The 72,089-nt window shown below is 49.3% G+C and overlaps 2 protein-coding genes across 2 annotated transcripts in view; one reads left to right on the top strand and one right to left on the bottom strand.

Annotated features, from left to right (window-relative positions):
- RIC3 (RIC3 acetylcholine receptor chaperone) overlaps window positions 1-17,009 on the bottom strand; it is an 18,962-nt gene extending 1,953 nt beyond the window's left edge. Inside the window, exons 1-6 of the mRNA XM_066583673.1 lie at window positions 16,836-17,009; window positions 7,090-7,298; window positions 6,786-6,864; window positions 6,318-6,411; window positions 2,566-2,711; window positions 1-1,727 (exon numbers count right to left, since the gene is read on the bottom strand). The exon at window positions 1-1,727 is cut by the window's left edge and continues 1,953 nt beyond it. Coding sequence (XP_066439770.1) covers window positions 1,282-1,727; window positions 2,566-2,711; window positions 6,318-6,411; window positions 6,786-6,864; window positions 7,090-7,298; window positions 16,836-16,953 — 1,092 coding nt within the window. The 5' untranslated portion in view covers window positions 16,954-17,009 and the 3' untranslated portion in view covers window positions 1-1,281. The remainder of the gene's footprint in view (window positions 1,728-2,565; window positions 2,712-6,317; window positions 6,412-6,785; window positions 6,865-7,089; window positions 7,299-16,835) is intronic.
- Window positions 17,010-33,777: 16,768 nt separating this feature from the next.
- Window positions 33,778-46,061, top strand: LOC136581810 (fap1 adhesin-like). The gene is made up of 5 exons (XM_066582435.1): window positions 33,778-33,819; window positions 36,401-36,414; window positions 37,107-37,322; window positions 37,890-38,265; window positions 44,436-46,061. The coding sequence occupies exons 1-5, from the start codon at window positions 33,778-33,780 to the stop codon at window positions 46,059-46,061; spliced, it is 2,274 nt and encodes a 757-aa protein (XP_066438532.1).
- The last annotated feature ends 26,028 nt before the right edge of the window (window positions 46,062-72,089 follow it).

Here is a 72,089-nt window from a genome sequence, read left to right as displayed (position 1 = left end):
GAGCTCCCCCTAGTGGTGGCTGTATAAATCTGTATACAGTGAGCTCCCGCTAGTGGTGGCTGTATAAATCTGTATACAGTGAGCTCCCGCTAGTGGTGGCTGTATATATCTGTATGTAGTGACCTCCCCCTAGTGGTGGCTGTATATATCTGTACACAGTGAGCTCCCCCTAGTGGTGGCTGTATATATCTGTATGTAGTGAGTTCCCCCTAGTGGTGGCTGTATATATCTGTACACAGTGAGCTCCCCCTAGTGGTGGCTCTATATAGTGAGATCCCCCTAGTGGTGGCTGTATATATCTGTATACAGTGAGCTCCCCCTAGTGGCGGCTGTATAAATCTGTATACAGTGAGCTCCCGCTAGTGGTGGCTGTATATATCTGTATACAGTGAGCTCCCGCTAGTGTTGGCTGTATATATCTGCATGTAGTGAGCTCCCCCTAGTGGTGGCTGTATATATCTGTATGTAGTGAGTTCCCCCTAGTGGTGGCTGTATATATTTGTACACAGTGAGTTCCCCCTAGTGGTGGCTGTATATATCTGTACACAGTGAGCTCCCTCTAGTGGTGGCTGTACATATCTGTATGTAGTGAGCTCCCTCTAGTGGTGGCTGTATATATCTGTATGTAGTGAGCTCCTCCTAGTGGTGGCTGTATATATCTGTATGTAGTGAGCTTTCCCTAGTGGTGGCTGTATATATCTGTATGTAGTGAGCTCCCCCTAGTGGTGGCTGTATATATCTGTATGTAGTGAGCCCCCCCTAGTGGTGGCTGTATATATCTGTATGTAGTGAGCTCCTCCTAGTGGTGGCTGTATATATCTGTATACAGGGAGCTCCCCCTAGTGGTGGCTGTATATATCTGTATACAGGGAGCTCCCCCTAGTGGTGGCTGTATATATCTGTACACTGTGAGCTCCCCCTAGTGTAGGCTTTATATATCTGTACACAGTAAGCTCCCTCTAGTGGTGGCTGCAGGCAGCAGTATATTGGCATATCCCTTTCTGCCTATACAGGGGGTTTGGAGGTTTGTGTCCATTATAGAGGTATAATAAACTTGTGTATTCTGCATTTGGTGGAGGGGCCCATCCAGAGTTCTATGGGGCCCCGTGGTGAAGCAGGTTGCAGAGTTCTTCATGCAGCGGCGTGACATTGCTGTACGGATATGAATACGTCTGACGCCACATGTAGGGGCCGTGTCCATACCGCGGCTCTTGTATCCACGGCTCCAGGACGGGCAGCCCCCTGACCGGTCCCTGCAGGGCTCCGCCGTATGCGGGGTGATCAGCAGTCTGGGGTCTTTTTGCTCCTTTTGCGCAGAGACAACGACTCGTCCCGGATGGAATTACTGACGGTTTCCACTACGTCTCCATTCACGGCCGGCGCCTCCGCCTCTCCCTCACTGGCCGTGTCTGAGCTGAAGCCGGCATTCTCCGCTAGTACGGCAGGGTCGTCATCGTCACTTGGCTCCTCGGAGCAGATCTCGTCATCCGGGGAGAGGGCGGGGCTGTGCCGGACATCACCGCAGAGGTCGTAGGTCGTCACCTCGTCCCCCCCACCCCCCGCCGAGGTCTCTGTGTAATAATGACTGTAGTCCTCCATGAACTCCATCTGCTCCGCCAGCTCCTCCGCCGACGGCTGCGTCAGCAGCGACCGCTCCACCAGGATGGTACTGGGCCTCCGCTTGCACTCCGTCGGGTCGTAGATCGGATACGTCTCTTCTGGGTAACCTGCGACAAGAAGGACATTGTGACGACGTCTGCAGCTCCGGGGGATCGCTGCGCATTACTGTTACATCATGCTTTATACTGCGGTCACAGCCGAAGCTGCAGTAACAATGGAGGCAGCTGGACTCCCTGATGTCCCCTACAGGAGAGAGGCTACTACGCCGTACAGTCTGTGATGGGCCATGTATGATGCAGCTCTGGCTGTGACTGGAGTACAGGACGTAATGTGACATAATAAATGGTGAAACCGTGGATGTGAATACGACTGCCAGCTTTGTCACCAAATACTGGTCAAGGTTAAAAGGGGGGTGTGGTTAGGGGCGTGGCCTATCACTGTTTTAACATTTGTTTTTTTAGTGGTGGTAACTAGAAATTGCGCCCAGTAGTAATAAAGCCGCCACCCTAAAAGTACTAATGCCCCCCGCAGTAGCAGCAATAAGACTAATGCCCCAGTTGTGGCCCAGTAGTAATAATGACTCAGCAGTAATAGGCCCCCCCGCAGCCTCCACTCCCTCTCTTTCCTCCCGGCGTCTGTGTTCCTGCAGGTTCTGTATGCACCGCAGACGCTGGGGGGGGGGGGGGGGGAGGTCAGAGGTCAGAGCTCCGATCATAGCGGCCGGACGGGAGCTAAAGAGGAAGCGGCGGCTCTCCGCTGACAAGTACTGTAGGCCGTTGGAGTTCATTAGTGGCCGGGCGTAAGTGGCGTATAAGACATGATTCCGCTAAGATGATGGGCGCAGTAGTCACCGGCATGGGAAACTCATAAGAAATAGCAGAGGTGCAGCAAGTGACAAATATGAAATAAGTAAGTGAACCCCCTAGATGTGGGCGTTCCCCGCACCTTCCCACTCCTCCATGTACGGCGCCTCCTCGGCTTCCTGCTCCGGAGAGATGCCATCCGCCACCTTCCCCTCCTTCATCACGCGGGTGATCTCCTTCAGCCTCCGCAGCAGCTGCTGCTCCTCATCGTCGCTGACGTTCTTTTGTCTGCAAGAACCGCAAAGATTACGACTTGTGAGAAGCAGATCGCATCCGTTATCAGCGGCAGAGCGCAGAAATGGGGTCAGAGGGAGGGGCTTCAGGTGAGCAAGAGCAGCGAACGGCAGGAACAGGCGCAGCGCCGCAGGCTACATGACTGTGAGAAAAAACAAGGAGCGCGGCGCCACCCGGTGTCTGGTTGTTACCGGCACAAAGGACTATCCGCGGTGATATAGGCGCTCCTTCACGCGCCACGGATAATTCATTATGGGTCTATAACCCAATGCCCTGTGCGGAGCCACACCCATGTTTCTTCTCAGACTTTCTCATCAGGACCAGTGACATCATCAGTGTGACATCATCAGCCGCCCCGACTCTCCCATCATAGCCTTGTCCCACCACCATTGGCCGATCGAAAGACAAAGGATGTTACGCCCCGGGGCGGCGAATACAGGAGGCGGCCATGAGGGCAACCGCACATTTACCCTTCGACTGTCCTGAACTGTGTCTGCAGTAAGACGTCATGGTGGTCGGCGACCGATGTGGTAAATTACTGCGCTCCGTGTTATCCAACTGACTTGTGATAGCCCACGTATAGCGCAGTGATGCAGCGTGTGGGCGGGGCAAAGTCACGCTCTATAAGGCCTTTCACACGGGCCGAGCAGCGCTGAGTGGATGGAGGCGCAGCGGCCGGGTCGTTCATCCACCCGCCTCCACAGCACGCAGGCGGTCGCACATACATGATGCTGACTGTTTACACGGACGACCGCCGCTTTATACCTGCTGAAAGATGTTACGAAGAGACGCGACTAAATGTGCAGACTGGGAGTCGAGGGGTTAATGCTCACATCATCATCATCATCATCATCATCATCATCCCGGCTGTCAATCATTATTTCCACAAACTGATTGCTGCGGTTTTATCAAGGATTTCATCTATTTTGCACTAATTATTGAATGTGGGAGGGGCTTCCCAATGGCGGCTATAGGACAGTATATCGGGGAGCCGTATTGCAGCTGTGATACAGAACCTGAGTGCCGCCGTTTATTCAGGTCGCTGTATATGTGACGCGGCCGGGCGGATGCGCGCCAATGATGTAATTCTAGCCGGAGATTTCAGAACCGCTCGGTCACTCCTGGCTCATATCCAACACCACGCGCCATTCCAGGATGCATCCAGCAGGAGGCGCTCTCCGGCCTCTGAAGGGACGCCCCTGGCTTGTGGCGGATTATTACTCCCTACATATAGCTGGATCCGCCGCCATAATGCGTCGCTTACAGACACGCTTGTTATGCTGGGATCATTAACCCCGTACTGGCAGTGATGCGATAACTCCTGGGTTATATAGCTGCCATTAGCATATGGAGCATATAGTATCCATCATAATGCCACATCAGCGGGTGGGAGGGTCCTTGCATCTACACTAGACCATGGGACTGGCGGTATTCTGGATACTGACGGGTTTCAGTAAATATCACATGTATTGGGTTTTCTATGCTTCCCCATTACTATATGGAGCATATAATGTCCTGGAGCGCGGGGAACGGCACACATTGGCTCCAGGGTGATGATTGGACGACTGGGCGGTATCATTTATGTACATATATTCAGTTTGTCTGTTATTACAGCATGGGAGCGGTGGCGGTCGGGATAGGATGTGGCATCGCGATACTGATGCATGTGTTCATTGTAGCATCATATCTACATGTTGGCTGCATCTGCTGTAATGTGGCTTCTGCAGTCCAGCCGGTATACGGCTCTAATGACTGGAATCACTAGCGTACCGTCCGTGGTCTCAGGGGTCACAATCGCGACCTGGCCCCTGCAATCTGGGGGCCCTGAGGCTGCCCTCCTCCATATACAAATGCACACACAGTGCATTACCGGCTGGTCGCACTGTCATGCGCGTGATTGCCATGCTGCAGCAGACAGAGCGAGCCGGAGAGCAGCAGAGAAGAAGAGGAGGAAGGAAAGAGTCAGGCAGACACATAGCACGGAACAGAGGAGGCTGCTGAGGATGTCATCTCCCTGCACTCCTGCACAGTGTACAGCGTCTCTGTGCCTGCTGGTCTCCTCACACAGAGAAGTGGTGCGGGGTATCTATCTATCTATCTATCTATCTATCTATCTATCTATCTATCTATCTATCTATCTACGGCTGGTATACGTTACACATCTCCCTGTATTTACTGTATATAATTACACACTTTACAGACAATTTAAAAACGCATCAAAAACACAGGCGTTTTTTTTTAATACTGTTTGCAGTTTCTTAAAACCATATGTTGTCTTTGAATACTGCATGCAGTTTTTTTTATGTGTTTTTCTTCATTTTGGTTCAAAAGTACAACAAAAAACAAGAACAAATCCTAAGGCCGCTCACACGTGTTCTGAAAACGCAGCTCTTAATTGTGGCATTTTTACTGCAATTTCGAGCTGCGTTTTCAAACACATGGTACAGCGTTTGACAGCACTTTTAATGCACCGCATCATTGTGAGGGGTGATGAGGGGGGTTACAGAACATGAAAACACAAAAATAGAACAGACAGTCTTAGAAAAATCACGGTGCTAGGAACACCACGCTCGAGCGCAGGTCCGAGTAACCCCATTAAAATCAATGGGAGCGTTGTACTGCGGTTAGTACGGTGCAGGATTTAGGCATAAGCACGGGGGGGGGGGGGGGTAGCTGAACATATTGGCAGGGTGGGCACACTAAATATGCATGAGTACATTATGGGAATACATCTTGGTTCTCCCCACTGTCTGTTGGTACCTGAAGTGGGAGACGTCCGAGGTAGTTGGGAGCTTCTCAATCTGAGATTCCATCCATTACGATTTGGTATCATTGTTTATAGCTGATAATGTCCGGCTGTATATTATAACTGATATCCGGCACCAGTGATTGAGGGGAGATCCTGTTTAGCCCTTGAACTTAGGGGTGAAATGTGTAGGAATAAAAGACTAATCTGTATGGCGTGATGTCATGAGGGTTCAGTGTTTAGACATTCTTTGTATTTCTTCATTTCGGGGGTATTTTTTGGTTTTATTAGTATTTTTTTTAGATCCGCTCTCTTGCTCTGACCCGGCATCCCGGCATCTAATGCTTCCCCCTTATCTTATCCCCTCCCTCTTTATATATTTCCCCAATTAGAGAAAGATAGGAAGATGCAGGTCCAGTTCTGTGTGGGCTCGCCCTTCTCGAGGCGGTTACTCCGCTGGCTCGTCCAGATATTACAGTTTGGGACATTATAAGGCGCAGACACTTTTCTGTGAATCTCAGTCCATTTGAAGTAAGGGCACCGAGTTGCAGTACCAGGCACTGCCACTATACAATGTACAGCACTAATGTCTGGAGAACAATGAGGGGACCTTTAGCCAGCTGATTGGTGGGGTGCAGGGATCGGACCTTAAAGCTCTCATACTGATGGCCTTTCCTGAGGACGTTCCTACCGCCCTGGAAAACCCCTTTAAGTCACCCTGAAGATGAAGAATTCACCCTTCATCCCCAGTGATTGTCAAAAGGTATGTGAGCTGCCCCTCCCCCGACACTCCTCATAGAATAAGAACAGAGTATTACATGCGTCTATGGTTACAACAATGATGGCCCCCGTACCTCTCGTTGTTGGGCCCCAGACGTGAGATTATCTTCTCCATTGCTGCTTCGGTCTCCTTCAGTTTGTCCTGCAGCTGGGTCAGCTCGTAGTCCGCTGAAAACAGAGACACATTCTAAAATGGTGCAGATGAGCAATTATATCAGCGGGAGATAATATAGTAATGAAGAGGAGGAAAAAAACTTCTATAAGAGAAAAACAGGAAGTGGCCCGAGTCACCCATTATAACTCACAGCGCAGTGGTGGTGGACACCCCCTATATCCTATTTGGGGGCCCAGGGCAGGATCATAGCTGTAATAGCAATAATTAGTTCTTGTGTCGTAGTTATAACAGCAGGGGAGGGGCTCTGACCGGAAGACTAAGGATGGCCCCGCCCCTGCAGAACCTGAACATGGTAGTGAGATGATCACATATATGGGGGGGCACTATGTACTCCTTTGCCATGTCAGTTATTGCACGCTGCACTCACTGATCTTCCTCTTCAGGTTCCCGTTGGCGATGGGGACACTTTTGGGTTCAAGCTGCACATTTTTGCCTTTGGATGAAAGCTGAAAATAGTAAAATGCAAAGAAAATGAATTGTAGAAGGCTGATAACAGAGAGCATGAGAGGAATCTATAGAAATATATACAGTATCCACATGGGGTATGCAGAATATTAGTCCCCTCCCCCTCCTGGCAGATACATAGCAATATATCCCGCAGATTATTACACCTCTAGAGATCTGCAGGAAATCACACTGTCCAACCTGAAGTGCAGCGATGTTTGCCTCACCTTGAACAGTATATAGAGTATATATAGGAGGATGCCGAAACCATAGATGGGTATGATCTGCCCCACCAAACTCTGCCTGCTGTTACTGCCTCCTCCACCAGCCTTCGCCTTCGCCACGGCTTCAGATAAGTGTGATCGAGGGAAGCCCCCCGCACGGCCATCCACAGCCTTCCCATGAGGAACCGCAGAAGGGAAACGTCCGGAATTTCCTGCATAATCAATCACAGGAGAAGACAAAATGACCTTATATACACACATTGTATATACAGGAGATATATAACTTATACCAGCTGTACGTATATAAATTATATACAGGAGATACCCAGGTTATGCCAGCATGCTCAATATCACTATATACAGGATGTATAACTTATACCAGCTGTACATATATAATTATATACAGGAGATACCCAGGTTATACCAGCATGCTCCATATCACTATATACAGGAGATGTATAACTTATACCAGCTGTACATATATAATTATATACAGGAGATACCCAGGTTATACCAGCATGCTCCATATCACTATATACAGGATGTATAACTTATACCAGCTATACATGTATAATTATATACAGGAGATCCCCAGGTTATACCAGCATGCTCCATATCACTATATACGGGATGTATAACTTATACCAGCTGTACATATATAATTATATACAGGAGATCCCCAGGTTATACCAGCATGCTCCATATCACTATATACAGGAGATGTATAACTTATACCAGCTGTACATGTATAATCATATACAGGAGATACCCAGGTTATACCAACATGCTCCATATCACTATATACAGGAGATACCCAGGCTATACCAGCATGCTCCATATCACTATATACAGGAGATGTATAACTTATACCAGCTGTACATATATAATTATATACAGGAGATACCCAGGTTATACCAGCATGCTCCATATCACTATATACAGGAGATGTATAACTTATACCAGCTGTACATGTATAATTATATACAGGAGATACCCAGGTTATACCAGCATGCTCCATATCACTATATACAGGGGATGTATAACTTATACTAGCTGTACATATATTATTATATACAGGGAATACCCAGGTTATACCATCATGCTCCATATCACTATATACAGGAGATATATAACTTATACCAGCTGTACGTATATAAATTATATAAAGGAGATACCCAGGTTATACCAGCATGCTCAATATCACTATATACAGGATGTGTATACCAGCTGTACATATATAATTATATACAGGGGATCCCCAGGTTATACCAGCATGCTCCATATCACTATATACAGGAGATGTATAACTTATACCAGCTGTACATATATCATTATATACAGGAGATACCCAGGCTATACCAGCATGCTCCATATCACTATATGCAGGAGATGTATAACTTATACCAGCTGTACATATATAATTATATGCAGGAGATACCCAGGTTATACCAACATGCTTCTTATCACTATATACAGGATGTATAACTTATACCAGCTGTACATATATAATTATATACAGGAGATACCCAGGCTATACCAGCATGCTCCATATCACTATATGCAGGAGATACCCAGGTTATACCAGCATGCTCCATATCACTATATACAAGAGATACCCAGGTTATACCAGCATGCTCCATATCACTATATACAAGAAATACCCAGGTTATACCAACATGCTCCATATCAATATATACAGGAGATGTATAACTTATACCAGCTGTACATATATAATTATATACAGGAGATACCCAAGTTATACCAGCATGCTCCATATCACTATATACAGGATGTACAACTTATACCAGCTGTACATATAAAATTATATACAGCAGAAACCCGGGTTATACGAACATGCTCCATATCACTATATACAGGAGGTGTATAACATACCAGCTGTACATATATAACTATATACAGGAGATACCCAGGTTATACCAGCATGCTCCATATCGCTATATACAGGAGATACCCAGGTTATACCAGCATGCTCCATATCACTATATACAGGAGATGTATAACTTATACCAGCTGTACATATATAATTATATACAGGAGATACCCAGGTTATACCAGCATGCTCTATATAACTATATACAGGAGATGTATAACTTATACCAGCTTCATATATAATTATATACAGAAGATACCCAGGTTATACCAGCATGCTCCATATCACTGTATACAGGATGTATAACTTATACCAGCTTCATATATAATTATATACAGGAGATACCCAGGTTATACCAGGATGCTCATTATCACTATATACAGGAGATGTATAACTTATACCAGCTGTACATATATAATTATATACAGGAGATACCCAGGTTATACCAGCATGCTCCATATCACTATATACAGGAGATGTATAACTTATACCAGCTGTACATATATAATTATATACAGGAGATCCCCAAGTTATACCAGCATGCTCCATATCACTATATACAGGATGTATAACTTATACCAGCTGTACATATATAATTATATACAGGAGATACCCAGGTTATACCAGCATGCTCCATATCACTATAGACAGGAGATGTATAACTTATTCCAGCTGTACATATATAATTATATACAGGAGATGCCCAGGTTATACCAGCACGCTCCATTTCACTATATACAGGGGATGTATAACTTATACCAGCTGTACATATATAATTATATACAGGAGATACCCAGGTTATACCAGCATACTCCATATCACTATATACGGGAGATGTATAACTTATACCAGCTGTACATATATAATTATATACAGGAGATATCCAGGTTATATCAGCATGCTCCATATCATTATATACAGGAGATACCCAGGTTATACCAGCATGCTCCATATCACTATATACAAGAGATACCCAGGTTATACCAGCATGCTCCATATCACTATATACAAGAAATACCCAGGTTATACCAACATGCTCCATATCAATATATACAGGAGATGTATAACTTATACCAGCTGTACATATATAATTATATACAGGAGATACCCAAGTTATACCAGCATGCTCCATATCACTATATACAGGATGTACAACTTATACCAGCTGTACATATAAAATTATATACAGCAGAAACCCGGGTTATACGAACATGCTCCATATCACTATATACAGGAGGTGTATAACATACCAGCTGTACATATATAACTATATACAGGAGATACCTAGGTTATACCAGCATGCTCCATATCGCTATATACAGGAGATACCCAGGTTATACCAGCATGCTCCATATCACTATATACAGGAGATGTATAACTTATACCAGCTGTACATATATAATTATATACAGGAGATACCCAGGTTATACCAGCATGCTCTATATAACTATATACAGGAGATGTATAACTTATACCAGCTTCATATATAATTATATACAGAAGATACCCAGGTTATACCAGCATGCTCCATATCACTGTATACAGGATGTATAACTTATACCAGCTTCATATATAATTATATACAGGAGATACCCAGGTTATACCAGGATGCTCATTATCACTATATACAGGAGATGTATAACTTATACCAGCTGTACATATATAATTATATACAGGAGATACCCAGGTTATACCAGCATGCTCCATATCACTATATACAGGAGATGTATAACTTATACCAGCTGTACATATATAATTATATACAGGAGATCCCCAAGTTATACCAGCATGCTCCATATCACTATATACAGGATGTATAACTTATACCAGCTGTACATATATAATTATATACAGGAGATACCCAGGTTATACCAGCATGCTCCATATCACTATAGACAGGAGATGTATAACTTATTCCAGCTGTACATATATAATTATATACAGGAGATGCCCAGGTTATACCAGCACGCTCCATTTCACTATATACAGGGGATGTATAACTTATACCAGCTGTACATATATAATTATATACAGGAGATACCCAGGTTATACCAGCATGCTCAATATCACTATATACAGGATGTATAACTTATACCAGCTGTACATATATAATTATATACAGGAGATACCCAGGTTATACCAGCATGCTCCATATCACTATATATAGGATGTATAACTTATACCAGCTGTACATATATAATTATATACAAGAGATACCCAGGTTATACCAGCATGCTCCATATCACTATATACAGGAGATGTATAACTGATACCAGCTGTACATATATAATTATATACAGGAGATACCCAGGTTATACCAGCATGCTCAATATCACTATATACAGGATGTATAACTTATACCAGCTGTACATATATAATTATATACAGGAGATACCCAGGTTATACCAGCATGCTCCATATCACTATATATAGGATGTATAACTTATACCAGCTGTACATATATAATTATATACAGGAGATACCCAGGTTATACCAGCATGCTCCATATCACTATAGACAGGAGATGTATAACTTATTCCAGCTGTACATATATAATTATATACAGGAGATGCCCAGGTTATACCAGCACGCTCCATTTCACTATATACAGGGGATGTATAACTTATACCAGCTGTACATATATAATTATATACAGGAGATACCCAGGTTATACCAGCATGCTCCATATCACTATATACAGGAGATGTATAACTGATACCAGCTGTACATATATAATTATATACAGGAGATACCCAGGTTATACCAGCATGCTCAATATCACTATTTACAGGATGTATAACTTATACCAGCTGTACATATATAATTATATACAGGAGATACCCAGGTTATACCAGCATGCTCCATATCACTATATATAGGATGTATAACTTATACCAGCTGTACATATATAATTATATACAAGAGATACCCAGGTTATACCAGGATGCTCCATATCACTATATACATGATGTATAACTTATACCAGCTGTACATATATACTTATATACAGGAGATTCCCAGGTTATACCAGCATGCTCCATATCACTATATACGGGAGATGTATAACTTATACCAGCTGTACATATATAATTATATACAGGAGATACCCAGGTTATACCAGCATACTCCATATCACTATATACAGGATGTATAACTTATACCAGCATGCTGTATATCACTACCATGTTTACCTGAAAATAAGCCCTGGCAACACTACGAAAAAAAACAATACTCCCCTAGCTGGTGCCGTCTGGGTCCCTCCCGCTGGCCACGGCGCTCCGGTAGGCTTCTGTGAAGTCCTTAATGGCGACGGAGCATCTCTTGTGGGTGACAGGGCTTGACCCCACCTCCAGCAAGTGATTGCTCTGATTGAGGCGGTGCTCCTGAACCAGCCGATCAACCGGTGCTTGATGAACCAATCACAGCCATTTATTGAGTGACATCATTGAATGGCTGTGATTGGTTCATCGAGCACCGGCTCATCCGCACAGTACAGTATGTAATTAGGACTCCTCCTACTTTTGACATCAGCATTGCGTAGCCCATGACGGGAGTGACGTGCGGTGGGCTTGGCGGGTGTATAAGGTTGTGGTGGGCCATTTTCTCACTCCTTGTTGTCAGGGGTAAAAAAGGACAATTTATCAGAGCTGCAAGAAGCGATGATTATTGGCTTTCGCACGGAGGGTGGCGCTATTTCTCAAACAGCGCAGTTTGTGAAGTGTTTGCGTTCTGCTATGGTGACAACGGCGCTATTGGGAATAACCGCCTGCGGAGCACCACGCGCCATTGCTGTGAGAGGTGGACGCCGGCTAAGAAGGTACGAGTCAGCGATACGCTACAGTGGAGCCGCCCACCATGTAAATGAACCGGGGGCTACCGGACGCGTCTAATCCGACAGTCCAGCGAACCCGACTGTACGGGGCTCCGAAGCAGATGGATTATCCCTGCACCGAAGTAACACAGGGGCTTCACGCTGCTCGGCGGTATTGGAATCGGACCACCTAGTAAAGGCAATGGACCGAAAACTGGGTTCACTAATGTCGCCCCCAGAAGGTCCATTATTAGTAGCGCTAAATGGCAATTTTTCCATGAAGGTGGCTCAGTTGTTAGCACTGTAGACCTGCAGTGCTGGAGTCCTAGGTAGAAATCTCATCAAGGGCAACATCTGGATAAAGTTTGCATGTTCTTCTTGTTCTTCTCCGGATTAGAAGGCGCTCATGTGGTGGCTCACTGGGTAGCGCTGTTGCAGTGCTGGGGGTTCTTGGGTCAAATTCCATCACGAATAACATCTGTGTAGACTTAGAAGAATTCCATCCAGATGCTGCCATTGGACAGATTTGATCCTAGAGCTCCAGCCCTAAAAGGCAGCAGTGCTAACCACTGAGCCACCACGCTTGTCGCTTCTACTCCAGAGGAGAAGGAGAACACTGAACATAAAAGCTCCAAATCTGACGAGGAGCAACATCTGTATGAAGTTTATATCTTCTCCAGAGCAGAAAGAAGGAAACAAATATGGTGGCTCAGTTGTTAGAGCTGTGGCCCGGCAGTGCTGGGGTTGTAGGTTCTAATTTGACCAACATCAGCGCTGCCAGACAATAGTGCTAACAGCTGAGCCACCATACTTGTTCTTCCAGCCTGTATATCATGTATGAGAGGAGGAACACAAAGGGAATATACAAACTCCATACAGTCGTGGAAAGGAACTGGTGCTAATGACTGAGCCACCATGATGGTTCTTCCTTCTCCTTCTTCTTCCTCCTTCTCCTCCTCCTCCAGGGTAGAAGGAGAATAAGAAGACATTATCTTTCTCCTCATCCCCTGGAGAAGAAGCAGGAGGAGGAAGAAGTTTGGTGGCTCAGTGGTTAGCAGTGTTGCCTTGGGGTGCTGGGGTGCTGGGGTGCTAGGTTCACATCTGAGTATGGACAACATCTGCATGGAGGTGGCATGTTCTTATTGCGGTGGCTCAGCTGTAGCATCGTTGCCTACAAACCAATAATCCTCGCTTTTTGCAACTCTGATAATCTGATCGGCCCTTTAACAGCTGATAACAGCGAGTGGCATGTGAGCAGCCGGCCCGTCGCACACCTTATATACCCACCAACCCCACCACACGTCCCTCCCTTCACGGGCTCCGGACTGCCGACATCAAAAGTAGGAGCCGGTCATAGCAATGTGACTCCACAGTGTATATATATATATATATATACTGTGCGGATGATATCATGCGCTTCTTGTGGTGAACGCTGTGGCTTACAGTCGTGGACTTTGCCGCTGCGGTCAGGGAGTTTTGGCGCGGTGTCCGTGATGATGAATGACACTGCTGATGGGATGTGGGCGATGTATCGGAACGCTCTGATATAATGTGTAATTAAATGTCCACCCGGGTGATGTGTGATGGCGGTGACGGCGCCCGCTCCGCCGCACGCAGGCCGGACGGTTGGGTGATGTGTGATGGCGGTGACGGCGCCCGCTCCGCCGCACGCAGACCGGACGGTTGGATGATGTGTGATGGCGGTGACGGCGCCCGCTCCGCCGCACGCAGGCCGGACGGTTGGGTGATGTGTGATGGCGGTGACGGCGCTCGCTCCGCCGCACGCAGGCCGGACGGTTGGGTGATGTAAAGGTGAAAAGTAACAATCAATACTAATCATGGTGGTCACGCCGGCCGCCATCACAGCCGACAGTTGTACAGTACGCCGCGCCAATGTGACCAGGATGAAAGACGTGAGTGCTTATTTAATAAGAGGTCACAACATCAACAATATTCAGAGAGGAGCGGGAGAAGCGCGAACCGAGAGGGCGCAACGCACAAGGGGGGGGGGGGGCGTTAGACATTACAGCACTCAGGGGGGCGCCCAACTCATCAGAGACCCCAAACGGCAGCAGAAGGGTGTTATATAATGCTGCAATCCACTTTCTCAGTTCTGCTCCGCTTCTGTTACTGCTGTGTGTCAGTCTTCACTGTACATCTGGAATTTTATTCATTACCCAGCCTGTACATCATGCTTGAGAGGTAGTCCCAGCCCTGCCCCTTGGTGGTGACATCCCTGATATAATAAGGTAGTCACAGTCACAATATACTGCAATACCCCTGTACTGCGCATTTGAATGTTAAGCCATGAAACTCGTGCGAATATCTACAAACCAAAAGGTGCGCGGGGGAAGGGAATCGCTGCGCGCCGCCTCTTATCGCGTTCCTCGGAGCGCATCACCCATTGGATTCATGGGGACCTGTAATGCATCGCACGGCTCTCGCACGCCGCATGATGCGCATGGGAGTGCGATGCCAGGTGTCCCATTGACATCTATGGGAAACACTTCTGATCCTCGCGCGGCCATGGTCAGCTGCACCTCTCGGACATTTACGGACGGTGGTCGTTACGGGGTTAATATGCTGAATGTCAGAAATATCGCCGCCCGGCGTTTGGCGTTCTCTCGGCGCTGCGGTTTCCACCAGTATTCAGCCAAACATCCTGATAACAAACCCAAAGTTTGTAAAATGTACGTCTTGGTACGACCGCAGTTTGCGCCAATTCTTTGGCGCCAGTTAAGGGATTGACAACATTTTGCTGAGGATTTACGGACCCAAAACGGGTCAATTCAGAATAACGGCCAACGCGCCAAAGCACTGTGACTAAAGCGCCCGCCTGCTGCCCCCTGGTGGCTGTGTGACACCTGCACTCCCTTCCTGATTATTGGGCTGTAATCACATTATAATGCTCCAGCTCCGTACACACACAGGGGCTCAGTGGGCGGAGGGCTGCCGGCGGGCGCCGTGATCATGGCTGCCGGGACACCACACAGCCGCGCCGCCTGCGCCAGGGTACTTAGTTACAATCTAACGCAGGAACGCCCCGTGTGGCTGAAGAGATCTCCGGATCTGCATAAGGCCGCTTCACACGGCTGAGAGAATGGCGCGAGACTTGTGCCCTGCGAGAATGTGAACCCCATTCTTTTGATATGGCGTCATATACATGAGCGGTTGTTTTCCTGCATCGCAGGGCGGTATGTAATCGCGGCCGCCGTATCTTTGGAGCATCACCCATTGTTCTCAACAGGACCGGAAAACACAGCGTGAGAAACACTTGGCGATCCTCCGGCTTCAGCCGCTACTTCCCTGAAGTGATGAATCTGCGGGGAAATCTCACGTTCCCGAGCGCAAAATCAGGCCGCGTATCCGAATTTACTCAATCTTGCAGTTTTTAAGTAAAGACGTGCAGATTTTAACAGGCGCGGAATTCAAGTCTGAGGGATAGCACTGCGTCCCGCGCCAAAGGTCCTTCAGGGTGACTCGCTCCGAGAAACTCAAACTAAGGGCGCAATCTTAAAAATTGTGATTTTTGGGCAATTTTACATGTTAAACCCCCCCCCCCCCCCCCCCCGTGCCTGGCGATGATGTCATAACGGCTCCGCACACTTTGTTACGGTTACCATGGTTACATGCGATAAAAGCAATGACATCAGCGTGCGGCCAACCAGATCCCATCTCACTCCCATAACATCGCGCCGGATTTGGGCGGGGTGCGTTTTCTAGAAGATCCCATGGAAAAGAGTGAGCGATTAAGCGAGCCGCTCCAGAGTGGGCGGAGCCGCGAATCTTCCATCCCTCCGTCAGTCCGAGAGGAAGATCGCTCGTGAATAAACAGACATCAGGCGGTTCTTTTCACACGCGAGTCCCATCCGTAGCCGACAGAAGTCGTGCGTGAAGATCGCCCGTGCGACTGCACCCTTATACCCGCTTAGTAAAGACTGCAGCACTGGAGGGGTTAACTTAAAGGCACAGGCCCCTCATTGCAGGCTGTGGTTGGAGTTCACATGGAATATGACTGCATCCCCCTCCAGCATGCGCATCGCTTACCCTCCGGCTGCTGCAGCAGCTGCTTCCCCCGGTTCAGGAAGGTCTTGGGCAGCAGCAGCGACACGCACAGCACCAGGCCGGAGAACATCACCACCTTCTGGATGGTGGATAAGGCCATTTTGGGTTACAGTTCTGCGCTGCTTGTGAACGCCATCGCCAGTGTCATAATAAACTGCTCCACCTGCATCCAGAGGACAATGCAACACGCAATCCTATTGGCCTCTGATGGCAGCCGCCCATTGGTCCTTCCCTGCTTCCCAGCATCCTCCCCTCCTCCTGCTGTGACAGTGTAGCAGCTGCTTCCTGCAGGTGGAGTCAGATGATACAATGTATCAGATCTGTCTGCGGATTCACGCAGTGCAGGGCTCAAACACATCGAGGCTTTTGACTTGTTCCGGCGCAAATCGGCTCCGCAGCGGCACTGTGATCTGTGCGTGCGCCTGTCCCTTTAAGCTAGGCTCTAACGCTCGCACGAACCGCCGCAAGTTGTCGTTTACAGTTAAAACTTCTGCGCAAACAAAAAAAGAAGAAAGAAGAAAGAAAGAAAGAAAGAAAGATGGGCAGACTCGCTTTTCTGGCGTGGAGTAATATTGCGCTAAAACACGGCGGAGAAAACAAAACCATTGAAATAAATGCTTTCGCTTCGTCACGTGACGCTGATGGGATTTTCACGCCTGCAAAACGTTCCTAAATCACGGCCATCCTGAGAAGCGCGGCGGCCGGGCTCACACGACCGTATGCGTAAGGCCCTGCGTGAGTCGCTGAGGAGCCGGTCCATCACCGCACAGGGCAGTGATCTTGTAGTGCGCATCGCAGGGTATCCCACGCACGTATCCCACGCACATATCTCACGCACGTATCCCACGCACATATCTCCCACACGCTGTCATGCGCTGTCTTCCTTTTATTGCTTACATTTCCTGCGGTTCGCAGTGGCGCATATATACGCTGTCTACACCCAACAGACTTGCACTGACTACTCACCCATTGAAAACAATGGTCTCTGGCGCGTAATTCACGGTAAATTAGAACATGCTGCGTTCTCTTTTATGCTGCGGACTTCGCAATGCAGACGTGCGAATGTAAGCGGCGCTGCAGAGGGCAACGTGTTTGATTGCTCGCGGATTACCATGCATCCCACCTGTGTACGTTGTGCGTGTAATGCGCAGGAAACCTCCACTAATGTGAGCCCAGCCTAATGGCGGCTTCACATGAGCATAATTCGTTGCATGCCGCTCGTGAGGGACAAGTGCGCGGCACGCAGTAACCACGCAACAACATTATGTGCTTGCTGCCCGCCACCAATCACCACGCACCGATGCACGCATAATATGCGCCAAGATAGAACATGCTGCGCTTTTTCTTGCGCAGGTGTTTTGCACCATTCATGTGAGCAGCGACGTGCTATACTATGGCAGATTGGTACAGCCAAATCCGGCGCTAATATGCTGCGACCGTACGCCCGTGCGAGCCCGGCCGACAGCCTTATGCTATGAAGGTTGTAGATTTGCGGTACTTTTTGCGTGCAAGTTGTGTGTATTTGTGCTGCATATTTGCACAATGGGCGCTGCGTATCGGCGCGCACACGTGGAAGGTTTACTGTACCTTTTGCATGCGCAAAAACAACGCAATTAGTGTAATTAGTTTAATATGCGGGACAATACAACGTGCTGCGCGCAAAATGCTTATGTGAACAAACCAATTGAAATCAATGTGGTTCTATTCACTGCGTATCGAGCAAGCAGAACGCCGCGCAGATGTGTCCGTATGACATCCGCTCTTCCACACTCGCGTTTTGTCTTGCCCTTTTTTTTAGGCGATATCGCTGCGTTTTTTTAATGCGAATGTCCATGTTAAACGCACATCGCACAGAAATCGCTAATTTGTGCTTTACGATTTTTGTGTGATGCATTTTAACCTTCCGAAGTCCAGTTGACAACCGCTTTAGGATATCGCGTGGCGGAGCCTCAGGCTGACGGTCAGAGGTGTATGGGCAGCGGATTTTCACATAAAAATTTTGCGCACGCAATACGCAGAAAGTAGAACCCTTTGATTTCAATGTCTTTGTTCCCGTATTTTGCGCTGTTCTCCTGCGCATGCGGCCGTTTGATCGGCGGGCAGAGCTGCTGACGATGTTTTTGTATCCACAATTGTGCAGTAAAACACGAATGAACATTCTGCGCCAAAACAAATCCCAACGTTTTATTCTGTCATCGCCTATTCAGCTATATGGGGGCATTTAAAAAAAACACATTAGTCTCATTTGATGCGGTTGCAATTTATTTTTCCCTCGTGTAACTATGGCAACCTTAAAAAAGGTGCAGATCCCATCGTGTGGTTTCTTTCACGGGTAAAAATCCGATGCGAAATGGCTGAAAAATCGCAGAAACACATAAAAGTGCACAAAAAAAGAGCTCTGACTTTTCGGACACCCCGCCTGTGTGAATATGCAGATTAGATCGCCCGCTTCCTCCATCACATGATACATTGTAAAACGGAATAAAGGGTGACGTAGCGCGTCGCCAGCCGGGCAAAGTGTGACTGTTCTCAGCAAGAGAAGCCGAGTCATCCTGTAGATGTGACATCATGTGTGTCGGCCAGTAAGAGGTCCGATATCCACAAGATACCCGGGAACAATCACCGGATACATTGTTGCACCTGTGGACTTATATAATGTGACAGATCTGCTTCCTCCACTCGCAGATACATGTTTACGAGTGAAGGATATGTCGCTGTGACAATCTGCATCTTTGTGGAAGTCGGGGCTCATTCACTACTGTGTTGGCGGTTCTGTTCAGAGCGTCGGCCGCTGACACAGCGCAAAGTCCTGGATGGAATCTCATCTGGGAGCATGCAGGTCAGCACGGACCTCACTAGGGTCTACACAGATAGACTAGAGTGGCAGAGTGCAGATGTGAATGGAGCCTCCTGCGATGCAATGTACACAGAGCCCGACTCTCCATATAACTGCTTGCTGTGCAGCTGAGTTCTTGGACTTGTTATCCATGCTAATGTCTCCTTGTGAAAGTATTAGGAAGGCCCAAGTTACATTTGTTATTCAGGGGTTAATATAGTTAATCTTAGTCAGAAGCCTTTCTTTGTTCTACTTTGCACTATTAATAACACTAACACTGAGCTAGTCCCTCAGAAAGAGCACAGTGGTTACTCGAGCGAGTATTGCCAAAAGATTCGGCGGCTGGCGTGAGAGAGCGGGAAGGAGCGGGGGTGGGGGTGGGGGGGGGGAATCTCTCCCCTTCCACCCCCCCGCTTCCCCAGGCTCACTCCCGCAACTCACCGCTCACCCCCACCGGCCCCCAAATCTTTTAGCACGAGCGGGCATGTACTCGAAAATGGCAATATTCGCTCGAGTAATTTGCCTTAGCGAATACGCTCGCACAGATCTAGTGACTTCACTTGTTCTTTCTCCGATGATCATCATTAATTCATTTGGACATGAGAGAAGCCCGCTCATACCAGCCCTACTGCCAATTAAAGGGCCCTAACACTCTTCACGCCAAGCTGATATACGTCGTCCTCATGTGCGCGTGCGCGCGGGGGGGGGGGGGGCATGTAAGAGCCAGGAGCAGGAACTGAGCTCCCGCCCCCTCTCTGCCTCCTCTCCGCCCCTCTGCACTATTTGCAATGAGGAGATGCTCAACAGGGGTGGGGCTAAGTTTCGAGAAGTAGCCCTGCCCCCGTTCCGCCTCTCCCCATTGCAAATAGTGCAGAGGGGCGGAGAGGAGGCAGAGAGGGGGCGGGAGCTCAGTTCCTGCTCCTGGCTCTTCCATCCTCCTCCCCCCCTGCAGATGAGATCGACGTATATCGGCTCGGCGTGAAAACCGAGCCGATATGCGTTCGTGTGAATGCAGCCTAACAGCATCATTTACAATTGCTGCTCAACTTTGTGTTACTTTGCAAAGAAACAAAACTTCGCCTGCCTCCCGCCTGCGAGGAAGAGGATTTGAGTCGTTTACGTCACTTTTTGTCACCACTTTGTCTGGAATTTGCAGCAATCTGCGTTATTTAAAAAAATGCCCCAGACACGAGTCATGTGACCCCCTCCTAATCCCCCCAATGTGCACTCCATTAACTAAAAGTCATTGGCATCAGTGTGAAGCTGCACTCAGATCGTCAGCTCCGGTGGACAGGGTCCTCTCTGGATTACACGACATTAATGATTTGCCGCTGTGATGTTTCCGGCTCGTACTTTGTGCAGCTTTATGTTGTGTTGCATCCTTATAACCCCAGCGATAACAACAGACCCGTTCACACAATTGTGTCGCAGTTCTGTCTTCTGCCACCAGATGTCCCCAGACTACACCTTATAGTACAAGGGTTTTCCACAAATTGAAGCTCGTGCACGCGATAACCGCTGGCCGCCATGAAGTAACCCCGCTGCGTCTCAATGGCGCCTTTTTTGTGACTTTCGTACATAAAGAATGAGGAGTTGTGCGTCTTCCACATGGCGTATTTTTGGGCCGTATATTGTACATCTTCCACGGAGAGCGCAGCGCCGCAGAAAAGTGAAAACAACGAATGAAATAGCTGCGGTTCTTTCCTGTCCATTTTACGGATGAGGCGATTGTACAGTGCGCGGTCGGGGAACGCCGCTCTGTGTGCCCTGCGATATTTTTGGCATCCGTATTGTATGAGCGTAACCCACAACCTGGCGAATACGGTTAGAGGCCAGAACAGAATTTGTGTTTCAGTTCTTTCACCATTTCAAGATCTCTGCTTGTTGGCAGTGAATGAGAATATTTGTCTTTGCATCCAGAGGCTATTAGAAAACACAAATCAGTCCCGGCTGGAAGAGGTTGTCTGCTAACCGTACAATCCCTCTTCAAGAGGGCTGAAGGGGTTAAAATAAGAGCCTGAAACACGTACCCCTCCGCAGTCGCCAGGATTCAGCTCTGCAGCCCCACTGTGGCCCTGCTAGTTGTGACGGTGGCAGCGTTATGCTCTGGAACTCCTGGCATCAGGGTGGAGGTGAGTGCCGATGCCAGGAGAAGGAGCGGTGGTGCTGCACAACAACCACCAGGGCCGCAGCGGGGCTGCAGAGGGGTAAGCATGTTTAATTTGTTACTTTAACCCCTTCAGCCCTATTGAAGTGGGGTTGTCCGGTAACCAGTTTTGTTCCACTGTATTCAGTGCAGACAATCCTCTGTGAGGATACCAGACTGATACATGTCAGCTGCGCTGATACACTGTAACAAACAGATCTGTGCTGCTAATGGGGATTATATAAACCGGACAGATTGTAACAAACCTTCAGCTGTGAGAAGCATTTAGGCCCAATGTCCACGGGCAAATTTGATTCGTGGAATACGCACTGGGCACCGGCACCGGAGATCCGTAAATCAAGCCGCCCGTAGAGAAGCACCGGCGCCCAGAAATGGATTAAAACATGCGGATTTGATTTGCGGACCTTTTGATCCAGTAAACAATTCTCAGCATGCCTCATTTTTCTGCAGATCCCGCACAGTCGGCTTCCCTTGACGTCAATGGAAGCCGTCCGATCGGCGGCACACCTGCAGCGGACCCTGCGGACGGCCGCGGATCCACGGGAAAGCAGGAAAACTGTACTGCGCCTGTACAACAGCGAGCCGTGAGGATCATGCGCAGTACAGCGAACCCGGAAGTGGAAGGATCAGCGCAGACGTCGCTGCCGGGGAAATGCAGGTCAGCAGGGCTCAGTGGCCGCACGTGATATGCCATGTGGGTGAGCCCTCAGGCCAGAGTCACACGAGCGTACGCATATTTGGGTACACATGAGGGCAGTGTTTTTGCGGAATGCATGATGCCCTTTTGCCCGAGCAGCGCGGTACTTTACTGGCCGGCGCACCAACTGAAATGTCCAATTAGTTCCAGATGTTCTTTTTCCTGCACGACTCCGCAGTATTTCACGCATCTCCTGGAGTATTTTGCACACATTTGCGCATCTCCATCGACTTCTACGGGGACCATGTGCAGGAAAATAGAGCATGCTGCATGTGAACAAACTGAAATCACTGGGATCTATTCTCGGCGTATTCTGTGCCGCGCACATTTTGCATCTGTAAATCCGCCCGTGTGGATCCGCCTCGGAGAACGCTGAGGATTTCCTCCACTGTGGGTGGGATGTAATAGAGCCTCATTCACTAACATTCTGCTGTACTTTGGTGTGAACTCACCTGAAAGACATGTTTGTAAGCTGTAATGTTACCATTCACTGACAGCAAGCAGAGATCATGAAGATGGGGAGGAATTAAAACACAACATATTAGAAAGTTTTGCAGTGCAGTGATACAATTTTATTAGTATTAGCTGTATTGCAGCAGCAGTTTATAAAGCGTCCCACATAGTCACTATTACTAAGTGGCGCCACAGCAGGCACGCTATTACTACAGGGGGCACTAAAGGGTTAACAGCAGCAGGATGCAGATAGTGTACAGAGGAGAGGCACGGCTGGAAAAAATTGCAATGGTCCCAGAGAGAAAAAAAACAAATAAAGACGACTCCAAACAGAGATGATGTCACCGGAGGTAACGGCACTGCAATCACTATCACCGTGTAGAGCTGGTATTTCAGTACATTATACTGTGACTACTTAGAGGTAAACTGGGGTTGAGCTGCTGCATCTAAGCCAACTGCATCATTCTGGAGGGGGGAGAAAATTCACATGTGGCAGATTTGCTGCAGATGTGGATATTGGTACGGATACCTACAGCTGAAGGGGTTAAATCCGGTGCAGATCCACAGCAAATGTTTATCGCTGGAGTTGCTTTACCAAAGATTGTCCACCTGGGGCGGTGGGGGGTGTTGTGTGCGAGGGGGGCAGAGTCCTCTGAACAGCCCTCGCTGCATGGATGTTGGGACGCAGCAGTGGATCCGTCTCCGCTGTCCGCGGTGCTGATTAGGCTTCACTCCTAACAGCTTAGTGTAACTCAGAAACATAGTATGTGAGGCTGAAAGAACCCCCCCATCCATCCATCCACCCATCTACCCATCCATCCATCTACCCATCCACCCCCCATCCATCCATCCATCCATCCATCCATCCATCCATCCATACAGTTCAGCCTGTTACCTCTTAATATTGATCTAGATCAGTGGTTGCCAAACTTTTTTAGCCATGAAGCCCTTTTGGAAGAAAAAGGTTTTTTTGTGGCGCCTCAAAGAAATACAGAGGGTGTGGTCAGGGGGGTTAGGGGTGTGGCTTATCAAAACTTAATATTTTTACCTCCGTCGTTATAAAAAGGACAGGGCCATTAAAAAAAAAACAATTAAAAAAACAGGGAGGAACGCCGGAGCGCTGGATGGGCTATAGATATACATTATATTTAATATTAACATGCTGTGAAGATTTTTTCCACAGCGTGTGCAGATTTTCAAAATGTTATTCACTTTGCTGCTACTGTAAATTCCACAGCAAATCCGCCCCGTGTAGTAATAGTGACCCCCTATATTGGTGGCCTCAGTGGTATTAGGGTCCCACACAGTGGCCCCAGTAGTAACGGTGTCCTCCACAGTAGCCCTCAGTAGTAATAGCGATCCCCACAGTGGCCTCAGTAGTAATAGTTACCCCCTCACAGTGGCTCCAATAGTAATAGTGACCCCCACAGTGGCCTCAGTAATAATAGTTACCCCCCCACAGTGGCCTCAGTAGTAATAGCATCCCCCATAGTGGCCCCAGTAGTAATAGTGACCCTCAAAGTAACCTCAGTAGTAATAACATCCCCCACAGTGGCCTCAGTAGTAATAGTGACCCTTATATTGGCCCCAGTAGTAATAGTGATCCCCACAGTGGCCCCAGTAGTAATAGTGACCCTTATAGTGGCTATCTAGTAAGTGGGTACTATGTCCACATTAGATTGATGTTCACCAATATGGAGCAACCCACTACTGCTAGCCAAGAGGGGTAGATCATTCTACCCAAAAAAAACCAAATGGTCCCTTTACGGGCTGCAATAGATGTGTGAGCCAGTGAACCTGGAAAAATGACCCCCAAAAAATTAGATGGTGCTATCTATTTTCCCATACTACTGTCAAGATAGAGAGGACAGAGTGAGTAACAAAAGATGGGGAAAAGTTATGGTGAGGTCCACCAAAATAATAAAGCAGCAGACAAAGCCTACTGACCCCCACAGTAGCCTCAGTAGTAAAAGCATCCCCCACAGTGGCCCCAGTAATATTAATGACCCTCCCATTGACCCCAGTAGTAATAGTGACCCCCCACAGTGGCCCTCAGGGGTAATAGTGCCCCCCACATGGGCCTCAGTAGTAATAGTGACCCCCATAGTGGCTTCAGTAGTAATAGCGACGCCCACAGTGGCTCCAGTAGTAACAGTGACCCCCACAGTGGCACTAGTAGTAACAGTGACCCCCACAGTGGCCTCAGTAGTAATAGTAACCCCTTATATTGGTGGCTCCAGTAGTAATAGTGACCCCGCACAGTTGCCCCATTAGTAGGAGTGACCCCCACGGTGGCTGCAGTAGTAATAGCCCCCCCCCCCCCCAGAGTGGCCCCAGTTGTAATAGTGTCTCCCACAGTATCTCCAGTAGTAATAGTGTCCCCCACAGTGCCCTTAGTAGTAATAGTGTTCCCCACAGTTGCCCCAGTAATAGTGACCCCCACAGTGGCTTTCAGTAGTAACAATGACCCCCACCTTGGCTTCATTAGTAACAGCATCCCCCACAGTGGCCCCAGTAGTAATAATAACCCAACAGTAGCCCAGGTAATATTAACCCCACAATAGCCACAGTAATAATATCAACCCCCACAGTAATAATATTAACCTTCCAAGTAATATTAACCCCCTCAGTAGCCCCAGTAATAATAGCCTCCCAACCTCATCCTTGTAGTCTGCTCCGCTCTTCCTTTGCTCGGCGCTGATCCTGGGTGCACACATTTCATCTCTTGTCCTCTCCTGTGGAACCAAGGAGGAGAGTACTTAGGGGAAGAGGATCCCTGGTGCACACTGACGTCATAGTGTGCAGCAGAATCAGTGTTGCTGCATGATTACCGGGGTGGAGCTGCGGCACCCCTGCCAGTAATCACTATAGTGGTGAGCAGCTGTCAGCAGCGTGCCATAGATTTGCCATCGCGACCCTCGGTCGGAGCCCTGACTGTTGCTGGTGGAGCCCTAAGGGATCCGCAGAACACAGTTTGGGCAAAATAATCAAATCACTTAGGTAGAAGCCAATTCTCTTCATTTAAAAGGGGAAAACAATTCCCCAGCAATCAGAATGATCCCGGATCCCCAACCCTTCGGAGTAATCAGGGATATAAGATGTTAAACTGTAAAACTCAAGAAAGATGTCCAGAACCTCTTATATTGTATCACCGTTAGCACCGTGCTAGCCGCGGTACAACGCTCCCATTGATTTTATTGGGTTTACCCAGACCTCAGCTTGGCCGCGGTGTTTCTAACGCTGCGATTTTTGAGAACTGCCTTTTCCATTTTTGTGTTTTCTTGTTTTTTAACATACCTTTTCACCACACAATGATGGGGTGCACTAAAAAGCGCTGTACCATGCGTTCAAAAGTGCAGCTGAAAAATGCCATAAAAATGCCACAATTTCGAGCTGCGTTTTCTGAACACGTGTGTGAGTGCCCGCAGGGTATGGTTAGTTCTTTTGTTGTACTTTTGAACCACAATAAATAAAAACACATTAAAAAACTGCATGCGGTATTCAAAGACCACATATGTTTTTAAGAAACTGCATATCCAATTAAAAAACGCCTGTGTTTTTGATGCGTTTTTAAATTGTGTGTAAAGTGTGCAATTATATACAGCAAATACAGGGAGATGTGTAACTTATACCAGCCATAGATAGATATGAGAGAGAGAGAGAGATTATATAGATAGATACCATGTTTCCTTGAAAATAAGACACTATCTTATATACATTTTTTGCCCCAAAAGAAGCACAGTCTTATTTTCGAGAGGGTGAGAGGGCTGCGGCACTCCGGCAGTCTTCAGTGCTCAGAGAGTATTCTCTTCCTGGTAACAGGACTTGAAAACCCCGCCTCCATCAAGAGATTGCTGTGATTGGTTCAGGAACCAGTGCTCGATGAACCTATCACAGCCATTTAATGATGTCAGATGGGTGTGTCAGATGGGTGATGCCTGCCACTGTTCCCTATGTCAGCACGGTGGCTGACTCTCTATTCCCCTGGTGTGAGGACACTTGGACTGGCTATGGTTGACCATCTGTATGCATGTGAGCTCTGGGTGTGGTTCCCATTATATGTTGTATTCACAACCTGGTATGTTGGTGTGAACAGCGACGCGTTCTGTATGTCTGTGCAGGTAGCCGGATATGAGTTGTGAACTGTCATGTTCAGTGTTCAGTGTGTGTGAGCAGTGTCGTGTTCTGTGTGGTTTGTGCATCTCTCCAGGTTCCTGATCAGGGATAGCCAGGTCCCAGATGAAGACAGTGGGGCCGACCTTATCGGGACGATTACCCCGCAGTTTTCCTGATAAGTAAGGGTCAGGGGTCTGTCCATCTTGCCTGGAGAGGTGTAATTGGTCCCTGCAAATACTATGTGTGACTGTTTGCAGTTTTAAAAGCACACTATCTTGCGCCCGTACTGAGGCGTGGCTCTTTAGTGCACTAAGCGGATGTAACAATAGATTTATTTTCTCTGATATTCAGAGATAATAGAAGACTCAGTGGAAAACAGTCGCCATCGGCAGCACAGACACGTTGTGTAACAAACACTTACCCATCAAGCCGCTAACTGAACAGCAGTTGTCTCACTACTAACGTGCAGTCATTACTCATCAACAGGTTGTCCTGCCGTTGCCACCAGCAACCAGACATGCCCGCATCCTCCACCATATGTGACAATGACTGCGTGGGGGTCGGTGACAACACAGCGGCTCAATCAGTCCTTGTGAAAGTCTGAAGAACTTTTATTTTCTTGAAACATTCAGTAAGAACAGAAAACTCAGTGGAAAACAATCTGTGCCATCAACAAAACAAACACTTACCTGTCAAGGCGCTGACTAAACAGCAGTTCCCTCACTCACTTACTTACTTACTACTAACATGCAGCAATGGTCAGCAACCAGCAGCCGTCCAGCAGGTAGATGAGCGCCTCCGGGCTCTGACTGCCTGACCCTGCAGCCTTTATGTCCCAGTGATTACCTCCGTGGATCCAGCTGAGATCACTGGGATCCAGAAGGAAGACCTGGACTGGAGGTTTAGTTCACCCCCGGCCAAGCATTTGGGATAAACGTACCCTCCCTACAGGACTCTTCCTTGCACGTGTCTACATCAGTGTTTCTCCAGGAGGGCCCCCAACAGGTCATGTCTTCAGGATTTCCTCAGTGTTGCACAGGTGATGTAATGATTGTCGGTGCCTCAGACATTGCCACAGGTGTTCGTACTATAGGAGATCCTGAAAACATGACCTGTTGGGGGTCCTGAGGGGTGGAGTTGAGAAACACTGTTCTGCACCATATACAAGCCTACATGTAACCATATCCAGATCTATATGGACCCGCATTCTGTCCTCTCGTGTTAATATCTTTAATCCTTCTACCAGGTCATTATTAAATGTCTTAAAAAGAATAGGGCCAAAAACCGACCCCTGTTGTACCCCACTAATAACCCCTCCAATACTACCCCTTGTGGTACTCTGCTAGTAACGGTGACCCCTTCAATTCTGATCCCTTTGGTACGCCACCAGTAACCCCTCCAATACTGCCCTCTGTAATACCCCAATAATAATGGTGACCCCTTCAATACTGCCCCTTGTGGTACCCCACTAGTAACCCTTCCAATACTGCCCCATGGTACTCCACCAGTAACCCCTACAATACTGCCCCCTGTGGTACTCTACTAAAAATGGTGACACCTCCAATAATTCCCCTTGTGGTACGCCACTAGTAAGCCCTCTAAAACTGCCCCCTGTGATACCCCACCAACAACCCCTTCAATACTGTCCACTGGTAGTACCCCACTAGTAACCCCTTCAATACTGGCTCCTGTGGTACCCACTAGTAACACCTCTAATATTGCCTTCCTGTAGTGCCCCACTAGTAATCCAATACTGCCCCATGTATTACTTGTAACGGTGACCCCTCCAATACTTCCGTCTGTAAGAAGTGGAAGCATCTAAGATGCGGATCAGTGGGAGAGTCTAAGAGGCGGAGCAGTGGGAGTGTCTCAGAGGCGGAGCAGTGTAAAGGTCTAAGAGGTGGAGCAGTGTGAGGGACTAAGAGGCGGAGCAGTGTGAGGGTCTAAGAGGCAGAGCAGTGTGAGGGACTAAGAGGTGGAGCAATGTGAGGGACTAAGAGGCAGAGCAGTAGAGAGTCTAAGAGGTTGAGCAGTGTGAGGAACTAAGACGCAGAGCAGTGGGAGTGTCTCAGAGGTGGAGCAGTGTAAAGGTCTAAGAGGCGGTGCAGTGTGAGGAACTAAGAGGTGGAGCAGTGGGAGGGTCTAAGAGGCGGAGCAGTGGGAGGATCTAAGAGGCAGAGCAGTGGGAGGGTCTAAGAGGCGGAGCAATGTGAGGGACTAAGAGGCGGAGCAGTGTGAAGGTCTAAGAGGCAGAGCAGTGTGAGGATCTAAGAGGCAGAGCAGTGGGAGGGTCTAAGAGGCGGAGCAATGTGAGGGACTAAGAGGCGGAGCAAGGGGAGTAGCAGCAGCATTAAGGAATTTTACTTTGGCATCTGATAATCCAGAGAGTCTGGTAGTCCAGCACCACAAATGGCTGACTATACTTATCAGCTGGCATGCTTCACCTCACTTCATACTGTCGCCATTATAAAAGCCATATGCTGGAATTAACAAAGACAAGGTGGTGAATCCCTCGTGCGAACGCGTCTTTCCATCTCCATAATCTCCGCTCCGCATTTTATGTAAACTCCCCCCCTGTGTAGCCATATGTGGGCGCAGGACTGATTTCTCCCATAATCTCGCCAGCGCACACGCTCGCCCATAAATATTCATCCCACCGACAACACATTCTCCAGACTTCCCAGAGGTGAGAGGTACGTCATGCCGCGCGCCTCCCGGGTATAGACATTCTCCGACACGTCGTCTTGGTATGAAGACACTAATTATTGCGGTGACCCTTTTCTTCGGGTCGTCTCCATGATGGGAATATTTATAAAATGTAATTACCGTAATTGGATCCTTCATCTAATTAAAACCGCCGTTATCTTTAATAGAACGATTTCTAAAGAGGCCGAATGACAATTGACTTTTTGATAATCGCTGTGTTTTTTCTTTCCGCTCGGGTGAAGGATGTGCGGGGCGCTGCCTGCGATACCTTCTGCGCTGAACTTTTACTTTGCTGATGGATTTAATAAATGATAAATAATAATAACAACAGACAACGGCGCGCAAATTTATTCTCTGCGTTCGGCTCCATTTCTCACCGTAGACCGCAGTGCGCAGAGGAAGTGATAAGATGAACGCCAAGCACAACACTGACAGGAGCAGAATAGGAAGATGGAGGCGATCTGAGGGCATAATGAGCGCATCATGGCGAACTGTATTGTGGCACCATAATTTATAAAGAGCGTAGGCGCCCTGTCATCGGGACATTACCTAGTCAATATTAAATTGAGGTACTTTGCAACACAACAAAACTAGTTAGAACAGTGGCAGGATCTAAGAGGCGGAGCAGTGGGAGGATCTAAGAGGCGGAGCAGAGGGAGGATCTAAGAGGCGGAGCAGTGGGAGGATCTAAGAGGTGGAGCAGTGGGACGATCTAAAAGGTGGAGCAGTGGGAGGATCTAAGAGGCGGAGCAGTGGGAGGATCTAAGAGGCAGAGCAGTGGGAGGATCTAAGAGGTGGAGCAGTGGAAGGATCTGAGAGGCGGAGCAGTGGGAGGATCTAGGAGGTGGAGCAGTGGGACGATCTAAAAGGCGGAGCAGTGGGAGGATCTAAGAGGTGGAGCAGTGGGTCGATCTAAGAGGCGGAGCAGTGAGAGGATCTAAAAGGCAGAGCAGTGGGAGGATCTAAGCAGCGGAGCAGTGGAAGAATCTAAGAGGTGGAGCAGTGAGAAGATCTAAGAGGCAGAGCAGTGGGAGGATCTAAGAGGCAGAGCAGTGGGAGGATCTAAAAGGCGGAGCAGTGGGAGGATCTAAGAGGCGGAGCAGTGGGAGGATCTAAAAGGCAGAGCAGTGGGAGGATCTAAGAGGCAGAGCAATGGGAGGATCTAAGAGGCGGAGCAGTGGGAGGATCTAAGAGGTGGAGCAGTGGGATGATCTAAGAGATGGAGCAGTGGGAGGATCTAAGAGGCGGAGCAGTGGGAGGATCTAAGAGGTGGAGCAGTGGGATGATCTAAAAGGCGGAGCAGTGGGAGGATCTAAGAGGCAGAGCAGTGGGAGGATCTAAGAGGCGGAGCAGTGGGAGGATCTAAGAGGTGAAGCAGTGGGATAATCTAAGAGATGGAGCAGTGGGAGGATCTAAGAGGCGGAGTAGTGGAAGGATCTAAGTGGCAGAGCAGTGGGAGGATCTAAGAGGTGGAGCAGTGGGAGGAACTGAGAGGCGGAGCAGTGGAGGATCTAAGAGGTGGAGCAGTGGGTCGATCTAAGAGGCGGAGCAGTGAGAGGATCTAAAAGGCAGAGCAGTGGGAGGATCTAAGCAGCGGAGCAGTGGGAGAATCTAAGAGGTGGAGCAGTGAGAAGATCTAAGAGGTGGAGCAGTGGGGGGATCTAAGAGGCAGAGCAGTGGGAGGATCTAAGAGGTGGAGCAGTGGGACGATCTAAGAGGTGGAGCAGTGGCAGGATCTAAAAGGCGGAGCAGTGGGAGGATCTAAGAGGCGGGGCAGTGGGAGGATCTAAGAGGTGGAGTAGTGGGAGGATCTAAGAGGTGGAGCAGTGGGAGGATCTAAGAGGCGGAGCAGTGGGAGGATCTAAGAGGTGGAGCAGTGGGAGGATCCAAGAGGCAGAGCAGTGGGAGGATATAAGAGGTGGAGCAGTGGGACAATCTAAGAGGCGGAGCAGTGGGAGGATCTAAAAGGTGGAGCAGTGGGAGGATCTAAGAGGCGGAGCAGTAAGAGTATCTAAGAGGTGGAGCAGTGGGAGGATCTAAGAGGCGGAGCAGTGGGAGGATCTAAGAGGAAGAGCAGTGGAAAGCAATCCAGTGGGAGAATCTAAAAGGCAGACAGTGGCAGGGTGGGCACAGCAGCGTGAGAATCTAAGAGGCGGAGTAATAGGAGGATCTAAGAGGCGGAGCAGTGGGAGGACCTAAGAGGTGGGGCAGTGGGAGGATCTAAGAGGCGGAGCAGTGGGAGGATCTAAGAGGTGCAGCAGTGGGAGGATCTAAGAGGCGGAGCAGTGAGGATCTAATAGGCGGAGCAGTGGGAGGATCTAAGAGGCGGAGCAGTAGGAGCATTTAAGAGGCAGAGCAGTGGTAGGATCTAAGTGGCGGAGCAGCGGGAGTATCTAAGAGGTGGAGCAGTAGGAGCATTTAAGAGGTGGACCATGGGGAGGATTCAAAAGACTGCAGTGGTAGGATCTAAGAGGTGGAGCAGTGGGACATTTGAGGGCACTCTTAGGGCTCATTTACACACAAAGATGACCCACAGAAAACACAGCATGAAGTGGAGGATCCAAGAGGCAGAGCAGTGGGAGGATCTAAGAGGTGGAGCAGTGGGACAATCTAAGAGGCGGAGCAGTGGGAGGATCTAAAAGGTGGAGCAGTGGGAGGATCTAAGAGGCGGAGCAGTAAGAGTATCTAAGAGGTGGAGCAGTGGGAGGATCTAAGAGGCGGAGCAGTGGGAGGATCTAAGAGGAAGAGCAGTGGAAAGCAATCCAGTGGGAGAATCTAAAAGGCAGACAGTGGCAGGGTGGGCACAGCAGTGTGAGAATCTAAGAGGCGGAGTAATAGGAGGATCTAAGAGGCGGAGCAGTGGGAGGACCTAAGAGGTGGGGCAGTGGGAGGATCTAAGAGGCGGAGCAGTGGGAGGATCTAAGAGGTGCAGCAGTGGGAGGATCTAAAAGGCGGAGCAGTGAGAGGATCTAATAGGCGGAGCAGTGGGAGGATCTAAGAGGCGGAGCAGTAGGAGCATTTAAGAGGCAGAGCAGTGGTAGGATCTAAGTGGCGGAGCAGCGGGAGTATCTAAGAGGTGAAGCAGTAGGAGCATTTAAGAGGTGGACCATGGGGAGGATTCAAAAGACTGCAGTGGTAGGATCTAAGAGGTGGAGCAGTGGGACATTTGAGGGCACTCTTAGGGCTCATTTACACACAAAGATGACCCACAGAGAACACAGCATGAAGTCCCTGCTATTAGCTCTTCTGCCGAACGATGGATTTTATGCCAAACATAAAATCATCCTACGGTAGAAAAGTGAAAGATGGGCACATTTACACGCAACAATTATCGCTGAAAAGCCATCTTTTGAGCGATAATTGTTGTGTGTAAAAGGGCCTTTACTTTAAAGCGAGCACTGCAGGCCTTATTATTCTAAGAGGGGCACTCTTACCTTAAAGGGCATTGGGGGCAGTATTACTTTTTTAAAGGGGAAATTATTATTTTGGCGAGCACTCAGGGACCTCCTTTCCATCAATGGAGCATACACAGGAGGCATTATCACTTTTCAGGGGGCAAAATTGGGGCATTAATACATTGAAAGGGACACAAGGGGGCGCTCAAACAGTGAGGACCCGAAGTCGTCTGTGTTGTAGATTTTGCAGAGACAAGTCATGACTGAAAGAAGTCATCGCAGCGGTCTGGGTTAGGTGGAAAACATGGAAGAAGTGCATGACTGCCATCAGCGCAGCCGTCACCTGTGATCACTGCATACTCAGTGCTGGTGTACAGCTGGTGCCAACTGCTATATGGTCACTGTATGGCAGTAATATTGGTCTTTGTATGGGCACTTTGATAAGGAGGCCTCCATGTAAACGTGTACCTGGGTGAGGGTCTTCCAGGATGTTCTGTCGCCCCCCCCCCCCCCCCCCTCTCTCCAACATCCAACTATTTCTCTGGGTTCAGAATATGGATGAAAACAACAAGACGAGCGAAACGCAAGAGCTGCCGGTAAGTACTTCACTCTATTGACTTATCTGAGGGGTGGAGTCTAAGCCCACTGCATGCAGTAACTCCGCCCCCATGATGTCATTGCTGAACTACATTGCTCAGCATTTCTAGCAGTGTCAGGGATGCTGGGAGTTATAGTGCCCCAGTGGGTGACCACATAGATGGGTATCAGCTGGTATCTCTGACTCGCACTGTTGCATCTAACGGACAACCGAATGCAACACAACAGTCACAAAGAATCGAGAGCCATTGTTTTTTTAGCTGCCTGTCGGAGCCGCACTGGTCTTAGCCATCATAGACTGCAGCGCAACATGCGAGCGCCTGCGCCTGTCTGCGATTAGCTGGGCCTTTTTTAACACACAGATCGCAGCTCTGAAAGTCTTCTGATGGCGAATCACAGACAAGTCGCGCTAATGTTTTGTCTGCACGGGTTTTCTGAGACTCAGTGTCACAAGACCAAAGATGCCGCGCAGCCCGGCCCGATTCTAATATTCCGTGTTGGATGATAATATTGTCTTCTGCGATTATTTCTCCATCAGTTATCCGGCTGTGTACACAATACGGGGCGCCGCTCACAGGTGAGCTCCTCACGTCATTGGACAAGGAGGAATAGTCAGAGTCAGGTGTAATGCCAGACAGTGGCCTCAAGGTGGAGCCATTGAAGCTGGAATCCTTGATGTGTAAATATAGTTATAATCCTCCGGTGATGACAAGAAGATCTCATTAAGAATAACTTTCACCTTTATCTTACCTCGTGCCTCATTATCTGCCGGCTCTATCGCTGCAGCCTCTTGTCCTGGTCCTTACTTTGGGCTCTGGGACCATCTATGGATCAGGGATGTCATTAAAGGGACAATCCACTTTGGATGACATCCGGCTGCTGCCACATCCCCCACTGTGGTCACCGGGAGAACAATATGGTGTCAGACCCTCCAGATAATGGGGGGACTCCCCAGCAGTCCCCTTCTCCGATAGGGCATATAAAGGGGTTATCTATACTGAATAGCCCCTACTAACTCATTATAAGGTCCAGGAGGAAGGGGGGTGCAGGCAGATTGAGGAACATGGGAGCCAGAGGGGTGACTGCCTGCAAGGAATTGTTCAGTTGTAGACCAGTGACGGCTTATCCTTAGAATAGGTCATCAACAGTAGATCCGTGAGGGTCCACCGCCTGGGGCCCCGCTGATCAGCTTGGTCTGTGTATTCATGCACCAAACTGATTCCTGCAGGAAGCAGACAGCTCCCTTCTCACTGCAGTGGCTGGGCTGGGTATTACAGGAAAAGGTCCCACTCACTTCAATGCCTGTAATACTTTTTCCTAAGTCAGCGATAACTGTGACTTGGGACAACCAGTTGGGAATACAATGTCCGTACGTTTCTGTTCTCTCTGTGTTTATTCCTGTTGCTGTCCTCCTCTGCAGCAGGACAGAGCAGTGTGGTGGCTCAGTTGTTAGCGCCGCTCTCCTGCAGTACTGCAGCTCTAAGCTCAAATCTGGCTAAGGGTAACATCTGAATTGAGTTTTGCAAAGTCCATGCAGTTGTCATCTTTGATGGACCCCGGACCCCAGAGGTGAAAAGCAACAGTGCTTATCACACAAAACACCTACCTCTCACCCCCCCCCCCCCCCCCCTATTTGGTAGGAGGATTTTCTGTCAATTTTGCTAAGAGTCAGGATAACCCAATTTTGCAAAAAAACAGTACAATTTTATCACGCGGCTGATCACAATGAGCAATAATAGTAATAGTTCGTGAATCCCGCGCTGATGTCACAGTATTGTCCTGGTCCCTTTGTGTAACCATCTGCCTCCAGGAGGTCGTGTTTGGTGGTGCGGTCAGATGGTCACTCTGCTACCTGATGACACACTGAGACACATTGGCTGGTTTGTTGGCCATGAGCTATGGGGATTACATGGGTACGGGATGATACCCAGGTCTGATATCAGAGCATATATGTGTATGTATAGAGTGCCTCTATATGACATCACTGCGTTGGTCGTGTAGGCAAGTCGGTAGAAGTGTGACCCCCCCGGGCAGAGCCGGACTTCCAGGTGGCCCGGATTTTGGATTTGTGGCACTGTTCCGCAGTCCCGGGGTGCAGGAGGTGTGTTCCTCCCTTGTCATACAGTCGGTCGGCCTGATAATCTGGCGGTCAGTCCATGGGCCGACCTCACTGTGTTATCTCCCCGCTATGGTGGATGAAGGAGCTGCGATGACATCACAGTCACATGACCACAGCAGGTCCTTCATCATGTGATTTGTCTGCAGCGGAGATACGAGAGGAGCTGCTCCTCCACGGGCGTCACATAGAGGGAAGGGAGGGGGATAGTGCTGGTGGGCGAGTCCAACTACAACTCCCAGCATGCCATCAGTCTGTAACCGGACGCATTTCTGTATTATGGACACAATACGGCAGTGTGTCAGCGGCTGGCCGCAGATGGTCAAGCCACACCCACCGCAGCAGCCAATGGTCACGTGATTACTGACCGCCGTGGATGGCGGTGGGAGGAGGAGGAGTCTCTATAGCGACCATTTTGGCTCCAGATGGTTTTTTGATGACTTTTTGTGTTTCTTGGCATCCAGATGACCGATAAGCAGTAATTCTTGCGTTGTTTGTTCTTATTCTACAGCGCGCCGAGCGCTATAAGTAATACGACAACTTTATTCTTTGGGTCGATACGATTCTATCAAATTCAGATTATTAATTTTTTTTACTACTTTTGCACAATAAAAATCCTAAAAAAATTGTATTTGCGTCGTTTTATTCAGCAACCCAAAACACGTAGATTTGTCCACCCGCTGCGCTGCGCTGGGATGAGGCGTACTTTCCATCAGGACCATTTGTGTCCCCAGGTGACTTTTGATCACTTTTTATTGTGTTTTCTGGGAGGCGGATGAAGTCTCCTGCGGTATAACGGACGTCATATATTTACAGCGCCGACCTTTATGAACGTGGCGATCTGTTCGGAAGGAAATACATTTTTTTAATTCTAATGTACGCATTATTTCCCTTTTTTCGCGCCCTTCGAGCGGACATGAAGATCATCCGATTCCACGTGTCCCAGCCATCCCAGATTTGGCAGACAGTCCCAGGACGGATCACTATTACTGTTATGGGATACAGGAGGTGTGGCTTATTGTTAAAGGGGCGTGGCCTGTTATATACATTTGTGAAGTTGTCCCTGTTTTTGTTGTTCAAAAGTTGGGAGGTCTGAACCAAAGTAACAGGGGAGCCCTGGCAGGGGTCATAGTTACCCGCCATCTCCCCCCGTTCTACTTGTGTACACAGACTGGAGGAAAGCTCGGAGGACAGCATGGAGGACAGCGAGGAGGACAGCGAGGGGGACAGCATGGACGAAAGCGCAGAGGACAGCAAGGAGGGGAGCGTGGAGAACAGCGGGGAGGAGAGTGCGGAGGAAAGTGGGGAGAACAGCGAGGAGAAGAGCATGGAGGAAAGTGCGGAGGACAGCGAGGAGGACAGCGATGGTGGAGAGTGCGGAGGACAGTGAGAGGGAGAGCACGGAGGATAGCTAGGAGGGGAGCGCGGAGGACAATGAGGAGGAGAGCGCGGGGGACAGCGAGGAGGGGAGCGCGGAGGACAGCGAGGAGGGGAGCGCGGAGGACAGCGAGGAGGGGAGCGCGGAGGACAGCGAGGAGGGGAGCGCGGAGGACAGCGAGGAGGGGAGCGCGGAGGACAGCGAGGAGGGGAGCGCGGAGGACAGCGAGGAGGGGAGCGTGGAGAACAGCGAGGAGGGGAGCGTGGAGGAGAGCGAGGAGGACAGCAAAGGTGGAGAGTGTGGAGGACAGCGAGGAGGAGAGCTCAGAGAACAGCGAGTAGGAGAGCGCAGAGGATAGCGAGGAGTAGAGCGCGGAGGACAGTGGGGAGGAGAGCACGGAGAACAGCGGGGGGAAGAGCACGGAGAACAGCAAGGAGGAGCGCGCGGAGAACAGCGAGGAGGAGAGCGTGGAGGAAAGTGAGGAGGACAGCGATGGTGGAGAGTGCGGAGGAGAGCGCGGAGGACAGTGAGGAGGAGAGCGCGGAGGATAGCTAGGAGGGGAGCGCGGAGAACAGCGAGGAGGGGAGCGCGGAGGACAATGAGGAGGAGAGTGCGGGGGACAGCGAGGAGGGGAGCGCGGAGGACAGCGAGGAGGGGAGCGCGGAGGACAGGGAGGAGGGGAGTGGGGAGGACAGCGAGGAAGAGAGCGCGGAGAACAGCAAGGAGGGGAGCGCAGAGGACAGCGAGGAGGGGAGCGGGGAGGACAGCGAGGAGGGGAGCGTGGAGGACAGCGAGGAGGGGAGCGCGGAGGACAGCGAGGAGGGGAGCGTGGAGGACAGCGAGGAGGGGAGTGCGGAGAACAGCGAGGAGGAGAGCGTGGAGGACAGCGAGGAGGACAGCAAAGGTGGAGAGTGTGGAGGACAGCGAGGAGGAGAGCTCAGAGAACAGCGAGTAGGAGAGCGCAGAGGATAACGAGGAGTAGAGCGCGGAGGACAGTGGGGAGGAGAGCACGGAGAACAGCAAGGAGGAGCGCGCGGAGAACAGCGAGGAGGACAGCGCGGAGGACAGCGAGGAGAAGGACAGCAAGGAGGAAGACAGTGAGAAGGACAGCAAAGGTGGAGAGTGCGGTGGACAGCAAGGAGGAGAGTGCGGAGGACAGCGAGGAGGAGAGCGGAGGACAGCGTGGAGGAGAGCGCAGAGGATAGCAAGGAGGAGAGCGCGGAGGACAGCAAGGAGGACAGCAAGGAGAAGAGCTCGGAGGCAGTGGCATAGCAAGGTCAGGTGGTACCCCATGGGGAAATATTTTTGTCATTCCCCCCCATAATTTTTAAATTATTAAAAGAAGGAAAGACAAGAGTTACAGCTGCCAGTGCCATTTTCCGCTTTATTTACTTAACATTGTGGGCAGAATCCTTTGTCTCCGAACTTTGTTGTCTGAAAATTTTGAAATCGCCTAATCAACATCCATTCCTTTTGCTACTTTGTTTTCAATTGACAAGATGGCTGAGCCAGAGAGCCGAGCCGGACTCATGGTGGACCTAAGAGAGCCGAACCGGACTCATGGTGGACCTAAGAGAGCCGAGCCGGACTCATCGTGGACCTAAGATAGCCGGGCCAGACTCATCGTGGACCTAAGAGAGCCAAGACGGACTCATCGTGGACCTAAGAGAGCCGAGCCGGACTCATCATAGACATAAGAGAGCCGAGACAAACTCATTGTGGACCTAAGAGAGCCGAGACAGACTCATCGCGGACCTAAGAGAGCCGAGACGGACTCATCGTGGACCTAAGAGAGCCGAGACGGACTCATCGTGGACCTAAGAGAGCCGAGACGGACTCATCGGGGACCTAAGAGAGCGGAGACGGATTGATCATAGACCTAAGAGAGCTGACACAAACTCATCGTGGACCTAAGAGAGCCGAGACGGACTCATCGTGGACCTAAGAGAGCCGAGACGGACTCATCGTGGACCTAAGAAAGCCGAGACAGACTCATCGTGGACCTAAGAGAGCCGAGCCGGACTCATCGTGGACCTAAGAGAGCCGAGCCGGATTTATCGTGGACCTAAGAGAGCCGAGCCGGACTCATCATAGACCTAAGAAAGCCGAGACAAACTCATCGTGGACCTAAGAGAGACGAAACAAATTCATCGTGGACCTAAGAGAGCCGAGACGGACTCATCGTGGACCTAAGAGAGCCGAGACTGACTCATCGTGGACCTAAGAGAGCCGAGATGGACTCATCGTGGACCTAAGAGAGCCGAGACGGACTCATCGTGGACCTAAGAGAGCTGAGACAGACTCATCGTGGACCTAAGAGAGCCGAGACGGACTCATCGTGGACCTAAGAGAGCCAAGCCGGACTCATCGTGGACCCAAGAGAGCCGAGCCGGACTCATCGTGGACCCAAGAGAGCCGAGCCGGACTCATCATAGATCTAAGAGCTCTGGATTAATTTTAGTTTTGAACATACACTCCCACACGATGCTACTGAAACACATAACGTTAACAAGAATCTTAAGGCTAAAGTGATAGTCACAGCTCACCTCCTCCCCCTCCCTGCACAGGTCACAGTGCATGCTGGAATAGTCTCCCGTAGAAATTATTAGGTCAGCTTCTGTGCACTGTGTAAAAGGCCCATGACCTCTGCAGTAAAGCATCACTCTAAAAGCTGTGAAGTGCCATAAAGAAAAGATGGCCGCCCCGTAGTCAGACAATAGAGGAAAAAGAAAATCTATAATCAGAAAATAAAAAGAGGAAAAAAAAGAGATAACTGGAATATGTTCCACTATCTGGTTGTCCTTAGTGAAACGAGTACAGATGATACATTTCCTTTAAGGCTTCCCTGAACCATCAATTTTTCGGTGATTTTTTTTCTCTCCCCCAAAATGGATTTAAATATGCCCACATTTTGTTAACCGACACGAGGAGTTTTCTACGGGTGTTTTAGGGTGGTGATTATTTACTTATGTTTAGCGTGCATTCGTTTCTGCCATTATACATGGAGAAGTCTAGGCAAAAACATTAAAAAAAAGGCAAAAAATAGACACCGATCCAAAAAACTCAAGTGAAAGATGCGCTATTTGTATCATGCTTACTGTTTCCCTGCTGACTTGCAGCTAAGCTCGTGATCCTCTGCTGCGGCTGAGACAGCCGGGCGGGGATTCCCTCCATCCCTGGCTTTCACATAATGGGGAGCGCAATATCAGTCAGTGATTCACATATTGCGTTCGCCCGTGTAAAGGAGCCCTAACCTGGGTATCTCCGGTATATTATTATGTATGTACAGCTGCTGTATATGGTGATATACCACGTTATATCAGCATGCTCCATATCACTATATATAGGACATATAACTTATACCAGCTGTACATATATAATTATATACAGAAGATACCCAGGTTATACCGGCATGCTCCATATCACTATATACAGGGGATGTATAACTTATACCAACTGTACATATATAATTATATACAGGAGATACAAAGGTTATACCAGCATGCTCCATATCACTATATACAGGACATATAACTTATACCAGCTGTACATATATAATTATATACAGGGGATACCCAGGTTATATCAGCATGCTCCATATCACTATATACAGGACATATAACTTATACCAGCTGTACATATATAATTATATACAGAAGATACCCAGGTTATACCAGCATGCTCCATATCACTATATACAGGAGATGTATAACATACCAGCTGTACATATATAATTATATACAGGAGATCCCCAGGTTATACCAGCTGTACATATATAATTATATACAGGAGATACCCAGGTTATACCAGGATGCTCCATATCACTATATACAGGATGTATAACTTATACCAGCTGTATATATATAATTATATACAGGAGATACCCAGGTCATACCAGGATGCTCCATATCACTATATACAGACAGATGTATAACTTATACCAGCTGTACATATATAATTATATATAGAGGATACCCAGGTTATACCAGCATGCTCTATATCACTATATACAGGGGATGTAAAACTTATACCAGCTGTACATATATAATTATATACAGGATATCCCCAGGTTATACCAGCATGCTGCATATCACTATATACAGGAGATGTATAAGCTATACCAGCTGTACATATATAATTATATACAGGAGATACCCAGGTTATACCAGCATGTTCCATATCACTATATACAGGAGATGTATAAGCTATACCAGCTGTACATATATAATTATATGCAGGAGATACCCAGGTTATACCAGCATGTTCCATATCACTATATACAGGGAGATGTATAACCTATACCAGCTGTACATATATAATTATATACGGCAGATACCCAGGTTATACCAGCATGCTCCATATCACTATATACAGGAGATGTATAACTCATACCAGCTGTAATATAATTATATACAGGAGATACCCAGGTTATAGCAGCATGCTCCACATCACTATATATAATAGATATACATCCCCTGTATATAGTGATGCTGATGTAACGTTGATATGTCCAGTACATACTTATATGTACAGCTAGTATACCACCTAAACATACAGGTTTACATGCAGTACACGGTACATACCTCGTTGTATCACATGTACTGCTCCTCTGCTCTCATCCTCGGGTCCCGACACTGTCATTGCAGGGCCGGACAGACATCCATCCTGACCCCCAAACATCACACACACAACTCTGCTACATCCATCCTGATCTCCAGACATCACACACACAGCTCTACTACATCCATTTTCATCCCCAGACATCACACACACAGCTTAGCTACATTTATCCTGACCCCCAGACATCACACAAACAGCTCCGCTACATCCATCCTCATCCCTACACATCACACACACAGCTCCCCTACATCCATCCTGATCCCCACACATCACACTCACAGCTCTGCTAGATTCATCCTGATCCCCAGACATCACACACAGCTCGGCTACAAGCATCTTCATCACCAGACATCACACACACAGCTTTACTACATCCATCTTGATCCCCACACATCACACACACAGCTCTGCTACATCCATTCTTATGCCCAGACATCACACACACAGCTCTGCTACATCCATCCTGAGCCCCAGACATCACACACACAGCTCCGCTACATCTATTCTGACCCCCAGACATCACATACAGCTCCGCTACATCTATTCTGACCCCCACACATCACACACACAGCTCAGCTACATCTATTATGACCCCCACACACACAGCTTCGCTACATCCATCCTGACCACCAGACATCACACACAGCTTCGCTACATCCATCCTTATCCCCACTGAGCACACACAGAGCTCCGCTACATACATCCTGACCCCCACACATTACACACACAGCTCTGTTACATACATCCTGACCCCCAAACATCACACACACAGGTCCACTATATCGTCCTGATCCCCACAGATCGCACACACAGGTCTGCTACATCCATCCTGACCCCACACATCACACACACAGCTCTACTCCATCCATTCTGATCCCCAGACATCACACGCACAGCTCTGCTAATCCACCCTGATCCCCAGAAATAACACTTACAGCTCCGCTACATCCATCCTGACCCCCAGACATCACACACACATCTCTGATACATCCATCCTGACCCCCAGACATCACACACACAGCTCTACTACATCAATCCTGACCCCCAGACATCACACACACAGCTCCCTTACATCCATCCTGATCCCCAGACATCACACACACAGCTCTACTACATCAATCCTGACCCCCAGACATCACACACGCAGCTCCGCTACATACATCCTAACCCCCAGACATCACACACACAGCTTCGCTACATTCATCCTCATCCCAACATGTCACACACACAGCTCTGCAACTTTCATCCTGACCCCCACACACATCACACACAGCTCTCCTACATCTATCCTGATCCCCACACATAACACACAGTTCAGCTCCGCTACATCCATCCTAATCCCCACACATTACACACACAGCTCCGCTACATCCATCCAGACCCCCAGACATCAAACACCCAACTCCGTTACATACATCCTGACCCCCATAAATCACACACAGATCTCCGCTACATCCATCCTAATCCCCACACATCACACACACAGCTCCACCACATCCATCCTGATCTCCACACATCACACACAGCTCTACTCCATCCATCCTGACCCCACACATCACACACATAGCTCTACTCCATCCATACTGATCCCTAGACATCACTCACACAGCTCTGCTACATCCATCCTCATCCACACACATCACACACACAGCTCTACTCCATCCAGCCTCATCCCCAGACATCACACACACACAGCTCTACTACATCATCCTGATCCCCACACATCACACACAGCCCTACTACATCATCCTGATCCCCACACATCACACACACAGCTCTACTCCATCCATACTGATCCCTATACATCACTCACACAGCTCTGCTACATCCATCCTCATCCCCACACATCCCACACAGCTCTACTCCATCCATCCTCATCCCCAGACATCACACACACACAGCTCACCTACATCCATCCTGATCCCTAGACATCACACAGACATAGCTCCGCTACATCCATCCTGAACCCCAGACCTCACACACACAGCTCCGCTACATCCATTCTGATCCCCAGACATCACACACACAGCCCCGCTACATCCATCCTGATCCCTGGATATCACACACACACAGCTCTGCTACATCCATCCTGATCCCTAGACATCACACACACAGAGCTCTGCTTCATCTATTCTGACCCCCACAGCTCTGCTCACTCCATCTATCCATCCATCCATCCTGACCTCCACAGCTCCAACACACACAGAACACAGCAGAGTCCTACATTTACTGAACCCCCTGTGGTCATGTGATACCCTCCCACACAGGGAATCACATGGCGTGACATCATCAGAGGTCCTAGAAGCTGCAGTCTCTGCAGGTCTGTGTGTCCCCTCATGTCAGGACTGCCGGGGGAGGGTTAAGCAGGGCTAGGGGACAGTGGAGGCTCTGTGCGGGGCTTATGGCAGACTACAGTAGTAAGTCCTCCACCCGCTGCTGCCAAGTAGTTGCGCGCCAGGACCACAGCTGACTGGCTGAGCTGTCACCTCCCTCACTGATAGCACCAAGGGCATTCCGCATCTCCCGCACCCAGCTTGCTACGCCACTGCTTGGAGGACAGCAGGGAGGAGGGCGCAGAGGACAGCGAGGAGGAGAGCGCAGAGGTCAGCGAGGAGGAGGGCGCAGAGGACAGTGAGGAGGAGGGCGCAGAGGACAGCGAGCAGGAGGGCGCAGAGGACAGCGAGCAGGAGGGCGCAGAGGACAGTGAGGAGGAGGGCGCAGAGGACAGCGATGAGGAGGGCGCAGAGGACAGTGAGGAGGAGGGCGCAGAGGACAGCGAGGAGGAGGGTGAAGAAGACAGCGAGGAGGAGGGTGAAGAAGACAGCGAGGAGGAAAGCACAGAGATCAGCGAGGAGGAGGGCGCAGAGGACAATGAGGAGGAGGGCGCAGAGGACAGCGAGGAGGAGGGCGCAGAGGACAGCGAGGAGGAGAGCGCGGAGGACAGCGAGGAGGAGAGCGCAGAGGACAGTGAGGAGGAGAGCGCAAAGGACAGCGAGGAGGAGAGCGCAGAGGACAGCGAGGAGGAGAGCGCAGAGGACAGCGAGGAGGAGAGCGCAAAGGACAGCGAGGAGGAGAGCGCAGAGGACAGCGAGGAGGAGAGCGCAGAGGACAGCGAGGAGGAGAACGCAGAGGACAGTGAGGAGGAGGGAGCAGAGAACAGCGAGGAGGACAGCGAGGAGGAGAGCGCAGAGGACAGCGAGGAGGAGGGCGCAGAGGACAATGAGGAGGAGGGCGCAGAGGACAGCGAGGAGGAGGGCGCAGAGGACAGCGAGGAGGAGAGCGCAGAGGACAGCGAGGAGGAGAGCGCAGAGGACAGCGAGGAGGAGAGCGCAGAGGACAGCGAGGAGGAGAGCGCAGAGGACAGCGAGGAGGAGAGCGCAGAGGACAGCGAGGAGGAGAGCGCGGAGGACAGTGAGGAGGAGAGCGCAGAGGACAGCGAGGAGGAGGGCGCAGAGGACAGTGAGCAGGAGGGCGCAGAGGACAGCGAGGAGGAGGGCGCAGAGGACAGCGAGGAGGAGAGCGCAGAGGACAGTGAGGAGGAGAGCGCAAAGGACAGCGAGGAGGAGAGCGCAGAGGACAGCGAGGAGGAGAGCGCAGAGGACAGCGAGGAGGAGAGCGCAAAGGACAGCGAGGAGGAGAGCGCAGAGGACAGCGAGGAGGAGAGCGCAGAGGACAGCGAGGAGGAGAACGCAGAGGACAGTGAGGAGGAGGGCGCAGAGAACAGCGAGGAGGACAGCGAGGAGGAGAGCGCAGAGGACAGCGAGGAGGAGAGCACAGAGATCAGCGAAGAGGAGGGCGCAGAGGACAATGAGGAGGAGGGCGCAGAGGACAGCGAGGAGGAGGGCGCAGAGGACAGCAAGGAGGAGAGCGCAGAGGACAGCGAGGAGGAGAGCGCAGAGGACAGCGAGGAGGAGAGCGCAGAGGACAGCGAGGAGGAGAGCGCAGAGGACAGCGAGGAGGAGAGCGCAGAGGACAGCGAGGAGGAGAGCGCGGAGGACAGTGAGGAGGAGAGCGCAGAGGACAGCGAGGAGGAGGGCGCAGAGGACAGTGAGCAGGAGGGCGCAGAGGACAGCGAGGAGGAGGGCGCAGAGGACAGCGAGGAGGAGGGCGTAGAGGACAGCGAGTAGGAGAGCGCAGAGACAACGAGGAGGAGGGCGCAGAGGATAGCGAGGAGGAGGGCGCAGGGGACAGCGAGGAGGAGAGCGCAGGGGACAGCGAGGAGGAGGGCGCAGGGGACAGCGAGGAGGAGGGCGCAGGGGACAGCGAGGAGGAGAGCGCAGGGGACAGCAAGTAGGAAAGCGCAGAGGACAGCGAGGAGGAGGGCGCAGAGGACAGCAAGGAGGAGGGTGCAGAGGACAGCGAGGAGGAGGGCGCAGAGGACAGCAAGGAGGAGGGCCGTCTACTCATCACACCTGGTTGCTCCTTGGTCCTCATAATTAAAGGGGTTTTCCAGGCAGCGCCGGCTATCAGCGCCAGGATACACCAGGGTCGGAGCGGAAGCTGCTGCTCTGACCCTCTGTAACGGCCGTCACTTGTAATTACAGGCTGGGGTCCTATTGATTTCAATGAGAGCTGCACCTGCAGTTACAAGCGCTGGCCACTACTTGGGGGTTGGAGCAGCGGCTTCCGCTCCGACCTCAGCCGTCGCTGCCTGGAAAATCCCTTTAGTACCAGTTTCATATGAGCATATCATGGGTGAGTGTGAATTTGGGTCGAAGCACCTATATGCACCTATAATACGCTTATGTGAAACTGGCTTTACACTGCAGCGCTGCTCCATTAGCTATGTCCAGTGACTTCAGTTTAGCTCCATTGTATTTTAGGGCCTGAGGTAGTCTGAAATCCATCTCTTGTCTCATCAAGCCCGGAGGGTCTGATTATCATTGGTGCTCTCACACGATTGGACTGTCTCTGCAGTACGCCCCCCGGCACGCCGCTTCATCTGCAGGGCTAACTTTGGATTTTGATGCAGAATTGCCAGCAGAGTTAAGCAATTTTCCATTTTGCAGAAATCACCCAACAAACAAGCAAACGCTCATTTGTTGGATGATGAGGCCTCTAACTGCTCGCTGATTGGCTACCCATCTCCTTGTGTGACCACCGACAGCTCTATGGGGGGCGCGATCGTATAAGGCTACGTTCACACTTGGTGTCTTTTGTTGCAGTTCAAAAAGCAACAAAAAATTGCCAAGTGTGAGCGCAGCCCCAACGCCCATCGTCTGCCGCGTGCGAACTGGTGCCAGTGACATGCCAGTCCATCAGCACTCGTTGGGCTGATTCTTGGCTAAAGGTACCTTAGAAAGGAGTCCCATTAAAGCACTTTGTATCCTCCACAGGCTGATTGGTGGAGGTCCAACCTCCGGACCCCCGATCCCTAGAAGTGAGGGCAGATGAGCACCGCCACTCCAGCAATCGCTAGCAGACCACCAGAGATACCCGAGCTCAAACGATTGGCTATCTCCAGCAGCGCACATGTGCGACCGCCGACGCCGCGTGTTTGGATGTCCCAATACTTTCTGCTCCTTACATCCATGAAGGGCTGAGGATGAGACTCCCAGCGCAGCCAATACCACAGCAGCAGTCTATACTCTGAGGACAGGCAGGAAGGGGTTAACCAAAACTTTGTAGCGACATTTAGAAGTCCCCCTAAAACTTTGAGGATATTGGGGGGAGGGGGGGATGTTTGTTTCAGGATTAATTATCCTCGTTCATCCCATCAACATCAAACGCAGCGAAGAACAAGTGGGTGTTTGTGCGGCAGAATTCAGCGGAGGCTCCTTTAAATGTCACTGGAGCCGCTGCCATGTTTTAAATTGTTATGCATCAACAGAATGTAACGAGATGGCGGCGGCGGCGCTCCTGCCTGCCTGCGATAAGCCACAAATACTGCTCAGCGCTTTAATAGATTGCCAAAATAAAGCATTTTGTATGCAAATTATTCATGAAGTGGCGTCGCTAATATCGTGCCAAAAACCGCCCACCGCTCCTCTGCAATTAGCAGTTAATGCTAAGTATCTGGAAGTTGCAGAATTCTGTGTTTTCAAACCAAAAACAGAGACGGCATCGGCGGATTCCAAGATGGAAGAAGTTCCACGATTAATCACGCTCTTTATGCGGGAAATTCATTTACTTGTTTATTTTATGTCCCTTAAACGACTTCACGTCTGAAGATAAAACCATCGCGTCTCCGTTTTATCATTTCACTTGAAAAATAAACTCAAAAAGGCACAAATTGAAAAAAGTGGCGCCTTCTGAGGACCGCGGCCACCAAATATCAGCTTTATCTGCACAGTGTAAAGCATGGCGGAAGGAGATAATTCATCCATTGCTTCCCCATTGATGACCGGATGTGATCCGCAGACGCAGGACTCGGGCAGAGGCGGCCATAGCGAGAATCACTTTGGGAACTTTGGGATTTAATTCCTTCATCATTTTCAAGATCTCCGCTTGCTGTCAGTGAAGAAGATTCTTGTTGACACCCAGAGAGTGAAACCCCTCTTCCCGTACGGATATTTTATTACATTGTACCCAGTGCAGGCAATCCTCTGTGAGCTCCAGAATGATACATTGTAACAAACCACCAGAACAGGAGAGTCTGTGCTGGAAACAATTGTACCAAACCTTCAGCTGTGCAGCCGGCCGAGGTCAGGAGGGGATTGTATGACAAAAGTGAGAGATTGAAACACAAAGTCTGTCAGAATTTTGCAACGCTTTGTGATGCAATCATTAACCCTTTCCTGCCCCAGAGGCTGAGCCCACACCATCCACAGCAGGAGTCAGCAGTGACAGCCGGCCTCCTGCAGCAACAGCGGGGATCAGTAGGAACACCGATCCCTACTGTTAACCCCTTACATGTAGCAATCAATGTTAATCACTGCATGTAGAAGGTTCACGTTTACAACTTTTCTTTAAAAACCCACATTTATTATCGCGGCATCCGCAGAGCCCGTACAATGAGTTAAACGCACTCTTAGTCGGCACACGGCAAAATCTAAGAAGACAAACAAAACGGAGCCAAAATGCTATAAAAGTGATCAAAGAAGCCGAATGTACCCCAAAATGCTTCCAATTAAGACCTACAAAAACCATCCAGCCTTCACAGAGCGCCGTCCGTGGAAAATAAAGAAGTTATGGAACTTAGAATTAAAAAAACAACAAAAAAAGGGGTTTAATTACAGAAAAAACGAATAAGGTTAGATTGGCGGTGAGGTGGATGATGCCTCCTGTCATCCACAGTCCTGACCACATCTCGCACCAGTCTGTCGGTTTGCGCACCGTAGGCTACGCGATCTGCACACGTGCCGCTTGTACTTGTAGCGGATTGGATGGGTCTGTGGATGCTGTAGGAGATATTATCCATGTCACCCGTCAATCACAGGGACAGCGGTCGGGGATTAGGGGGCGCTGTGGATAGAAGCCACGGTCAGGGCCCTCCTGCCAGATGGGCCAGAACTCATTACATTCTACAAGCTGTCTGCGGACTACAGGCTGTAATACAAGAACCCTCCCTGATGTCCCCTGCATGACGCTCCAAACTGCTGATGGGTAAAGACATTTATCCCCAATCCACAGGGTGGAATATAAAAGTCTGATTTATGGGGTCTCACCTCTGCGGCCCCCAGTAATTGTAAGATCTGCACCCCAGAATTTTCCATGTGAATGGATAGTTGCTGTGCATGGGTGACCATCACTGATGATGTGCTAGCAGTCTCCTTCTTTCCCATAGACGTAAATGGAGCAGTGGTCACACATGCGCAGCAACAATCCATTTACATGAGAGATGCAGGGATTGCAGAAGAAGGTAGAATGGGAAGCATTTAAAGAGACCCGGATGGATGAACAGAGAACTTGTACACATGTAAAAGAGAAAGAAAAATATGTTTATCAAATGGAAAGAGGGGGAAATATCTAAAGAAGAATATAATGGGGTCTGCAGAAACTGTAGGGCAAGGGTCAGAAAAGCTGAAGCTGGTAATGAATTGAGGCTTGTAAGAGAGGCCAAAAGCAATAAAAAAGGATTTGGGGGTCAAAAGCAAAAGAAAAGTCACAGATGCTATTGGATGCTTACAGGATGAAAATGGGGAATTGGTTAAGAATGATGCTGAGATGGCCGAACTTTTACATCCTATTTTGTATCTGTTTTCTCTCAGAAAGTAGATGTAACATCAGCTGATCTTCCCTGCGCTATTGGGGGAATACAAGAATGCAGGCTATCTATAAGCAGAGGGATGGTGAGGGAACACTTAGCCAACTTACATGAATTCAAGTCTCAAGGTCCAGGTGAATTACATCTTAGGATACTAAAGGAAGTAGCTGAGGTAATTGCTGAACGACTCGCCATAATCTGTGACAATTCCTGGAGAACAAGAGAAATCCCAGAAGATCGGAAAAGGGCAAATGTTGTCCCGATCTTCAAAAAGGGGAAGAAGGTGGATCTAGGAAACTACAGGCCTGTGAGCCTGACTTCTATACCGGGAAAGATCTTTGAACAAATTATTAAACAGCATGTATGCAAGTACTTGGATGATAATGGAGTAACTAACCAGAGCCAGCATGGGTTTGTAACAAACAAGGCATGCCAGACAAATCTAATTTCCTTCTATGACAGAATTACAGACTGGGTTGGTCAGGGAAATGCGGTGGATATAGTATATCTGGACCTTAGTAAAGCATTTGACAAAGTATCTCATACCATACTTATTGAAAAAAATGACCAAATCTGGGATTGACAAGGCAACTGTTAGGTGGATTCACAACTGGCTGAGTGATTGTACTCAAAGAGTGGTCATAAATGGCTGCACATCCAAGTGGGAGAATGTATCAAGTGGGGACCACAAGGCTCTGTCCAGGCCCAGTGTGGGTCAACATTGTTATAAATGATCTGGAGGAGGGAATTGTGGGTAACGGATCAAGTTTGCCGACGACACAAAGCTAGGAGGGATAGCTAACACTAGGGAAGAGAGAGGGAGGTGCAGGGAGACACAGTGAGATACAAAGAGATACAATGTAACACAGTGAGATACAAAGAGATATAATGTAACACAGCCTGTGTTTATGACAAAGCCTGGCCTTATTGCTTGTAGTAACCAATCGGAGCTCCGCTTCCATCCCTTAAGGTGGTCTGGATAAACTCTGCGCTGTGATTGGTTGCAAGTTTTTGTTTAGACAGTTTTAATAAAAGAGGCCCATCGTGCCGCAGTGTGCCTCATTGTACCTCACAATGCCTCACTGGAATCATCTCTCTGAGTGACCAGCAGACTGGGGTGAATACTTCCATAAATACTTTATATGAGGGCTCTAATAAGTATAAAGCCCCTTTTACTTGCACCAGCAATGGCCGCCATGTGATTACAGTCTATCTGGCTGCGTTTTAAAGGGCGCCGCGTCCAAAAACGAATGATAAAGGAGTAACAAAGCATTCCTCCGGCAGAAGCGAATTCCTCTCCTTTTCTCCATTTCCCTCTCATTCTCTTTGCCAAAATGCAGAAAAGAGGGAGAGAGAGAAATTTCCTGGCAGACGCAAAGATTCAATTATACGCAAAGCAAAAGAGCGGAGAGGAAAAATGGCACTCGAAAAAAAAAAAGCCTCTCCAGAAATTACCGGGAACAATAAATCTGTTAATTAGCTAATTAATATTCAATTGGGGTCAGTGGGCTTAATAGAAGTTCTTTCGGAGACCCAAGAAATTTCTAAAGCGCCAATGTTACGTCTGCTCATTGTGCATTATCATCTGCGCCCAGGCAGCGCTTATCAGGCAGCCATATGTGCGAGAACAATGCGGCGGCATTATCGGGCTCCTGCAGGGGGGTTTAATGCTGCGCAGTAGACGGTGCGGCCTGTGAAGCGCAGTTACTGTAATTGATATGTGGTTTATGTCGTATTGTGGTCGCTGTTTGTTTCCTCGACTGGTATTTAAAGCAACGAACCATTAGATGATTGATTCTCAGCGGCCGCCATTTTTTTCACTTTCCCCAGAATGTCAATGACAACTTGTCAATGCAGGACTCAGTCCAAAAGAATATATAACTGCGCATCAGGCCGCCTCCGCCACGCCGCCGCCGCCATTAAACTTTAAAATTAAATCAGTTGTATTGCTAAAAGCTGAAGCGCTTATCTATGAGAAACGTCTCCGCGGCGAACGCCAAAATATTTCACTCCGAGCCGATCAGAAAATTGGGAGAAAAAAACTGAGATGAAAAGAGGATGGAAGCGATTATTACGGGAAAAGCGCGAGGAGCGAGAAGAACCGCGCTGAAATGTACAGCATCAGGGAGGCACGAGGGGTTAATACCTGACAGGGGTCACCAGCAGGAGGGTATATACTGGCCACATAGGAAAGAGCTGCAAGGCAACTAGAATGCCAAGCTTATATATGGAGCATGCTGGTATAACCTGGGTATCTCCTGTATATAATTATATATGTACAGCTGGTATAAGTTATACATCTCCTGTATATAGTGATATGGAGCATGCTGGTATAACCTGGGTATCTCCTGTATATAATTATATATGTACAGCTGGTATAAGTTATACATCCTGTATATAGTGATATGGAGCATGCTGGTATAACCTGGGGATCTCCTGTATATAATTATATATGTACAGCTGGTATAAGTTATACATCTGTATATAGTGATATGGAGCATACTGGTATAACCTGGGTATCTCCTGTGTATAATTATATATGTACAGCTGGTATAAGTTATACATCTCCTGTATATAGTGATATGGAGCATGCTGGTATACCCTGGGTATCTCCTGTATATAATTATATATGTATAGTCGGTATAAGTTATACATCTCCTGTATATAGTGATATGGAGCATGCTGGTATAACCTGCGTATCTGCTGTATATAATTATATATGTACAGCTGGTATAAGTTATACATCTCCTGTGTATAGTGATATGGAGCATGTTGGTATAACCTGGGTATCTCCTGTATATAATTATATATGTACAGCTGGTAGAAGTTATACATCTTATATAGAGTGATATGGAGCATGCTGGTATAACTTGGGTATCTCTTGTATATAATTATATATGTACAGCTGGTATAAGTTATACATCTTATATAGAGTGATATGGAGCATGCTGGTATAACTTGGGTATCGCCTGTATATAATTATGTGTACAGCTAGTATATATTATATATCCCCTGTATATAGTGAGATGGAGCATGCTGGTATAACCTGGGTATCTCCTGTATATAATTATATATGTACAGCTGGTATAAGTTATACATCTCCTGTATATAGTGATATGGAGCATGCTGGTATAACCTGGGTATCTTCTATATATAATTATATATTGTAGTAGAGTGAGAGGTAAAGCGTGGACGATACATATCGCAGAGACTACTAGCATCTGTGATATAAGCCCGGTCCGTCTCTCACTCCAGTCCTCAGTTCCACCTGGCCCAGACAGGTGAGGTGCATAAAAGGGTGCAGGTTGCAGTGTGAAGGAGGTGTGTCCTGTGTGAGCAGCAGAGGCTCACAGGGAGTGCTGAGCTGGAGACCCCGCACCCCGCTGCTGAGCTGGAGACCCCGCACCCCGCTGCTGGGCTGGAGACCCCGCACCCCGCTGCTGGGCTGGAGACCCCGCACCCCGCTGCTGGGCTGGAGACCCCGCACCCCGCTGCTGGGCTGGAGACCCCGCACCCCGCTGCTGGGAAGGTTTGCTTTACTTTGCCCTATTGGAGTTTACAAAGACTTTTGTGTTACTATTGCTGGACTGCTTATTTAAAAGGACTTTCCTTGAACTTTCTGTTATCTGGAGAAGGGCAGGACTTTGTTATGTTCATCAAGTCTGAATGAAGACAAGACTCTCAGCATTTGGTCGTGGCCTGGTGTGTTTCCCCCTGCATTGCTACAATTGGTGGAGGATGCGCTGGCAGTAAAAGACCCACGGGTACATGTCCTGGGTGAAAGCCGCAGTAAGAATGCGACAACTATGTAGGAGTTGGTGAAGCAGCTGGTGCAAGTGAGTGTGCATCAGCAACAAATGCAACAGGAGACAAACCAACTCCAGGTAAAGCAAATGGCCATGCTGACTGAGGCCAATCGGACTAAAGAGCCTGTAGATCCCTCCAGGCAACAGGCCCAGACGGAAGCTTTAAAAACAGTAAGAGGGACATTACAAAAAATAACGCCACAAGATGACGTGGAGGCCTTCCTCGCCATTTTTGAATGGGTGGCAGAGAGGGCGCAATTGCCTCAAGAGCGGTGGATGGAGGTGCTGGCCCCGTACTTAATTGGAGAACCCCAGAAGGCGTATTATGATTTGGCGCAGCAGGATGCTCGAGAATACGCTAAGTTAAAAGCCGAAATCCTTGCTCACCTGGGAGTCAGCACGGCAGTCAGAGCACAGCGGGTGCATAATTGGAAGTATTCTCCGGAGAAGCCACCCCGGTCTCAAATGTTTGACCTGCTTCATCTGGCTCAAAAATGGCTACAGCCAGAGACCTCATTACCTGCCCAGATTGTCGAAAAGCTGGGGATGGACCGATTTGTGCAGTCCCTGTCTAGGCCCATGCAGCATTGGGTTGTCCAAGGAGATCCCAGGAATGCAGATGAATTGGTGGGGCTTGTAGAGAGATATCTCACAGCGGAGGAGGTGCTTCCCCCGGCAAGAGCCGCATCTCGTGGTGTCAACCTTGGGTTGGATGCCCGGAGGAAGGAATCCCGGGTCAGCATGGAGGTGAAGCCACAGAATCCGCGGGGAGCGATGCCCGTCTGGAGGAGCCAAGTCACCCCGCTGCGGTGCTGGGAGTGCCAGGAGCCAGGGCATGTTGCAGCCCACTGTCCAGCAAAAACAGAGCCCATGGACTGTACATATGGTCGGCGATGTTCATGGTTTGCACATCCGGTATGCAGTGCGACGTCACCCAAGGACCCACAGCCCCAGTGGTGCCAGGTAAAGGTGAACGGGGTCAAGGTGTCAGCCTTGCTCGACTCCGGGAGCTTAGTCACGCTGATCAGGGCCTCCCGTCCCCATGTGTTACTCCAGGAGGAAAAGCTAGGGGTTATTTGCATACATGGTGACACAAAAGGGTACCCAGTTGCCCAGGTATCCATAGACCCTGACTCTGGAGTGTGTGCACACAAGGTTGGGGTGGTGAAAAATTTAATCCACCCGGTTATCCTTGGGAGAGACTTCCCCCTCTTCTGGAACTTATGGACCAATTTGTTACCACTGGGTAACCAGGACAGTGGCGTCCCTAATGACGAGTTGCCTTTTGCAGGGGTAACCGAGGACGAGGAGCTGTCAGAACCTCAGATGATTGATCTTGAGGTGGCACCGGGTAATTTTGGATCTGCCCAGATTAATGACCAGACTTTGAAATATGCATTTGAGAATGTGTCTGTTATAAATGGTGCACCGCGGAGTACAGGGGTGCAGGGAGCTTCCCGCACTTCGGCATTAAAAATGAGTTGTACAGAGTGACCAAAATTAGAGATGAGGTAGTGGAGCAGCTTCTAGTACCTGGTTCCTACAGACACAGTCTTACACTTGGCGCACACACATATTAGAGGGCCACTTGGGGGCTGAAAAAACGCAGGAGCGCATTTTGCAGAGATTCTACTGGCCAGGCTGCTACAAGGAAATAGCAGAGTTTTGCCAATCCTGTCCCCCCTGCCAGGTGACCACTCCTGCTCCACATTTTAAGAGCCCGTTGGTCCCGTTACCAATAATTGAAGTGCCATTTGAACGGGTTGCCATGGACCTTGTAGGGCCTTTGGTAAAGTCGGCTGGGGGTCACCAGTATATTTTGGTAGTAGTTGACGACACAACCAGGTACCCAGAAGCAGTTCCACTGAGGAATACTTCCTCCAAAAGTATTGGGAAAGAATTGTTTTATATATTTTCCAGAGTGGGTAAACCAAAAGAAATACTAACGGGCCAGGGGACTCCATTTATGTCTGAAGTGATGCAGGAATTCTGCAAACTGCTGAAAATTAAGCAGTTACGTACCTCTGTCTATCATCCCCAGACCCACGGCTTGGTAGAGAGGTTTAATAAAACCTTAAAAAACATGTTGAAATGGATGGTAGAGAAGGATGGACGAGACTGGGACTGTCTGCTTCCCTACCTGCTCTTCTCCATCCGAGAGGTCCCACAAGCATCCACGGGCTTCTCGCCGTTAGAGTTGTTATATGCGCGACAACCCCGTGGATTGCTGGATATTGCCAAAGAAACGTGGGAGGCCGAGGTTACTCCGCATAGAAGTGTGGTGGAACATGTGGCCCAGATGCCAGACTGAATGGTTAAAGTCATGCCCCTGGTGAGAGAGCACCTCCTCAGGGCTCAGGAGAGCCAAGCCCGGGTGTATAATAGAGCGACAAAGGTCAGGCAATTCAGTCTGGGGGAGCGGGTACTAGTGCTTGTCCCAACGGTAGAGAGAAAGTTCCTGGCCAAGTGGCAAGGGCCCTATGAGGTCGTAGAGAAAGTGGGTGAGGTCAACTATAAAGTTCATCAGCCGGGGAAAAGAAAACCTCTACAAATATATCATGTGAACCTGTTGAAAGCCTGGAGGGAGCGGGACTCTCTGGAGGGACCATGTTTGGCTATGGAGTCAGCGAGTGACATCCATGATGTGACCATAGCTGAGGCATTGTCAAAGTCCCAGGTACAACAATGTAAAGAGTTTCTGCAGCGCAATAAGGACCTATTTACTGACCTGCCGGGTCGCACCAAAGTCATTGAACATGGGATTCTCACAGACCCCCAAGTAAGTCTGCCAAAAACCGTATCGAATTCCGGAGGCTCATAGAGAGATAGTGTCCGCTGAAGTAAAAAGCATGCTAGAACTGAGGGTAATCGAGGAGTCTAAGAGTGGATGGTCAAGCCCAATAGTGCTGGTGCCTAAACCCTCAGGGGAATGGCGGTTCTGTAATGATTACCGGAAGCTCAATGAGATATCAAAGTCGGATGCCTACCCCATGCCCAGGGTGGATGAACTAATTGAGAGGTTAGGCCTAGCCAGGTACATTACCACCCTAGATTTAACGAAAGGGTATTGGCAAATTCCCCTCACAAAGGAAGCTAAAGAGAAGACGGCTGATTCCAATATAAGAGAAAGCCTTTTGGGTTGAAAAATGCCCCTGCCACGTTTCAGAGGGCGATGGATAGATTGCTAGGTCCCCACAAACGATACGCAGCAGCTTACCTGGATGACGTTAGCCAGGATTGGGAGAGCCACCTCAGTGAAGTTCAGGCTGTTCTGGACTCTCTCAGAAGAGCAGGATTCACAATAAACCCCCAAAAATGTGCCTTAGGGTGCGTTCGCACGTGCGCAGCGTATAATCGCCGGAAAGAACGTTTTTCGCCGATCACGACCAGAGCTAGAAAGCGTATTATCGTTTGTTCCTACTTTTCAAACGGTCTTTTCGGCCATCGAATATTCGCCGGCGCGTATTTCGGTTGCATATGTTCCGTTTTTCCGCGAGTTGCCGTTTTTCCGCGCCGTAAAATCGCCCATGTGAACGAATACATTCGAAACCAACGCCTCAGATGGTCACGTATATACGATTGGTCGCAAAAACGCGCCGTTTATGCGCTCGTGTGAACGCACCCTTAGCCATGGAGGAAGTAAATACCTCGGCTTCGTAGTCGGAAGGGGTTTGGTAAAACCTCAATGCAATAAAGTAGAGGCCATACAGAACTGGCCCCAACCCCTGACAAAAAAACAAGTGAGTCTTCCTGGGGATGGTGGGCTATTACCGCTTCATCCCTGATTTTGCCTCTATGGCAGCCCCGTTAACAGAACTCACGAAAGGGAGAAAGTCGGTAATGGCACAATGGTCGCCAGAAGCAGAAAAGGCATTTGTAGAACTGAGACGTGCCTTGTATCAGCAGCCGGTGCTGGGGGCGCCTGACTTCAGGAAAGCATTTCTAGTCCATACAGATGCGTCTGATGGGGGTCTGGGAGCCGTTATGTCAAGGAGGTTAATGGGGAAGAACATCCCGCCATGTTCCTAAGCCGGAAGCTTACCCCCCTGCGAGAAAAACTACGCAATAGTGGAGAAACAGGCCTTGGCAATCAAGTGGGCACTAGACGCGCTGAGATATTACCTACTGGGGAGGAAATTTAAGTTGGTCTCAGATCATGCCCCCCTAAAGTGGATGAGCAAGAGGAAAGGGAACAACGCCAGAGTAACGAGGTGGGTCCTGGCCTTACAGTTTGACTTTGAAGTTGCACACAGGCCAGGAAAAGCCAATGGTAATGCGGATGCCCTCCCAAGGGCTCATTGTTTGGGGGTTGGTGCCCAGCGCCCTGGCTTGGGGCAGAGGGGGTGGGGGGGGGGTATGTAGTAGGGTGAGAGGTAAAGTGTGGGACGGACGGTACATATCGCAGAGACTACTAGCATCTGTGATGTAAACCCGGTCCGTCTCTCACTCCAGTACTCAGTTCCACCTGGCCCAGGCAGGTGAGGTGCATAAATGGGTGCAGGTTGCAGTGTGAAGGAGGTGTGTCCTGTGTGAGCAGCAGAGGCTCACAGGGAGTGCTGGGCTGGAGACACTGCACCCCGCTGCTGGGCTGAAGACCCCGCACCCCGCTGCTGGGAAGGTTTGCTTTACTTTGCCCTATTGGAGTTTACAAAGACTTTTGTGTTACTGCTTATTTAAAAGGACTTTTCTGGAACTTTCTGTTATCTGGAGAAGGGCAGTACTTTATGTTCATCAAGTCTGAATAAAGAAAAGACGCTCAGCACTTGGTCATGGCCTGGAGTGTTTCCCCCTGCATTGCTACAATAGTGATATGGAGCATGCTGGTATAACCTGGGGATCTCCTGTATATAATTATATAAGCTCATCTTTATTTGTCTATCAGGTTTTGATGTTTTGTAGTACTTTGTGGTTTTTGATCTCTGCTAATGTCCCGTAATTATTACCTGAGTGCCTAAAGTTTTGCAGGCCTGGATTGTTTTCCCCTTGGCCATGTGATCGCATCGGTTCATTACGGTTCATCTTTCAGCTTTGATAAAACAAACATTTTCCTCTTTTCTATTATTGAAAAGCAGAAAACAAAATGCCTGATTGCGGTCGCCGTGACATCCATTAACGAGATAAGCAGCGCAGATTTCAAGGCTGCCGCGGCTCCGGGCCTCGGCGTTTGGAGGTTTCTTCTTGTGTTTGTGAATTAGTATTTTTGACTTTGCCCTCACAGTTAGGGCTGCTCACAGAGATGACCCTTCCTATCCGTAAGAGCGTGGTATTCCAAGGATTCTCATTGCCCTCTCAGGGGGCGCCGGGGGCACACGACAGTCTGGTTTTATGTTTCTGGAAGGTTTGTTGGGATGAAAATGATTTTTATGCTTATTTTCTGAATGGGGATGATGTGAGTTGCTTAGGGCAGGGTGTGCGGCGGGCGAGGAGCGGGCCCATGGCCGAGGAGATGGCGGGGGTAGAGATGTCATGGTGGCTCTACCATCCCCTCCCCCCTAAGGGATGAACGAGACCCATCCAGGCCACTGCTTATGGGGAGGCTTAAAGGGGTTGTCCCGTGGCAGCAAGTGGGTCTATACACTTCTGTATGGCCATATTAATGCACTTTGTAATGTACATTGTGCATTAATTATGAGCCATACAGAAGTTATTCACTTACCTTCCCTGCGCTGGCGTCCCCGTCTCCATGGTGCCGTCTAATTTCAGCGTCTAATCTCCCGATTAGACGCGCTTGCGCAGTCCGGTCTTCTCCCTGGTGAATGGGGCCGCTCGTGCCGGAGAGCTGCTCCTTGTAGCTCCGCCCCATCACGTGTGCCGATTCCAGCCAATCAGGAGGCTGGAATCGGCAATGGACCGCACAGAGCCCACGGTGCACCATGGGAGAAGACCGGCGGTGCATCGTGGGTCAAGACCCCTGTACCCATCTTGCTAAGGTAAAGAAGTCGCCGCAGCGCGGGGATTTGGGTAAGTACTAAACGTTTTTTTTTAACGCATGCATTGGGTTTGTCTCGCGCCGAACGGGGGGCCTATTGAAGAAAAAAAAAACCCGTTTCGGCGCGGGACAACCCCTTTAAAGGGGGACAATGAACCGAGCTGCGGTTCACAACTTACAGTTCGAGGTCTCGTGACGCCATTGTTCCTTCCTCTGTGTGAAGCTGAATGATACCCCCCCACATACAGAGTATAGATGAAAAGAGAAACGGGAACGGGCGGAAATGTTGCTTTAGTTGTGAACGCCAACACTAAATAGTCCAACAGTACATAGGCCAGAGCAAAGCACCGATGCAAGCAAAGCTGGTGGTGATACAAGAAGGCAAGACTCAGAATGACTATCGGGCCCACAGTCCCAGTTATCTGTGCAGCTCCTGGACAACATGCTCCTCACTCCGCCGGACTCTCAACCCGTTAACACTCACTTTTAGCTACTCTCAGCGCTGCGTGACGATCTTCTCTGCTTACTAGAGATGAGCGAACACCAAAATGTTCGGGTGTTCGTTATTCGGAACGAACTTCCCGCGATGCTCGAGGGTTCGTTTCGAACAACGAACCCCATTGAAGTCAATGGGCGACCAGAGCATTTTTGTATATCGCCGATGCTCGCTAAGGTTTTCATGTGTGAAAATCTGGGCAATTCAACAAAGTGATGGGAACGACACAGCAACGGATAGGGCAGGCGAGGGGCTACGTGTTGGGCTGCATCTCAAGTTCACAGGTCCCACTATTAAGCCACAATACCGGCAAGAGTGCCCCCCCCCCTCCCAACAACTTTTACTTCTGAAAAGCCCTCATTAGCATGGCATACCTTAGCTAAGCACCACACTACCTCCAACAAAGCACAATCACTGCCTGCATGACACTCCGCTGCCACTTCTCCTGGGTTACATGCTGCCCAACCGCCCCCCCTCCCCCCCACAGCGCACACCAAACTGTCCCTGCGCAGCCTTCAGCTGCCCTCATGCCACACCACCCTCATGTCTATTTAGAAGTGCGTCTGCCATGACGAGGGACCGCAGGCACACACTGCAGAGGTTGGCACGGCTAGGCAGCGACCCTCTTTAAAAGGGGCGGGGCGATAGCCCACAATGCTGTACAGAAGCAATGAGAAATAGAATCCTGTGCCACCGCCATCAGGAGCTGCACACGTGGGCATAGCAATGGGGAACCTATGTGCCACACACTATTCATTCTGTCAAGGTGTCTGCATGCCCCAGTCAGACCGGGCTTTTTAATTCATAGACACAGGCAGGTACAACTCCCTATTGTGAAGTCCCTGTGGACCAACAGCATGGGTGGCTCCCTGGAACCCACCGGCGGTACACAGAAATATCCCATTGCATTGCCCAACACAGCTGAGGTAGTAATGTCGTGCTTAATGCAGGTGGGCTTCGGCCCACACTGCATGCCCCAGTCTGACTGGGGTTCTTTATAAGTGTACAGATGTAGTAAAAACTCCGTGTGCACCTACAGCATGGGTGGGTGCCAGGAAGCCACCGGCGGTACATAGAAATATCCCATTGCATTGCCCAACACAGCTGAGGTAGTAATGTTGTGCTTAACCCTTTCCAATCCAATTTGTATATGGTTTTCCTAGGGGGCTTACTCTTTTTCTGCTGTTATACAACGGCGCTATATGCTGGCTAAAGCCAGTACTGCATGAGCTGACACGTAGGATAGGCTCCGACAGCAGAGAGGCTGGCAATATACAGTAAGAGAACCCCGACGGACGTCTACCAACAACGGAGCTGTACAGCCTTAAACCCTAATGTCTTCACAGGTCACACAGTGGACTGGAAAGGGTTAATGCAGGTGGGTTTCGGCCCACACTGCATGCCCCAGTCAGACTGGGGTTGTTTACAAGTGGACACATGTAGGTTAAACTCCCTGTGGACCCACTGCCTGGGTGGGTGCCAGGAAGCCACCGGCGGTACACAAAAATATCCCATTGCATTGCCCAACACAGCTGAGGTAGTAATGTCGTGCGTAATACAGGTGGGCTTCGGCCCACACTGCATGCCCCAGTCAGACTGGGGTTCTTTAGAAGTGTACAGATGTATTAAAAACTCCGTGTGCACCTACAGCATGGGTGGCTCCCTGGAACCCACCGCCGGTACACAAAAATATCCCATTGCAGTGCCCAACACAGCTGAGGTAACGTCAGCTGTAATGCAGGTGGCCTAAAAATTAATTTGATTACACTGTAGGCGAGGGCCCACAAAAATTGCTGTATCAACAGTACTAATGTACATCCCAAAAATTGGCCATGGCCAGCCAAGAGGGCAGGTGAAACCCATTAATCGCTTTGGTTAATGTGGCTTAAGTGGTAACTAGGCCTGGAGGCAGCCCAGTGTAACGAAAAATTGGTTCAAGTTAAAGTTCCAACGCTTTTAAGAGCATTGAAACATATAAAAATTGTTCAGAAAAATTATTTGAGTGAGCCTTGTGGCCCTAAGAAAAATTGCCCGTTCAGCGTGATTACGTGAGGTTTCAGGAGGAGGAGCAGGAGGAGGAGGAGGAATATTAGACACAGATTGATGAAGCAGAAATGTCCCCGTTTTGGATGGTGATAGAGAACGTAGCTTCCATCCGCGGGTGCAGCCTACGTATTGCTTACGTATCGCTGCTGTCCGCTGGTGGAGAAGAGAAGTCTGGGGAAATCCAGCCTTTGTTCATCTTGATGAGTGTTAGCCTGTCGGCACTGTCGGTTGACAAGCGGCTACGCTTATCTGTGATGATTCCCCCAGCCGCACTAAACACCCTCTCCGACAACACGCTAGCCGCAGGACAAGCAAGCACCTCAAGGGCATACAGGGCTAGTTCAGGCCACGTGTCCAGCTTCGACACCCAGTAGTTATAGGGGGCAGAGGCGTCACCAAGGATGGTCGTGCGATCGGCTACGTACTCCCTCACCATCCTTTTACAGTGCTCCCGCCGACTCAGCCGTGACTGGGGAGCGGTGACACAGTCTTGGTGGGGAGCCATAAAGCTGGCCAGGCCCTTAAAGACTGTTGCACTGCCTGGGATGTACATGCTGCTCGATCTACGCACATCCCCTGCTACCTTGCCCTCGGTACTGCGCCTTCTGCCACTAGCGCTGTCGGCTGGGAATTTTACCATCAGCTTGTCCGCAAGGGTCCTGTGGTATAGCAACACTCTCGAACCCCTTTCCTCTTCGGGAATCAGAGTGGGCAGGTTCTCCTTATACCGTGGGTCGAGCAGTGTGTACACCCAGTAATCCGTCGTGGCCAGAATGCGTGCAACGCGAGGGTCACGAGAAAGGCATCCTAACATGAAGTCAGCCATGTGTGCCAGGGTACCTGTACGCAACACATGGCTGTCTTCACTAGGAAGATCACTTTCAGGATCCTCCTCCTCCTCCTCCTCCTCCTCAGGCCATACACGCTGAAAGGATGACAGGCAATCAGCCGGTGTACCGTCAGCAGCGGGCCAAGCTGTCTCTTCCCCCTCCTCCTCATCCTCCTCATGCTCCTCCTCCTCCTCAACGCGCTGAGAAATAGACAGGAGGGTGCTCTGACTATCCAGCGGCATACTGTCTTCCCCCGCCCCCGTTTCCGAGCGCAAAGCAGCTGCCTTTATGGTTTGCAGGGAATTTCTCAAGATGCATAGCAGAGGAATGGTGACGCTAATGATTGCAGCATCGCCGCTCACCATCTGGGTAGACTCCTCAAAATTACCAAGGACATGGCAGATGGCTGCCAACCAGGCCCACTCTTCTGAAAGGAATTGAGGAGGCTGACTCCCACTGCGCCGCCCATGTTGGAGTTGGTATTCGACTATAGCTCTACGCTGCTCATAGAGCCTGGCCAACATGTGGAGCGTAGAGTTCCACCGTGTGGGCACGTCGCACAGCAGTCGGTGCACTGGCAGCTTAAAGTGATGTTGCAGGGTGCGCAGGGTGGCAGCGTCCGTGTGGGACTTGCGGAAATGTGCGCAGAGCCGGTGCACCTTTACGAGCAGGTCTGACAAGCGTGGGTAGCTTTTCAGAAACCGCTGAACCACCAAATTAAAGACGTGGGCCAGGCATGGCACGTGCGTGAGGCTGCCGAGCTGCAGAGCCGCCACCAGGTTACGGCCGTTGTCACACACGACCATGCCCGGTTGGAGGCTCAGCGGCGCAAGCCAGCGGTCGGTCTGCTCTGTCAGACCCTGCAGCAGTTCGTGGGCCGTGTGCCTCTTATCGCCTAAGCTGAGTAGTTTCAGCACGGCCTGCTGACGCTTGCCCACCGCTGTGCTGCCACACCGCGCGACACCGACTGCTGGCGACGTGCTGCTGCTAACACATCTTGATTGCGAGACAGAGGAGGAGGAGGAGGAGGAGGGTGGTTTAGTGGAGGAAGCATACACCTCCGCAGATACCAGCACCGAGCTGGGGCCCGCAATTCTGGGGGTGGGTAGGACGTGAGCGGTCCCGGGCTCTGACTCTGTCCCAGCCTCCACTAAATTCACCCAATGTGCCGTCAGGGAGATGTAGTGGCCCTGCCCGCCTGTGCTTGTCCACGTGTCCGTAGTTAAGTGGACCGTGGCAGTAACCGCGTTGGTGAGGGCGCGCACAATGTTGCGGGAGACGTGGTCGTGCAGGGCTGGGACGGCACATCGGGAAAAGTAGTGGCGACTGGGAACTGAGTAGCGCGGGGCCGCCGCCACCATCATACTTTTGAAGGACTCAGTTTCCACAACCCTATACGGCAGCATCTCAAGGCTGATGAATTTTGCTATGCGGACGGTTAACGTTTGAGCGTGCGGGTGCGTGGCGGCGTACTTGCGCTTGCGCTCGAACACTTGCGCAAGCGACGGCTGAACGGTGCGCTGAACTACACTGCTGGATGGGGCCGAGGACAGCGGAGATGAGGGTGTGGGTGCAGGCCATGAGGCGGTAGTGCCTGTGTCCTGAGAGGGGGGTTGGATCTCAGTGTCAGGTTGGGGCACAGGGGGAGAGGCAGCGGTGCAAACCGGAGGCGGTGAACGGCCTTCGTCCCACCTTGTGGGGTGCTTGGCCATCATATGTCTGCGCATGGTGGTGGTGGTGAGGCTGGTGGTGGTGGCTCCCCGGCTGAGCTTTGCGCAACAAAGGTTGCACACCACTGTTCGTCGGTCGTCAGGCGTCTCTGTGAAAAACTGCCAGACCTTAGAGCACCTCGGCCTCTGCAGGGTGGCATGGCGCGAGGGGGCGCTTTGGGAAACACTTGGTGGATTATTCGGTCTGGCCCTGCCTCTACCCCTGGCCCTGGCCACCGCACTGCCTCTTGCAACCTGCCCTGCTGATGCCCTTGACTCCCCCTCTGAAGACCTGTCCTCCTGAGTAAGCGTTGCACACCAGGTGGGGTCAGTCACCTCATCGTCCTGCTGCTCTTCCTCCGAATCCTCTGTGCGCTGCTCCCTCGGACTTACTGCCCTTACTACTACCTCACTGCAAGACAACTGTGTCTGATCGTCATCGTCCTCCTCACCCACAGAAAGTTGTTGAGACAGTTGGCGTAAGTCCCCAGCCTCTTCCCCCGGACCCCGGGAACTTTCGAATGGTTGGGCATCAGTGATGATAAACTCCTCTGGTGGGAGAGGAACCGCTGCTGCCCAATCTAAGCAGGGGCCCGAGAACAGTTCCTGGGAGTGTTCCCGCTCCTGAGCAGGTGTCATTGTAGTGGAGTGAGGAGGCTGGGAGGAAGGAGGAGCAGCAGACAGAGGATTCGGATTTGCAGCAGTGGACGGCGCAGAACTGCGGGTAGACGATAGGTTGCTCGAAGCACTTTCTGCCATCCAGGACAGGACCTGCTCACACTGCTCATTTTCTAATAACCGTCTCCCGCGTGGACCCATTAATTGGGCGATGAATGTGGGGACGCCAGAAACGTGCCTCTCTCCTAATCGCGCAGCAGTCGGCTGCGACACACCGGGATCAGGAGCTCGGGCTGTGCCCACACCCTGACTTGGCCCTCCGCGTCCTCGGCCGCGTCCACGTCCTCTAGGCCTACCCCTACCCCTCAGCATGCTGTATTACCAGTGATTTGATTTCACAGGCAGGAAATAAATTGGCGCAAGACTGCAGGCCAAATATAATTTTTGCCCTTTTTGGAAAACGAAAGGCCCCACTGCCTCTAGTGAATGAATAATCTAAGTTTAATAACTGTGCTGTGTCCCTGCTAATGTGTCACAGAACGTGAGGGTAGCAGAGTTATTAACTCTGGCAGAGCAGGTATTTTTTTCCCAATTAAGGAAAGCAAATGGCGAAGCCAGCAGTAAAGCGTCGCTGGCTGCGTATGATTTAGCAATGTTTTTCACGCAGCTCACACGTCTCCACAGGCGTAAGGACGGACAGAGGCTGGACAAATAGATTTGTTTTCAGTTTTTTTCCACCAAAAGGCAGCACTGCGTATATTCAATGAACATGAGAAGTTTAATAACTGTGCTGTGTCCCTGCTTATGTGTCACAGAACGTGAGGGTAGCAGAGTTATTATAACTCTTGGAGAGCAGGTATTTTTTTCCCAATTAAGGAAAGCAAATGGCGAAGCCAGCAGTAAAGCGTAGCTGGGTGCGTATGATTTAGCAATGTTGTTCACGCAGCTCACACGTGTCCACCGCCCGTAAGGACGGACAGAGGCTGGACAAATAGATTTGTTTTCAGTTTTTTGGCACCAAAAGGCAGCACTGAGTATATTCTATGAATAATAACTGTGTTGTGGCCCTGCCTATACAATTCTTTCCCTGTAGTATCAATGGAGGGTGCAATGCTCTGCAGAGGCGATTTTGAGAAGCAAAAAAAAATGCAGCACAGCTAACAGCAGCCTGGACAGTACTGCACACGGATAAATATGGCCCTAGAAAGGACCGTTGAGGTTCTTGAAGGCTACACTCACTCCTAACACTCTCCCTGCCTATGCAGCACTTCTGTCCCTAATGCCGGGTGCAACGCTCTGCAGAGGCGATTTTGAGAAAAAAAAATTTGCCACTGCTAACAGCAGCCAACACACAGCTATCAGTGGCCCTAATAAGGACCTTTGGGGGGTCTTGAAGCCTACACTAACTACCAATTCTTTCCCTACAGCAGCTCCGGTATAAACAGCACTGTCCCTCATCTAACTCACACCGCATCTGAGGCGAGCCGCGGGAGGGGCCGACTTTTATATTAGGCGGACACCTGATCTCGCCAGCCACTCACAGCAGGGGGGTGGTATAGGGCTTAAACGTTGCAGGGGGAAGTTGTAATGCCTTCCCTGTCTTTCAATTGGCCAGAAAAGCGCGCTAACGTCTCAGGGAAGGAAGTGAAAGTAACCAGAACACCGCATGGTGTTCGTTACGAATAACGAACATCCCGAACACCCTAATATTCGCACGAATATCAAGCTCGGAAGAACACGTTCGCTCATCTCTACTGCTTACTGGGAAGAACTCCTGGAAATAGTAGTCTGAGAGCCACTCTTGGGAAATTGTCCAGCCTCCTCCATTATCCACGCACAGACCAATCAGTGTTTGTGGGGGTCCAAGAGCATCTGCTCTCTCTCCTGCAGACCAGACTACTGTCTCTCACTGACTGACCAACGACTCTCCTCCTACACTCCTGCATTTCACCTTGCAACCTCATATATGAAGCATGGTCACATGACTACCAACTCACAACACAAAATGATACATTTGCAGACGTTAACCCTCGCATTCCTGCAAACATTTAGCTGATTCATTCCAGACGCTATACCGGACAATACAACCTTCATATAGCATTCATTGTGGAGGGGCCCCAGTGACTTTGGGCCACTACAGTTGGATGGGAATATTCCAGGGATTCGTGTAGTTTTGTGGTGGCAGCAGAGCTACTGTAGATGTCAATCATAGGTTGGATTGATGAGCCTGGAACTGAGATGAGGACAAGACTGACCCGGATGTCTCGGGACCCCCTCGTGACTCAAAGGAAGAGCTATTTATTTTATTGGTGAAATTTCCCCCCCCCCCCCCCCCCTCCCCTCCATACACATCATGTGATGAAGAGCAAAAAATGCACCCATATGGCTGACGGAAATCATGGATGGTTGTAACTGATCGCTGGCGTTGATAGATGGTTACTGGTCATGGGGAAAGGAATTAGGGAGCTTTCACCACAGTAGAATTTTCCACTTTTTGCACAACAAGCCGCCATACATTCCGCACCAAATTTCGCATGGCTGCGTGCTAATGGTTTACATCAGGCAGCAATTCATAGAATCATAGAAGGTAGAGTTGGAAGGGACATCCGTGGTCATCAGGTCCTCCGGGGTCATTGGGTCATCGGGTCCTCCAGGGTCATTGGGTCGTCGGGTCCTCTGGGGTCATCGGGTCCAACACCCTGCTCAGTGCAGGATTCACTAAATCATCCCATTTGATCAAATCGTGCACTAAAAACCTTACATTTTAATGTGGTTAGTACAAAAAAATTATGCATTTGTTTGCAGATATTAAGTGTGTCGGGTGCTGAAGCACATGTTTGTTACTAAATCATCCCAGACAGATGTCTCTCCGGCCTCTGAAGACTTCCATTGAAGGAGAACTCCCCACCTCCCGTGGCAACCTGTTCCACTCATTGATCCCCTCACTGTCTAATATCTAATCTGTGTCTCCTCCCTTTCAGTTTCATCCCATTGCTTCTAGTCTTTCCTTGTGCAGATGAGAATAGGGCTGATCCCTCTGCACTGTGACAGCCCTTCAGATATTTGTAGACCGCTATTAACCCCTTAACGACCAGCCCATAGTGTTTTTAAGTCCTCCCGAAGTGGGCTTTATTCTCTGAAGACGTAAAAACATGTGTCCTGCAGAGAATAAAGCCCCTCGGGCTGTGGACGTGACAGCTCCATGCTGTCGGTGTCCGCAGGTTGCCGACAGCATGGAGCTGTCATCCCGGGCTGTTCGGACCCCCCCCCCCCCCCCCGGCATTGCGATCGGCGCTATGCAATGGATGGCGCCGATCGCAAAAAAGTAAACAAAACTGCAAAAAAAGTTAAAGATTCAGCTGCTCTGATGGATCGGAACCATCAGAGCAGCTGAAATTACTCACTGAGGTCCGGCATGCTGCTCCCCGCTGTCCTGATGCTTCGGGCCCCGTAGCTGTCCTTCTGCGCATGCGCGCCAGGCGGCATTGCGTCAGCCGCATGCGCAGAAGGCCCGGCGATGCGGGAAATTTTAAATCTCCAGGCAGGAGATTTTAGCGGGGACCGCGGTGAAAAAAAGTGTAAAAAAAGAAAAGTTTCACCTCCCCTCATGGATCGAATCCATGAGGGGAGATGAAAATACTCACCTCAGGTCCGCCGATGTCCTCCGGCCGGTGTTGGGACCCCCCGCTGGCTTCTGCGATGTGCCGATGTGGCGCGCATGCGCAGAAGCCGGCGAGCCCGGCATATTCAAAATCTCCCTGCACCCGGCTGTCACAGATAGCCGAGTGCAGGGAGATATGACTGGGGACCGCTGTATGCGGTTTCCAGTCATATGATCATCGTTATCCATCAGATAACGGGGATCATAGAAAGTAAAAAAAAAAAAAAAGTTAAAAGTTAAAAAAAAAAGTTTATAAAGTTAAAGTTTCATCTCCCCTTATGGATCGTATCGGTAAGGGGGGGGGATGAAATTACGTACCCAAGGTCCCGGATTTGTTCCCTGGTGGGATGTTGATCCGTGGACCTTACCCCAGCTTCGGCGCATGCGCCCGTTAGCATGACGGCGGACGCATGCGCAAAAGTGAAAGATTGCCCAAGAAATGTAACATCTCCCTGCTGCTGGCTACCAAAGGTAGCCAAGAGCCTGGAGATGTCACGGGGAGCTGCGGTATGCGGTTACTGGTCACGTGATCGCCGTTATCCAATACATAATGGCGATTATTATTTTTAGGAAGTCAATTTTTTTTTCTGTATAAGTGGGCAATGGGGCCTGGAATTTATTCAGTTCTGCCCTGAAATCCAGCGGGCATTCCCTCCATTATGGGCCTAGCCATGTATCCTGTAAGTAGATTAGGGCCACAATGGGTATGTTTCTGAACACGGGACAAACGGGGGTATCCATTTTCCGGTGAACGTCTTCATTCCTATGTGTGCTGTACAAAAAAAACAGTTTTTAAATTGACACAATTGCCAAACAAATGAAAATCGTAATTTTTTTTTCTTTTTGCTTTGCTCAGATTCATTCAAATACTTTGGGGTCAAAATATGCAGTACACCCCTAGATGAATTTGTTAAGGGGTCTAGTTTTCAAAATGGGGTCACTTGTGGGGGTTCTCTATCGTTTTGGCCGCTCAATGGCTCTACAAGTGGGCAATGGGGCCTGGAATTTATTCCGTTGTACCCTGAAATCCAATGGGTGCTCCTTCCATTATAGGCCTAGCCATGTTTCCTTTAAGTAGATTAGGGCTACAATGGGTATGTTTCTGAACACGGGACAAACAGGGGTATCCATTTTGGGGTGAAGTCTTTATTCCTATGTACACTGTACAAAAAAAACTGTTTTTAAATGGACACAATTGCCAAAAAAATGAAAATCATAATTTTTTCATTCTGCTTGGCTTAGATTCATTCAAAAACTATGAAGTCAAAGTCATCATACCCCTAGATAAATTCATTAAGGGGTCTACTTTTCAAAATGGGGTCACTTGTGGGGGTTCTCCATCGTTTTGGTCACTCAAGGGCTCTACAAGTGGGCAATGGGAACTAAATCTCCATCAAGCAAAATTTCTGTTCCGAAAGCCACCGGTTGCTCCTTTCATTTTCGGCCCCTTTGTGCATCCAGACATACGATTAGGGCCACAAGGGGTATGTTTCTGAGCACAGGACAAACAGGGGTATTCATTTTGGGGTGCAAGTCTTCATTCATATATGTGCGGTACTAATAAATCTGCTTTTGAAATGACAGAATTACCAAAAAAATGAAAATCGTATTTTTTTTGCCCTTCGGCTTGGCTTAGATTCATTCAAAATCTGTGAAGTGAAAAAAGTCATCGTACCCCTAGATAAAATCGTTAAGGGGTCTACTTTTCAAAATGGGGTCACTTGTGGGCGTTCTCCATCGTTTTGGTCACTCAATGGCTCTACAAGTGGGCAATGGGGCCTAAATCTCCTTCAAGCAAAATTTCTGTTCCGAAAGCCACCGGTTGCTCCTTTCATTTTGGGCCCCATTGTGTATACAGACGTAATACTAGGGCCACAATGGGTATGTTTCTGCGCACGGGACAAACGGGGATCCATTCTGGGGTGAAAATCCTCATTTTTATGTGTACTATAGAAAAAAGTCCTGTCTTTAAAATTGCAAAAATATGAAATTTTTGTTTTTCTCTTCTAAATTGCATTGACTCCTGAAAAAAAACTGTGGGGTTAAAACACTCCTGACCCCCTCAGTGAATACGTTAAGGGGTGTAGTTTTTAAAATGGGGTCACTTGTGGGGGGTATCTATCATTTTGACTCCTATGAGCCTTTCCAATCTTGGCTTGGTGTAGGAAAACAGTGTTCCTTAAAATGCTGAAAAGTAATGTTACATTTGTACGTCTCCTAAATGGTTAAAAAAAACAAACAGTTTTTCCAATGTGCTTCCAGAATAAAGTAAATGGGTGGAAATAGAAATCTTAGCAAAAATTTCTATATTATGTTTGCCCATATTTGAGATATTGCAGTTGGAAATGTGAAAAAATTATGATTTTTTTAAAAAAATTTCCTAATTTTGGCGCTTTTAATAAATAAACACAAATTCTGTCGGTCTTTTTTTTCCACCTAAATGAAGCACAACATGTGGCGAAAAAACAATGTCAGAATCGCTTGGATATGCAAAACCTTTCTGGTGTTTTTCCATGCTAAAGTGACACGTCAGATTTGCAAAATTTGGCCTGGTCATTAAGGCGCAAACAGGCTTGGTCACTAAGGGGTTAAGTCTCCTCTCAGCCTTCTCTATTGCTAAACATTCCCAGATCCTTTAACCGCTCCTCATAGGACATGATTTGCAGACGGCTCACCATCTTGGTAACTCTTCTCTGAACTTGCTCCAGTTTGTCTATGTCTGTTATAAAGTGGGGTGCCCAGAACTGGACCCAGTATTCCCGATGAGGTCTGACTAAGGAAGAGTAGAGGGGGATAATGACCTCACGTGATCTAGACTCTATGCTTCTCTTAATACATCACAGAATTGTGTTTGCCTTTTTGGCTGCTGCATCACATTGTTGACTCATGTTCAGTCTATGGGCTATTAGTTTAC

This window comes from Eleutherodactylus coqui, chromosome 11 (assembly GCF_035609145.1).
Source record: "Eleutherodactylus coqui strain aEleCoq1 chromosome 11, aEleCoq1.hap1, whole genome shotgun sequence".
Lineage (NCBI taxonomy): Eukaryota > Metazoa > Chordata > Amphibia > Anura > Eleutherodactylidae > Eleutherodactylus > Eleutherodactylus coqui.
This window is presented reverse-complemented; position numbering and strand designations above follow the sequence as displayed.

Excerpts from the sequence above, each read along its gene's own strand:
- LOC136581810 (XM_066582435.1), top strand. The coding sequence starts at position 33,778 with ATGGATGAAAACAACAAGACGAGCGAAACGCAAGAGCTGCCG. Across the intron at positions 37,323-37,889 it reads GGTGGAGAGTGCGGAGGACA|CGAGGAGGGGAGCGCGGAGG; the intron begins GTGAGAGGGAGA and ends CGCGGAGAACAG. Across the intron at positions 38,266-44,435 it reads GAGAGCTCAGAGAACAGCGA|CACCAAGGGCATTCCGCATC; the intron begins GTAGGAGAGCGC and ends CCTCACTGATAG.